The sequence below is a fragment of the Choloepus didactylus genome, assembly GCF_015220235.1.
Source record: "Choloepus didactylus isolate mChoDid1 chromosome X unlocalized genomic scaffold, mChoDid1.pri SUPER_X_unloc1, whole genome shotgun sequence".
NCBI classification, from domain to species: Eukaryota; Metazoa; Chordata; class Mammalia; order Pilosa; family Megalonychidae; genus Choloepus; species Choloepus didactylus.
The window spans coordinates 1,678,282-1,750,370 of NW_023637621.1; the positions used below are offsets into that span (position 1 = coordinate 1,678,282).

Here is a 72,089-nt window from a genome sequence, read left to right on the forward strand (position 1 = left end):
CTTTTTGTCTGAATAATATTCTGTTGTATGTATAGATCACATTTTGCTTATCCACTCATTGGTTGATGGACACCTGCATTGCTTCCATCTTTAGGAGATTATGAATAGTGCTTCTATGAACATCAGTGTGAAAATATCTGTTTGAGTTCCTCCTTCCAATTCTTTGGGATATATACCTACAAGTGGGATTTCTGGGTTATACCTGAATTTTACACTTAATTTCTGGGTAACTGACAAACTATCTTCCACAGTGATGCACCATTTTACATTCCCACCAGTAATGCCTGATTGTTCCTATTTCTCTAAACCCTCTCCAACACATGTAATTCCCACCCACCCCCTTTTTTTTTCTTTGAGAATAGTAGCCATTCTAGTGATTGTGAAATCAGATGTGATGTTAAAAAATTTCTTTTCTGATTTCATACTGTATTTCTTACTGGTATATAGAAATCCTACTGATTTCATATGTTGATCCTGTGGCCCACTTCTAGCTGAATTAGTTTTATTTGTTTGTTTGTTTGTTTTTTGCTGGGGCTTTAAGTTTTTCTTATTATTTCACTTAAAAAATTTTATTAGAGCAGTTGTAGGTTTACAGAAAAATTGAGCAGAAAGTAGAGTTCCCATATACTGCCCACCTCACACACATAATTTTCCCTATTAATATTTGCACTAGTTGGGTATCTTTGTTAAAATTGATTAACAAATATTATTATATTATTAATTATAGTCCATAGTTTCCATTAGGGTTCACTTTCTGTGTTGTACAGTTCTGTGTTTTTTGGTGTATATTTTTTATTATGATAACATATAAACAACCTAAAATTAACCATTTAAACCACTTTCAAGTATACAATTCAATAATGTTAATTACTTTCACAGTGTTGTTGCTATCATCCATTTCCCCAACACTATCCATTCCCCAAATTTCCATCACCCCCAAACAGAAGCTCTGTATCAATTAATCATTGACTCCCCATTCCTTACCACTATCCATCACCCCTTGGTAACCTGTAATCTAATTTCTGACTCTATGAATTTGCATAATATAATTACTTCACATAAGTGAGATCATACAATATTTGTCCTTTTCTGTCTAGTTTATTTAATTCAACATGATGTCTTCAAGGTTCCTCATGTTGTAGTATGTATCAGACTTTATTCCTTTATCTGGCTGAATAAGATTCCATTGTGTGTATTTTATATATTTTGTTTATCCATCCATTTGTTGATGGACACTTGGGCTGCTTTCATCTTTTAGCATTTGTGAACAATGCCACTATGAACACTAGCATGCAAATATTTGTTCAAGTCCCTGCTTTTAGTTCTTTGGGGTAAATACCTAGAGGTGGGTTTGCTGGATCATATGGTAATCCTATATTTAACTTTCTGAGGAATCAGTATACTGTTTTCCATAGCAGTTGCATCATTTTACATTTCCACCAACAATGAGTAAGTGGTACTGTTTCTCCATATCTTCATACTTGTTACTCTGTTTTTTAGGTAACAGCCATTTTAGTAGGTAGGAATTTTTGTTAGAAGTGTTGAAAGAAGAGGAAGTGAGAAAGGAATTGTTGGCATTCTGGCTGCTTGGGGAAGACCATGGGGATTTTTGGGAAGCCAGAGGACAGCATGGGGGCACTGGGTGGGAAAACAAGAAAACAGCGCTGTAAGAAAGCTGGGAGAGGGACGTAGAAAGGAAATGGAAGGACACCAATGTCAATGCACAAATATTCTTGGACGAAGGACCCTGATATTTCCTCTTTTCTCAGTGACAATAAAAAAAGGAACTTCTCTCTTTCCAAACATAGCATGTTATCAGACACTGTTCAAATTAAGCATTTAATCCTCATAAAAACCCTAAGAGGTAGACCCTGTTATCACCATTTTACAGGTGAGGAAGGCATGCTGTTAGCATGCAGGGTCTGGAGTGGCAGGGCAGAGAGGAAGGTCATATAAAGCAGGCTCTTTAACTAGAAGCTCCCCTCCACCCCAGCCATCTGACCTGGGGAGGATGGGCAATCAAGTTGGGCTGGTAGTGGCTTCTGCTACATGTAGTGGGTAATCTTCAGCTGCCAGAAGGAGAGCGAGAAGGGCATGACCTGGCACATTTAGATCCACACTCACACAGGAGGGAAGATGAATTATCAACCCCAGTTATGGTGGGGACCTAGACCCTGGATTTTTTTTTTTTTTTAATTTTTTATTGAGATTGTCCACATTCTGTATAATTATGCAAAGACCCAAAGTGTACAATCAATTGCCCACAGTACCATCATACAGCTGTGCATCCATCCTGACAATTTTTTTTTAATTTTAGAACATTTCATCACTCCAGAAAATAAATAAAGAAAAGGAAATTCAAATCCTTCCATACTCCAAACCACCCACCCTCCATTATTGATTCACAATATTGGTAAAGTACATTTGTTACTGTTTATGAACGAATGGTAAAATACTACTAACTGTAGTATATAGTTTGCAATAGGTATATTTTCCCCTATATGTGCCTCTATTATAAACTTACAGTTACAGTGTCATACATTTGTTCTAGTTCATCACTGCCCACCACTAGGATTCACTGTTTTATACATTCCCATCTTTTAACCCCCAGCTTTCTTCCTGGTGACATATGTAACCTTAAGCTTCCCCTTTCACCACATTCACATACCGTTCAGCACTGTTAGTTATTCTCACAATAATGTACTACCATCACCTCTGTCCACTTCCAAACACTTAAGTGCTGCTCATAATAAGCAACCGCTCCCCATTTTTTAGCCTCATTGTATATCCTGGTAATGTATATTTCATGTCTATGAGTTTACATATTATAGTTAGTTCATATCAGTGAGACCATGCAATATTTGTCCTTAAGTGTCTCACATATTTCACTCAATATAGTGTCCTCAGGATTTCTTCATCAATCTGTCTTTTTTAAAGACAGTTTTGTTCACACACCATACGTTCCATCTTAAGTAAACAATTGAAGCCTCCCTAAAACAGTCACATATTTATGTTTTCATCACCATCACCACTATCTATATAAGGACATCTCCATTTCTTCTACAAAGGAGGAGGAAGAGACAAAGAAGTTAGAGAGACAAAGCAAAAAGAAAAGAAAGGAAAACTATGGCACCTAAAAAGTGACAAAGGGAAAGACAGAATTAAACTAAAGTAGAATAAAAGAGTCAAACAACATCACCAATGCCAAGATTCCCATACATCTCCCTCATATCCCCCTCTTACAGGCATTTAGCTCTGGTATATTGCCTTTGTTACATTAAAAGGAAGTGTAATACAATGTTTCTGCTAACTCTAGTCTCTAGTTTGCATTGATTGTATTTTTCCCAATACCACCCCATTTTTAACACCTTGCAAGGTTGACATTCATTTGTTCTACCTCATGTAAAAACATATTTGTAGACTTTATCACAATTGCTGAGCACTCTAGTTTTCAATGAGTTATACAGTCCCAGTCTTTATCTGTCCTCTTTCCTTCCAGTGTCCCACATACTCCTAACCTTCCTCTTTCAACCACACAGTCATCTTTGTTCAGTGTACTTACATTGTTTTGCTACCATTACCCAAAACTGTGTTCCAGACATCTCACTCCTGTCTTTTCCTATCTGTCTGTAGTGCTCCCCTTTAGTATTTCCTTTAACTGGTATCTTGTTCACAAAATCTCTCATTATCTGTTTGTCAGAGAATATTTTAAGCTCTCCCTCATATTTGAAGGACAGTTTTGCTGGATATAGGATTCTCAGTTGGTGCTTTTTCTCTTTCAGTATCTTAAATATATCACACCACTTCCTTCTTGCCTCCATGGTTTCTGCTGAGAAATCCACACACAGTCTTCTCAAGCTTCCTTTGTATGTGATGGATGGCTTTCCTCTTGCTGCTTTCAGGATTCTCTTTTTGTCTTTGATGTTTGAAAATCTGATTATTAAGTGTCTTGGTGTAGATCTATTGAGATCTATTCTGTTTGGGGTACACTGGGCTTCTTGGATTTGTAGTATTATGTCTTTCATAAAACATGAGAAATTCATTGATTATTTCCTCTATTATTGCTTCTGCCCCTTTTCCCTTCTCTTCTTCTTCTGGAACACCCATGATACATACATTCATGTGGTTCACTTTGTCATTTAATTCCCTGAGACATGGCTCATATTTTTCCATTCTTTTCCCTATCTCTTCTTTTGAATGTATGATTTCAGGTGCCTTGTTCTCCAGTTCCTGAGTGTTTTCTTCTGTCTCTTGAGATATGCTTTTGTATGTCTTCACTGTTTCTTTCATCTCTTGTGTTGTGCCTTTCATTTCCATAGATTCTGCCAGTTGGTTTTTCAAACTTTCGATTTCTACCTTTTATTTGCCCAGTGTTTTCATTATACTTCCTAAACTTTTTGAATTGATTTAGCATTAGTTGTTTCAATTCCTGTGTCTCAGCTGATGTGTAATTTTGTTCCTTTGACTGGGCCAAAATTTCATTTTTCATAGTGTAGGTTGTAGTTTTTTGTTGTCTAGGCATCTGGTCTCCTTGGTTACCCCAGTCAGGTTTTCCTAGACCAGAATGGGCTCAGATCTCAGAAGGGGGAAATATTCAGCATCAGGTTCCCATAAGGGTGTGTCTTAGAAGATTGAGGCCTCTAGCTGCTGTGCTTTCCCTAAGCTGCCCAGCAGGTGCACCTGTCAGACTGTTGCTCCTGACTGGTATAAGAAGGAGTGTCCTCCAGTTTCTCTTTTGGCTATTTTCTCCCAGGCTCTGGGGTCTGGTTCTGAATATGAAGCTGGTAGTAGGGTTGGGCACCACCTCTTCCTCTCAGGGAAGATACACCCCTAGAGAGTGATCTTCAGCATTTAAGTAGGTTCTTTTTCTCTCTTTGTTATTTCCACCCTTGTCTGGGTCTGAGTGCCGTGAACTGCAAATTGTTGTGGTTTCTCCACTGAGCCACCCAGGGTGAGAAAGAGAAAAAGGGACAGAAAGCCCCTCTTTGGGACTAGTCCATGCCTCACCCCCAGCTTCACTCACTAGCCAGAGATAGTGCCTGTTCCTCTGGGCTCCTCTCCTGGTACAGAGAAATCCTCTGGCTTTTTAAGGCCAGTCATCACTAAAAGCCTCTGTCTGCTTGTTGGGGATTTATAGCTTGTATTGAGGAGTCCACATGTGTTAAATAAAATGCCAGCTGGAGCTGGACTGAGCTCTATTCACTTGCTCAGAGAGTGCTGCTATCACAGGAGGTTTTGCTGTTTGGGCTGCCATGGGGGGAGGGAGCTGCTAGCTTGGGTCTGCAGTTTTTACTTACAGGTTTTATGCTGGGGTCTCAGGCATTCCTCCCAATCCATGTTGGTGTACAGTGTGTGACCAGTCATGTTTTTTCCCCAGCACAGTTATTCCAGATTATTTACTAGTTGTTCCTGGTTGTTTATTAGCTGTTCCAGGGGGACTAACTAACTTCCACTCCTCTCTATGCCACCATCTTCTTCCATCCTCTGAATTAGTTTTTTAGCTGTAGTATCTTTTTTGTAGATTTTTTGGGATACTCTTTGCATGTATATAGGATTGTGTCATCTACAAATAAGGAGAGTATTCCTATGCCTTTTTTCCTTTAATTTGCTGTTCTAGTTTGCTAATGCTGCCAGAACGCAAAACTCCAGAAACGGATTGGCTTTTATAAAAGGGGGTTTATTTGGTTACATAGTTACAGTCTTAAGGCCATAAAGTGTCCAAGGTAATATGTCAGCAATCAGGTACCTCCACTGGAGGATGGCAAATGGTGTCTGGAAAACCTCTATTAGCTGAGAAGGCATGTGGCTGGTGTCTGCTCCAGAGTTCTGGTTTCAAAATGGCTTTCTCCCAGGACATTACTCTCTAGGCTGCAGCTCCTCAAAACTGTCACTCTTGGTTGCTCTTGGCTTCTCTGGAGCAAAAGTCTGCTTTCAACAGCCATCTTCAAACTGTCTCTCATCTGCAGCTCCTGGCTTTCTTCAAAGTGTCCCTCTTGGCTGTAGCTCCTCTTCAAAATGTCACTCTCAGCTGCACTGAGTTCCTTCTGGTTGTCAGCTCATTCCTATGGCTCCAGTGATTTAATTTAGACCCACCCTGAACAGGTGGGGTAACACCTCCATGGAAATTATCCAATCAGAGTCATCACCCACAGTTGGGTAGGGTGCATCTCCACGGAAATACTCAAAGAATTAAAATCTAATCAACACTGATACATCACACAAGATTACATCAAAGATAATGGCATTTTGGGGACATAATACATTCACATTGGCACACTTGCCTAATTGCACTGGCTAGAATTGCCAGTATCATATTGAATAGTAAGTATCCTTGTCTTCTTGTTCTTCAGGGTAAAACTTTCAGTCTATCATCATTGAGTATAGTGTGATGTTAGCTGTGGGTTTTTGAATATGCCCTTTCTGATGCTAAGGATATTTCCTTATGTTCCTAGTTTTCTGAATGTTTTTATCAACAAGTTGTGCTAGATAATGTCAAATGCCCCCATGTCAATGGAGATGACCATGTGTTCTGTTTTTGTTGTTGTTGTTGTTTTCCTCTACTAATCTGGTGTTTTACATGAATCGATTTCTATATTGAACCACCCTTGCATTCCTGGAAAGAAATCCCACTTGATCATGATGTATAATCCTTTTCATGCGCTTCTGAATTCAGAGTTGTAGTATTCTGCTGAAGATTTTTGCATCTATGTTCATGAGTGAAATTGTTTTCTATAATTTTCTTGTGATATCTTCATCTGCCCTCTGGAATTGGGGTGATGATGGCATCATGGAATGGGTTCAGATATGTTGCCTCCTCTTCAATTTTTTGGAAGAGTTTGAGCAATGATGTTATTGATTCCTTTTTAAATGCTGTGAAAGAAGGGAGCCAACTCTGTCTCTCTGCTACAAGAAGTTCTTTATTGGCTTTTAGTGCAAGATTGTATAGCATAAGCATCCTTTGGACTACGTGATTGTTTTCCCATTTCCCCAGGGATCTGCTTGTTCTAAAATCACAAGACTAGCATGTTTACAATTTTTGGGCGCAAGCTTGAGGACAATAACAAGCTTAGTGAACAATCTCTTCTGAACTAGATGGGAAAACAGAAGCATGGAAGGAGCCCAGCATCATTCTCTAACTTAATTGCCTGACACACAGCCTTGGCCTTCTCCTAACCTTTTAGGAGGTGGCCTCTCTGACTAACTCACCAAGCCAGGGAACCTTCTGTGCCTCCACAAAATGTTTTATAAAATTCACCATTGAAGTCATATAGTCCTGGGCTTTTCTTTTTTGGGGAAGTTTTTGATTGCTGATTCTCTCTCTTGTTGATCTGTTGAGATCTTTTTTCTTCTCAAGTCATTATTGGTAGTTTCTGTGTCTCTAGGATTTGTTCACTTCATCAGGGTTATATAATTTGGCCTAGAATTGTAACCAAATAAACACCCTTTCATAAAAGCCAATCCATCTCTGGTGTTTTGCATTCTGGCAGCATTAGCAAACTAGAACAGGTGTCTTCACCGGAGAATGGCCAATGGTGTCCAAAAAACCTCTGTTAGCTGGAAAGGCACATGGCTGGTGTCTGCTCCAGAGTTCTAGTTTCAAAATGGCTTTCTCCCAGGACGTTCCTCTCTAGGCTTCAGCTTCTCTCCAAATTGCCACTCTTGGTTGCTCTTGGGGCATCCTCCCTTAGCTTCTCTGGAGCAAAAATCTGCTTTCAGCGGCTGTCTTCAAACTGTCTCATCTGCAGCTACTCTCTCAGCTTCGTGCATCTTCAAAGTGTCCCTCTTGGCTGTGACAAGCTTGCTCCTTCTGTATGAGCTTGTATAGTGCTCCAGTAAACTAATCAAGGCCCATGCTGAATGGACAGGACCACACCTCCATGGAAATTATCCAATGAAAGAGTCACTTCCCACAGTTGGGTGGGGCACATCTCCATGGAAATACTCAAAGAATTACAATCTAATCAACACTAAAACATCTGCCTGCAAAAGATTACATCAAAGATAATGAAATTTTGGGGGACATAATACATTTAAACTGGCACATTTTCCTCACTCCAAAAAATAAAAGATAAAAATAAGAATAAGAATAAAGTAAAGGTAAAAAAGAACACCCGAAGCATTTCATCCCCTCATCCCACCCTACTTTTCGTTTAGTTTTTGTCCCCATTTTTCCAGTAATCTGTTCATACAGTGGAAAAGGCAGTGTGAGTCACAAGGTTTTCACAATCACACAGTCATACCATATAAACTACACAGTTAGAGAATCATCTTCAAGAATGAAGGGTACTGGGTTGCAACTTGACAGTTTCAGGTATCTCCTTCTTGCTATTCCAATACAGTAAAAACTACAAAGGTATAGCTATATAGCATATAAGAATACTGTCCAGAAGGACCTCTTGACTGCATTTGAAATCTCTCAGCCACTGAAACTTTATTTTGTTTCATTTCGCTTCCCTCTTTTTGTCCAGAAGACTTTCTCAATCCCATGATGCTGGGTCCAGGCTCATTCCCAGGAGTCATGTCTCCTGTTGCCAGTGAGATTTACACCAAAGGGAGTATGTCCCAGATAGGGGGAGGGCAGTGAGTTCACCTGCTAAGCTGTCTTAGAGAGAGAGAGAGAGAGAGAGAGAAGGCCACATCCGGGCAACAAAAGAAGTTCTCTGGGGTGACTCTTAGGCACAATTATAAGCAGGTTTAGCCTCTCTTTTGCAGTAACAAGCTTCACAGAGACAAGCTCCAAGACAGAGGGCTCAGCCCACTAAATTGGTAACCCCCAATGCTCTTGAGAATGTCAGTAATTTCCCAAGTAGGGAAGTTTATTTCTGCATTTCCCCCCAGTTCCTCAGGGTGGCCCTGAAGTACATTTTTATTCCCTGCTGAACAGGATGTATCCGGGTTTCACACTGACCGCTACAAACCCACTAGATCTCACTTCCCATTCTAAGTTCCATAAATTATGGTGTTTAAAGAAACTGGCCATGCAAGTTAAATTATTTGGTGTGCTACAGAAAATATAGATCCTGCACCATACAGATTCTTCATCCTCACTATTTTCCAATCCAGAATAACAAACGGTCTTTTTAAAATTGAGGTACAATTCACATAGCATAAAATTCACCCTTTTAAATGTACAGATTTTGGTATATTCACAAAACTGTGCAATCGTCACCACTAATTCAGCAAAAAGATTGAGTTTTAAAATTGAGATCTAATTCACAGAACCACGAAATGCACCATTTCTAAGTGTTGGGTCATCTCTGTCGAATTCACAACAACGAATGATTTGTTCTTAAAACTAAATTTTGGACATCTCTTCCAGGGCATTGTAGGCTCGGCCTCTCTTTAGCTCTTACCCTCCTCTGCCCGAGGAGGGGGGGAGTCGAAGGGGTGGGGAAGAGTTCGTTGTTTGTTTACACGATGTGAGCGGAAAAAGAGACCAAATAAAGTTTATTCTGGAAACAAAAGGGGAAAAAAAAAAACAGGGGCGACAGAGAAAGGAGACCGGGGCGGAGGCGAGTGGTGGGGGCTAGCGAGAAGACGAGCCAGAAGGGGAAAGCGGCAGTTCCGGTGCCGCCGCTGCGGCCGCTGAAGTCTTAGGCTGCTGCTGCCGCGGCCGCTGGTGCTGGGGCCCGGGCCGGTGGCTAGGCAGGGCTCGGGCCCGGCCGGGCAGCTCCGGAACGGCGGGGGAGAGGGGCCGGGAGGCGGGGGCCGTGCTGCCCGCTCTCCTCTCCCTCAGAACCGCCGCCCGCGGGGCTGGGACCCGATGCGGTTAGACTCGCGGAGCCTGGAGGAACCCGGAGCTAACTGGAGATCTAAGATGGCAGCATAGAAATGAGTGGAAGCCAAGTAGTCCCCTTGGAACAACTAAAAAAGAGACCAGAAATAACTAGTAAATAAGCTGGAATAACTGCAGGGAGACAAACATGACCTTTCACTCATCATACACCGACCTGAATTGGGAGGAATGCCCGAGATCACAGCATAAAATCTATCACTAGCAGCCAGGAAACAACTATTTAACAAGTCAACCATGTCCAGAATGATCTTAGCTTCATTATGGTTTCTGCTTTGGGACAGCCACGCATCTAATCTCTGAAAGTAATTTTGTATATAAAACTTGTAAACAATCAGAAACAATGCCTCCAAGACCATCTTCAGGTGAACTGTGGGGCATCCACTTGATGCCCCCAAGAATCTTAGTAGAATGTTTACTACCAAATGGAATGATAGTGACTTTAGAATGCCTCCGTGAGGCTACATTAATTACTATAAAACATGAACTATTTAAAGAAGCAAGAAAATACCCTCTGCATCAACTTCTTCAAGATGAGTCTTCTTACATTTTCGTAAGTGTTACCCAAGAAGCAGAAAGGGAAGAATTTTTTGATGAAACAAGACGACTTTGTGACCTTCGGCTTTTTCAACCCTTTTTAAAAGTAATTGAACCAGTAGGCAACCGTGAAGAAAAGATCCTCAATCGAGAAATTGGTTTTGCTATTGGCATGCCAGTGTGTGAATTTGATATGGTTAAAGATTCAGAAGTACAGGACTTCCGAAGAAATATTCTCAATGTTTGTAAAGAAGCTGTGGATCTTAGGGATCTTAATTCACCTCATAGTAGAGCAATGTATGTCTACCCTCCAAATGTAGAATCTTCACCGGAACTGCCAAAGCACATATATAATAAATTAGATAAAGGGCAAATAATAGTAGTGATTTGGGTGATTGTTTCTCCAAATAATGATAAGCAGAAGTATACTCTGAAAATCAACCATGACTGTGTTCCAGAACAGGTGATTGCTGAAGCAATCAGGAAAAAAACTCGAAGTATGTTGCTATCATCTGAACAACTAAAACTCTGTGTTTTAGAATATCAGGGCAAATATATTTTAAAAGTATGTGGATGTGATGAATACTTCCTAGAAAAATATCCTCTGAGTCAATATAAGTATATAAGAAGCTGTATAATGCTTGGAAGGATGCCCAATTTGATGCTGATGGCCAAAGAAAGCCTCTACTCTCAACTGCCAATGGACTGTTTTACAATGCCATCTTATTCCAGACGCATCTCCACAGCTACACCATATATGAATGGAGAAACATCTACAAAATCCCTTTGGGTTATAAATAGTCCTCTCAGAATAAAAATTCTTTGTGCCACTTATGTGAATGTAAATATTCGAGACATTGACAAGATCTATGTTCGCACAGGTATCTACCATGGAGGAGAACCCTTATGTGACAATGTGAACACTCAAAGAGTACCTTGTTCCAATCCCAGGTGGAATAAATGGCTGAATTATGATATATACATTCCTGATCTTCCTCGTGCTGCTCGACTTTGCCTTTCCATTTGTTCTGTTAAAGGCCGAAAGGGTGCTAAAGAGGAACACTGTCCACTAGCCTGGGGAAATATAAACCTATTCGATTACACAGATACTCTGGTATCTGGAAAAATGGCTTTGAATCTTTGGCCAGTACCTCATGGATTAGAAGATTTGCTGAACCCTATTGGTGTTACTGGGTCAAATCCAAATAAAGAAACTCCATGCTTAGAGTTGGAATTTGACTGGTTCAGCAGTGTGGTAAAGTTTCCAGATATGTCAGTGATTGAAGAGCATGCCAATTGGTCTGTATCCCGAGAAACAGGGTTTAATTATTCCCATGCAGGACTGAGTAACAGACTAGCTAGAGACAATGAATTAAGAGAAAATGACAAAGAACAGCTCCGAGCAATTTGTACACGAGATCCTCTATCTGAAATCACTGAACAAGAGAAGGATTTTCTGTGGAGCCACAGACACTATTGTGTAACTATTCCTGAAATTCTACCCAAATTGCTTCTGTCGGTTAAATGGAATTCTAAAGATGAAGTAGCCCAGATGTACTGCTTGGTAAAAGATTGGCCTCCAATCAAACCTGAACAAGCTATGGAGCTTCTGGACTGTAATTACCCAGATCCTATGGTTCGAGGTTTTGCTGTTCGATGCTTGGAAAAATATTTAACAGATGACAAACTTTCTCAGTACCTAATTCAGCTAGTACAGGTCCTAAAATATGAACAGTATTTGGATAACCTGCTTGTGAGGTTTTTACTCAAGAAAGCATTGACTAACCAAAGGATTGGTCACTTTTTCTTTTGGCATTTAAAATCTGAGATGCACAATAAAACAGTTAGTCAGAGGTTTGGCCTGCTTTTGGAGTCCTATTGTCGGGCATGTGGGATGTATTTGAAGCATCTGAATAGGCAAGTGGAAGCTATGGAAAAACTCATCAACTTAACTGACATTCTCAAACAAGAGAAGAAAGATGAAACACAAAAGGTACAGATGAAGTTTCTAGTTGAGCAAATGAGGCGACCAGATTTCATGGATGCTCTTCAAGGCTTTCTATCTCCGCTAAACCCTGCTCATCAGCTAGGAAATCTCAGGCTTGAAGAGTGCCGAATTATGTCCTTTGCAAAAAGGCCACTGTGGTTGAATTGGGAGAACCCAGACATCATGTCAGAGTTACTGTTTCAGAACAATGAGATCATCTTTAAAAACGGAGATGATTTACGGCAAGATATGCTAACACTTCAAATTATTCGCATTATGGAAAATATCTGGCAAAATCAAGGTCTGGATCTTCGGATGTTACCTTATGGTTGTCTGTCAATTGGTGACTGTGTGGGACTGATTGAGGTGGTTAGAAGTTCTCACACTATCATGCAAATTCAGTGCAAAGGTGGCCTAAAAGGCGCCCTGCAGTTCAACAGCCACACGCTACATCAGTGGCTCAAAGACAAGAACAAAGGAGAAATATATGATGCAGCCATTGATTTGTTTACACGTTCATGCGCTGGATATTGCGTTGCCACCTTCATTTTGGGAATTGGAGATCGTCACAATAGTAACATCATGGTCAAAGATGACGGACAACTGTTTCATATAGATTTTGGACACTTTTTGGATCACAAGAAGAAAAAATTTGGTTATAAAAGAGAACGTGTGCCATTTGTTTTGACACAAGATTTCTTAATAGTGATTAGTAAAGGAGCCCAAGAATGCACAAAGACAAGAGAATTTGAGAGGTTTCAGGAGATGTGTTACAAGGCTTATCTAGCTATTCGGCAGCATGCCAATCTCTTCATAAATCTTTTCTCAATGATGCTTGGCTCTGGAATGCCAGAACTACAATCTTTTGATGATATTGCATACATTCGAAAGACACTAGCCTTAGATAAAACTGAGCAAGAGGCTTTGGAATATTTCATGAAACAAATGAATGATGCACATCATGGTGGCTGGACAACAAAAATGGATTGGATCTTCCACACAATTAAGCAGCATGCTTTGAACTGAATTGATGATAACTGAGAAACTGACAATTTGGATTCTACACTGCACTGTTATTAACTGTCAGCAGGCAAAGACTGGTTGCATAGGAATTGCACAGTCCATGAACAGCATTAGAATTTACAGCAAGAACAGAATAAAATATTATATAATTTAAATAATGTAAACACAAACAGGGTTTGATAGCACTAAACTAGTTCATTTCAAAATTGAGCTTTAGAATAATGCGCAGTTTCATGTTATGCCTTAAGTGCAAAAAGGTAAACTTTGAAGATTGTTTGTATCCTTTTTTAAAAAACAAAACAAAACAAAAAAATCCCCAAAATATATAGAAATGATGGAAAAGGAAAAAAAAAAAAAAAAAAGAAAAAAAAAAAAATAAATTTTTATTTTGCAATCGTACCAGGGGAGCGTTACAGCGTTACAGTCGATTGTTCGAAATAAAGGTCAGAGCCTGGTTTTACATAACCTTCATTAAATATTTCGAAGACTGGGGAAACTTGCTTTTAAGTGAGTACGCTGCGTTCATTGAGCTCTGTAGATCCAGAGGGCGGAAGAAAAACACAAAAAAACGGCGGCATAATTGCCACTTGTGAATTAATCGGGGAACACCGGTAAATGTAGTAATTTTGGTTCCGTGCTTCCATCTCCAGGAAGGAAGGAAAAAGAACTTCTATTTCCCAGAGGTTCCAAGCACGGAACTAAAAGTCTCGCTCACCTGCCCTCTTCTGGAGTAGGACCCGAGAGCTCGCCACACCAGAAGGGAAGGGGTTCTTTTCCGTCCCAGAGTGTCGCCATGATTAGATGTGTATTTTCCAGCTCTTTGCCTATCTGCTTTTATCCTCGGCAGAAGCGGCGCACCTCCTTAATGCCCTTTGAGTTTTCGGGCGTCGGTGCCGGGTAGTAGAGAGTGCTTCTTGTGCAGCCCGGAGAAACCCGATCTCGAGAGCCGAGTCGGAGAAGAGTGCGGCTCGGCTCTGAGCTGGAGCTCCTTTTCCCCCCAAATTTGCGTTTGGCACCCAAACACGTAATCCTTGGGTCGCTGGTGGTGGAGACAAGCGCTTGTTCTTCACGGCACCTCCGGATGTGAGGGGCTGTGTCGGATTACTTTATTTCAAAGGGTTTAACAGGCTTTAAGTTGGCTAGTAGAAGTTACTGAGGCCGCCGAAGAGTCCCAAGAGGTTTTTCAAGGATTTGTGAGTTCTGCGGAGTCGGTGTTGTTCTGGGGCCTGGCAGTGGGTAATATTTTCTCAAAATGTGCGCGATACTTTCTCTTCGGAATCAGGCATTACCTGTTGCAGTTGCTACCTGCTGTCGTTTAGAATGCTTTCTAATGTTAGCGGAGTAAAATTCATGTGAAAGTTTGGTGTCCTTTCCAGGCTCGGGGCCCTGAGAGGCACGTTAAGCGTGCTGCAGCACCTAAGCGCTGGATGCTGGACAAACTAACCGGTGTTTTTGTGAGTATGATTCCATTTGTTCTGTGGTCTTAAATGTGGTATTAAAGATGTACACAACAATTGTATAAGGATATGTGCATCTGTTGGGGCTTACTGTTTTGTGCTAGTGGTGTTTGCTTTTTCAGTGTTTTTGGTTTTTTTTTTGTTTGTTGCGGGACACTGATTACGTGCTTCGACTTGGCGGGCCTGGGCCAGGGGATCGGCCACCCCTGGGGAGGGTAGTGGGTACGGGTGAACAGCGCCCTTCACAGCCCCCCGGGCCTGGGAAAGTGAGGCCGGAGGCAGGCCCCATTTCCTCACCCAAAATACCACCGTTAGGGGAGGCTTGCCGGAGGGAACCGCCTTTTCCCCACCCCCTTATCTTGCCCGGACACTCCCCGTTGCCAGTGCAACTCCCATCACCAACATTGTTGCCAGACACCGTTGCCAGAGCAACTCCCGCCCCTTTTCAAACAACCTCTGTGCTCTCTTAGAACCAATCCTAACCTCCGCACCCTCTCAGAACCAATCCTAGCTTTTATCCCCTCAGCATTGGCTTGTAACAACCCCCGCCCTCTCTGCCAGCCTATATAACCTGTGCTCACCCCTAATAAACGCTCTTGGTTTTACCCCCCTGAATAAAGTCCCTTTTGTCTTTTTGTTCTACCCCTACTGGAGGAAGAGTGTCTTGTCTTTCCCTTCTCGCCGCCCTCCACACCTTGCACGCCACCGCCGGGGACCTGGCCAAGTCCCCCGCCTCGCCCTCGCCTCCGGGAAAGAGCCCCCGCCGCCGGTACCCTCCGAGCAACGCCGAGAGCCAAGGGTTCAGCAACCGGCCGCCCCCCCCCCCAGATAAATCAACTGCGACCGCAACTGGCGCCCAACGTGGGGCAACTGCAATTGGACGTCCTCTCCACGCAGCGGTCCAGTGATGCCACCCGCTCGCCCGGACGCCTCTCCAGCTCCCCTTCTCCTCGCCTGCAAGGTAAGGGCCGCCTCTCCCTCGCCGCTCCCGGAGCCGCCTCTCCCTTGCCGCTCCGCGTCAGGGGCCGCCTCTCCCTCGCCGCTCCGGAGCCGCTCCTCCCTTCCCCACTACCCATTCTTCCGTCTGCCTCTCGTCCTTTTCTTCTATAACCCCCATTCCTCCTAACGCTCTCCCTCTTTCCCTCCATTACTTTGCTGTAGTCCTTTGTGTGTTTCTTTCTTTGTTTGGCGCCGTGTACCTCTTTGCAACCGCCCCCCCAGACTGCTCCAAAATGGCGAACTTCCTCCTTCTTCTTCTACTGAGGGGAGTAAGTGCTCTAGTGATGACGTCAGCCCTAAGCCCGGCCGGAAACCACATGCGCTTTACCCCGCCCTTTCACAGGGCGGAGCTAGTCCGCCATCTTATGCCTTAGACCCCGCCCTTTCACAGGGCGGAGCTAGTCCGCCATCTTGTGCCTTAGGCCCCGCCCTTTCATAGGGCGGGGTTAGTCCGCCATCTTATGCCTTAGACCCCGCCCTTTCACAGGGCGGAGCTAGTCCGCCATCTTGTGTCTTAGCCACGCCTACCGCACCGCCATCTTGCGACGCTTGGGGCCTCCCACTTCCGCCTCCCCCTTCGACAAGCTCCCCCTCGGAGCCGCTACCGGCAGTTGCCGCTACTCCTCCCACCCTGCCGACTAACAACCCCTGGCTGCCTTCTACACCTCAAGGCAACCCTTGGGGCAGCGCTGCCCCTACCCCCACTCCCGTGCCAGGCCCTCTACTTTGGGCGCACCCCGCTAAAAGCCGGCTTAGGAAAATCTGCCCCGCAGTGCGGCTCTGGATCAGCCTAGCTTCAAATCTAGTCACTCTAGCTGTTCATGTATTTGGAGAGCCGCCGGAAAAAATTATCTGGCCCCTGGACGCAGGCCAAACCCGCCTACTTATCCGTGATAACCCGGACATGCAAATCCTCTTAGAAGGATTTCAGGGGGAATTCAGCTGCCACTATCCTAGCCATCGATTGTTACAGGGGCTCACCAAGCTTCCCTTCCGCAGCCCCTTCCATCCTTTCCCCTCCTCTGTACCCATCCCGGGTGCCACTACCGTCTTCACTGACGCCTCCAGAACCCGTTTCGCCTTCCTCTCTTATTCTCAGGACCACCCAAAACCCCGCCTATTCAGCTATGTCAACCTTTATTCAGTTCAAGTGGGGGAAATTCTGGCGGTATCATATGCAATAAAAGCCCACTGCAACCACCCAGTAAACCTTTTCACAGATAGCCTCTACACGTATCAGGTCTGCCGAGTCCTCGCGTTTTCCACCTTTTTCCCGGGAGACTCGGCCATTGATAAAGCGCTTTCTAACCTCAGGAGCATCCTGGAGCATCGACAGGATCCTTGGTTCATTAGCCACATTCGTAGTCATTCAGGCCTTCCGGGGCCCCTGGCTAATGGCAATAGTATAGTAGATCAAGCGGTCTCAGCTCAGAATACCCAAGCTATGCTAACCCACACGGCAGCCCCTCCGGGGGATGCTGTTAACCAGGCCAAGTTATTGCATTCCAGGTTTCACTTTTCGGCTACGTCATTGCATCATTTATGTGGCCTCCCCCTAGATACCTGTAAACATCTTGTCCGCAATTGTGCAACTTGTGCGCCCTTTGCGCCGCTTGGCCCCCTGCAACCTCAGGGAGTCAACCCACGAGGCCTAAAACCCAATTCTAGATGGCAAATGGACGTAACTCATGTTCCGTCCTTTGGACGCCTCAAATACACCTTCTCGGCCATGTGTTATGCAGTCCCCCTTGCCGGGGAAGCGGCCAAACACTGTATCAAGGCCCTAAGACAAGGAATTCTCTTCATGGGAGTTTCCTGGGACCTAAAAACGGACAATGGGCCTGCCTATCGCAGTGCCTCCTTTGCGGCCTTTCTTCAGTTATATAACATCACCCATCATTTTGGCATCCCCTATAATCCTCAGGGGCAAGCCATTGTGGAAGCGGTTCATCACCGCTTAAAAACACAAATTGAAAAGGAAAGGGCAATGCTCCCCCAGGCAACTCCAGGGGACCTTATCATAACAGCCCTTATTCACCTTAATCTACTCACATTCAATAAAGAAGGGCTTTCGCCCCTACATAAACATTGGGGGCCCTCGTATAGGCCCACCCAGGCCCCGATGGTTTACTGGAAGGACCCAGAAACTAATGCCTGGAAGGGTCCCTCCCCACTCCTCGCCCAGGGGCGCGGGTTTGCTTGTGTTTTCCCAGATGATGCAGCACAACCAATCTGGATCCCAGGAAGGGCAATCCGGCCCGCCACCAGCAACCACGCGTCTAACGAGACGAGAACGCCGTCGTCTCCGCAACCTGGTGCACCAGATAACAACAGTACACCTGGGCCTGAACCCCAGTCCGAGTGAACCCCCTTTTTCCACAGCCCTCCAGCCGCACCTCAGCTCCAACCAGCCGCACCACAGCTGCAAACAATGCATCGCCAACCCCACCAACCCGACCTCCTCTACCCCCCTCTCGCTACTCCTCTCGCTACTCCTCTCCCCTCCTCGGCCTTATCCAAGCGGCCTTCACCTCAGTAAATTCCTCCCACCCCAATCTTACCTCCTCTTGTTGGCTTTGCCTCTCCACTTCTTCCCCCCTGTATGAACCAATTGCCTCCAACCTCTCCTTTTCAGAAAACACAGAGAACAGCCCTTCGGAATGCAATTGGAATACCTCTGCCGTCCCCCTAACCTTTCATTCAGTCTCCTTTACAGGAAAGTGCATCCGTCCTTGCTCAAGCAACTCTCCCAGCCTCACAGCTTGTGCCAACTACTCCTCTCCCAGCAGCTCTGCCAAGTTTCTTATTCCCCACAACTCCTCACAGTGGCTGTGCTCCTCTACAGGACTTACCCCCTGCCTTAACGTGCAGACCCTCAATACAACTCACGAAACTTGCCTCCTAATTGTCCTTATCCCTAGGGTCTTATACCACAGCGAGGAAGACTTCTTCCTCCGCCTGGAAAGAACTGCAAATCCCGCCCTTCTGCAAAAGCAAGAGCCCATCACCGCCCTCACAATTACCTCCCTCCTAGGTCTTGCAGGCGCTGGCACCGGAATCGCTGCATTAGCCAGTCAAGGCTCCGCCCTAACTCACCTCCGAGCGGCGGTTGACGAGGACATTCGTCACCTACAGAACGCTATTTCCCATCTTAAAAATTCTGTCAATTCCCTCTCTGAGGTAGTGCTCCAAAACCGCCGAGGTCTCGACCTTCTCCTCCTCAAAGAAGGAGACCTCTGCGCCGCCCTAGGAGAAGAGTGCTGTGTATATGCCAATTCCACAGGTCTCGCCGAGGACAGCCTAAAAAAGGTCTGAGAGGGACTAGAACAACGTAGAAGAGACCGTGAAGCCACCAGCTATTGGTCCCACATCTTTACCCCCCTCCTCCCTTACCTCCTCCCTCTCCTCGGCCCCCTACTAATGATCATTCTAGCTCTCACTTTAGGACCCTGCATTATCCGCAGAATCGTCCAACTTGTAAGAAAACAAACAGATGCTATTTTTTCCTCGTTCGTGCAAATCCAGTACCAGCGACTCGCCACCTCTGACGCTCCCTACTCCAAGATGACAACCAACCCTCCGCAACCTCACCGCCACCGGTCAACCCGCCGACCGCGAGGCCCTTCTCAATCGCCTGAACCTCGTACCAACCTCGAGCTCCAGTTAAACCTTCCACCTTCGCCCATCCCGCTAGCAGCAAGGCCCTTGTCGAGCGCCCGGGCGCCACACCAACGCTGAGCTCCAGCCTTGCTGAGCCACCATCAACCCTTTTTCCCCTCCCCAACCTTCCCCTTCCCTCACCCTTTAGCGGACCTCTCCGGTAAGCTTCTTCCTTTAATTAGAAAAAAAGGGGGAAATGCGGGACACTGATTACGTGCTTCGACTTGGCGGGCCTGGGCCAGGGGATCGGCCACCCCTGGGGAGGGTAGTGGGTACGGGTGAACAGCACCCTTCACAGCCCCCCGGGCCTGGGAAAGTGAGGCCGGAGGCAGGCCCCATTTCCTCACCCAAAATACCACCGTTAGGGGAGGCTTGCCGGAGGGAACCGCCTTTTCCCCACCCCTTTATCTTGCCCGGACACTCCCCGTTGCCAGTGCAACTCCCATCACCAACATTGTTGCCAGACACCGTTGCCAGAGCAACTCCCGCCCCTTTTCAAACAACCTCCGTGCTCTCTTAGAACCAATCCTAACCTCCGCACCCTCTCAGAACCAATCCTAGCTTTTATCCCCTCAGCATTGGCTTGTAACAACCCCCGCCCTCTCTGCCAGCCTATATAACCTGTGCTCACCCCTAATAAACGCTCTTGGTTTTACCCCCCTGAATAAAGTCCCTTTTGTCTTTTTGTTCTACCCCTACTGGAGGAAGAGTGTCTTGTCTTTCCCTTCTCGCCGCCCTCCACACCTTGCACGCCTCCGCCGGGGACCGGGCCCAGTCCCCCGCCTCGCCCTCGCCTCCGGGAAAGAGCCCCCGCCGCCGGTACCCTCCGAGCAACGCCGAGAGCCAAGGGTTCAGCAACCGGCCGCCCCCCCCCCCCCAGATAAATCAACTGCGACCGCAGTTTGTTTTCCATTTGGATTATAACAGGTGAGGATTTACACAGAGCTGGTACTCTCCTTCAAAAAGTACCTTTAAAAAAACGGTTCTGACATCCTGTTCTGAAACTGAGTCAGAGGATGCTCTGGGCCCCCAGCCACTCCACTTTGAACGTGATTGCCTGGTGGGTAATTTCACTGAGAAATCACTGCCCTGCATCATAAGTAACTACTTATGGAGAGCCTAGTGGGTGCCAGGCATTATTCTAGACCCTTGGGGATATGTCCAGACAGAAGGGCTCCCAGAAACACCATCCCAAAATATCCCTCTCTTGTTGAAGATTACATGCTATGGGCAGGAGACAAGAGAAGCTGACAGTTCATCCACAGGTGGTAAATAAGAACTGCGGCAGAAAAAGAGAGCAGTGGGAATGGAATCAGGAGGCATGAGGGGGTTGGAGGGATGGATTGAAGTTTTAGTGAAGATAAACCTAGCAGGCCTCTTTTGAGAAGTTAATGTGTGACCAAAGATGAGGTAAAGGGTGAGGGAATATGAACCATTGCATATGTTTGCAGGGTGGGGAGGGTGTGAGTGTGGGTCAGTGTTTCCAAAGGATCTGTCCAGATGTTAGGATGGGGGAGATTTTAGCAAATTGTATCATACAACCTTCTGAATGACTCAGGAAATCTGTGTTCCTTGCATCCGCAGTCTTATATAGATGCAGGACTAAAATCACTGAAAAAAGCCCAGCATGCTGCATCCTGGGTTTTGGGTGATAAAAGCAGGTGGTAAAGGGATGCTGGGAAAGCCTTCTGGGGGTCTCCTTTGCTCATTGTGGTCCCCATTTTGGGGGGGGTTTATGTGTGTCTTTTGGTAGGTTTATGGGGGTTAACCAATGTGAGTAGTTTCACATAAAAGTTAAGAACAGTACAGATTGTTATAAATAAAATTCAAACCATTTGTTTTACTTATTTTTTCATTTCAGTAACGTGGCATGTTTGCCATTTTAACTGCTTTTTCGTGCACAGTTCAGCGGCATAAATTATTTTTTACAGTGTTGTGCTGCCATCATCCCTTACATTACTAAAAATTCTCATCACTTCAAACAGAACTCTTTACCATTAAGTGGTGCCCTTCCCCTAACCCCTGGTTACCTCTAATTTATTGTCTGTCTCTATATATGTGTATATGGTAGGTACTTCATAAAGTGGGATCATACAATACCTGTCCTTTTGTGCCTGGCTCGTTTCACCCAGCGGAAGGTTTTCAACATCCATCTGTGCTGTAAGGTGTCAGAGATTCAATGCTTAATCAGAGTTACTTAAAATTAATTATAATTAAAGATGTACACAACTTTCTGATCCCAAATTACTGATTTAGCAGTAAAGGCTACAGGAGCCAAAAAAAAGAAAGATTTTGGGGTACGAATCTCAGGGGTAGCAGTCAAGGCATTGAAACTGAACCTGGAAGCTGAGGAAGGATTTGAAGATGAGGACAGTGCCCAGGAACATGATACTGTGGGAATCCCACTCACAGTGTTGTACTTGAAGCTCCTGGGCGTCGGGATTCTGACAGTGTGAAGAGATTGGCCATGCAAGAATGATGATGGGCTGAGGGCAGGACAAAGGCCAGGTTTTCTGAGACAGAGGGAGCTGGTGTGGAGAGGAAGAAGCTTTGTGAGAACCCAGGTGATTAAAATGCCAAATACTGTAAAGAGGACTAAGTGTGAGGTATTGTAACAGTTTATTCAGCCTTGATGGTCTATCAAGGAAGAATTTAGTAATTAACTTGATGGGTTATTTGGTTTCTTCGTAGCTCTTGGATAATTTGGACTCCTTTCCTCAGTTGTTAAAAAGCTGATTCAGGGAGGCTCTTCTTTAAGAGAAATCACTATGCCTTGTGCTAGTACATTCATCAGCCTTGGGGGTCTTCACTGCCCTTCTGCTTGAGGATTTCAGAACGGTGTGGTTGATGACATCAGCCTTTAAAAAGAAAAACCTAATGGAGGAATCTGTAAAAGAAGCTTAAGAACAGTTTTTCACTGAAAAGGATTTCTGGGTGATTGGTGCTTAAGAAATAATTGGAGAGTAGTTGTCAGGAGTGAAACATCTCCTCCCATGACCATGCCTTAGTTTTTTCAAAGTTCAAGACAGTACAGTCCCATTACTTGCATAGTTGAGACTTTTATGCATGTTGGAAGCAAGTAGCCAAAAGGGCTGTATTTCTTGGAGACCATGATAGCATGGGCCTGGTTGCATTGTGAACTGACCGTACCATGTAGCAAGCGGTCAGGAGACAAGGAAAGAAGTGTGAAGTATGGTTGGTTGGGATGCTCCAGCAAAGTTTCATTGAAGTCGTTGCAGCCTGTAAGACTGGAATGATGTGAGACTGTGGATGTAGCATAAGCCACAACCGTGATGTGTATTCAAGGAAGAGGCTGGAGAGATCCTGGCAGGGGCAGGGTAAAGTGGAGAGGTGAGTTGTGTGACTGAATTGCTGGGCATGTGGGTTGGGGGGTGGGGTGTGTAGAGCCTAGATTACCAAAGCTAATGCTTCTGGACCTTCCAAACAAAACAGGCCCCTGTAAATTTGTTAATTACCCACTTGTATTCCTCTCCCCACAACAATTTAGGTTCAACTTCTGCTAAACTAACTTACCTGCTTTGTTTGACTGGTGATGACTTAACCATTTTTGGATCTCCAAAGAGGCATTTGGAGCTTTGGGAGGAGGGAGGAGAGAAGGTTCACTTTCTCTGGAAAGAATGTAAGCTGAGAGGGGTGTTTAGGGAAATGCACTGAGGAATTCTGTCGTCGTGTTTTGTCCACCCTTTTTCCCATGGTGACAGATTGAGTGCGTTTCCCTAGGTTTTTAGCCTAACATTTGGAAAACTGGATGTTTGGCAGGATTGTGGTGGCTAACGAGGTTATGGGGTCCCAGATGCTCTAGGCAAAAGCACCTTTACACTAACAATATCCATGATACCTGTTTGTGGTCAGACATCATCAGCATTGAGAAGACAGGCAAGCATTTCCTCCTGGTTTATGACACCAAGGGCTGTTTTGTTGTTCACTGTATCACAGATGAAGAGGCGACGGTAAGTCCTTTGAAGGAAGTTAACTGGTCTTGGTCATTTCCCATAGTGATAGATCTATTGCTAAGGCTGTAGAAGGGAATTTATGCCAGATTCCAAGAATATTTACTACCTCCAGACTCCCAGGGTCTGCTTGTTTGTTAGTTTGGCTGATCTAGGGATATAACCTGTCACAGTCATGCATAAGAGAATGCATTTTCACATGGTGGAGGCTGTTTAGGGTTAGGGTGCCAATATGGTAACTGTCTTTCCGAGGGAACAGGCTGTCTCTATTAGGAAAAGTCTAGAGTCTTGCAATCATAAAGGGCTGGGTTAAAATCCTGGCTCCACCATTCATTAATTGAGTGAGCAGTTTCTTTTTCCTCTGTAGAAGTGATAATAAAGTTTTTATGGGTTCATTGTAAGGATTCACTGAATATGTCAGTTAACAGCACTGCCTGACATGTTAGATATGTTAGAGAATCACAGGCCTCTGGCACTTTTTCACACACATAATTAGTCCACCAGCAATCCTGTTTGCCCTTTTCTTTCCTTTTTTAAAATTCATTTTTGATGTATTTTTTAAATACATTTATAGGTATCAGAACCAAGATCACCCATGTCATCCATGCCTTTTTCGACTGTATTGAAAGTCTTGGGATAACTTACCTCGTTTTGCTCATATTCCTGGTCACCTTTATTGTGACCAAATGCCGTCTAAATGTCATCAACATTCTGCAGGTAAATTTCAAAACATGCAGAAAGGAATTGTTTCCAGTTTATTTACTTTACTTGATTGCCTTATTTCTGAAAGCTGTGTTTTTTTTTTTTTAAGAAAAACAAAATTGATGTCCTTATATAGGAATTCAGCAAGTGTCTTCACATCCACATAATAAATTGAGTGATGGAAAATTTCTGTGGGGGTTGGGGTTAGTGGAAGGGCAGCATCACTCAAAGCAGGGTACATTCAGATTTTATGGGTGGCTCCACTAAGAAACAACTTTCATGTAGTAGGAACCAGGGCTGGAATCCTGCAAGGTTCCTTTTTTCATCCAGAATGATGGGTCCTGTTTCCTCTTATGTGCACAAGTGGAAATGCACCTTTAATGGTGTTGGTCCTTTGCTCCTATAACAAATTCAGATCTTAAAAGGCATTACAGCCACCACAGAAAAGCTTGTGTTCAGATGATAAATTTGTATTTGCAAAGAAAAGTATTAGATAGCATGATAGTCTAACCTTGTGCTGAACCTGAAAGATTTGAAGAGGTGGTGGTTGAGCTTGTTTGTTTGCTAGCTCTTTCCTTGAAAAGAGCGCTGGGGGGCATTTTTTTATCACTGCACTTTTCTGCTTGCCTTGAACCAAGGGTTAACAGTCCAGGGACTGTATGTAGGTCAGAGAATCACAAGCTTCTGGTAGTTTTTCACACAGATAATTAGTGCACCAGCCACCATGTTTGCCCTTTTTTTGCCTGTTTATAAATTCATTTATAAAATTTTTTAACCTTTTACCGTGATACAACTTCAAATTTACAGAGGATTGCAAAGGTAATACAGCCATAGAGACCTCCAACATATCCCCCTACCTGGAAACCCATGTCCATCAACTTTTAAGTTTTTGCTGCATTGGCTGAATCATTCTTTCTCTCCAGTTATTTATCTAGTTATCAGTTTTCTAAATATTTGAGAGCAGGTTGTATCCATCATGTTCCTTGAACACACAGTACTTCCATATTCATTTACTAAGAACAAGGATATTTACTTACATAACCACCTGAAGTACAATACTCAGGGTCATTAACTTCATCATTGATATGAATGTTTCTGTCTGTATTCCAGTTGTTCTGGTATGTCCCAACAAGATTCTTTTTGACATTTCTCCTCCAATAGTAGATCCTGTCCAGGATCATCCTGTATTGTCTCCCCTTCCCCCTCCCCCTCTCCCTCTGTTCCTTAATTGTAGAAAAACATATACACATGAACTTTCCCATCTCACTTACTCCCAAGCATACTACTAAGGGGAATAGTCACATAATCACATGCACAATGCTGTATTACCCTCATCACTTTCTGTTACCAGAACTTTCCAGAAGCCCCAAAGAGAAACCCTGCATGTTTTATGTAGTAACTCCCTTTCTCTCTTGCCCCACCCCAATAGCCTATCTATGAATTTGCATATTCCAGCTATTTCCTGTAAATGGAATCATACACTATCAAATCCCTTTGTGTCTGACTTATTTCATCCATCATGATGTCTTTAAGGTTCATCCAATGGCACTTTTCAGAACTCATTCTTTTAGGAAGGAAGGGAGTATGGGAGAGATGTGCTGTGAGAGAGCTTTCCTTCCTAACAGTACATTTGGAGAATGCCCTGAAGCAAAGCAAAAGTATAAGGTCCTTCCTGGTCTTTACTCTGTGTGCGTCTTGTGCTGGGCATGTGCATGGGGGCCTAGGAATTCCCTGCCTTATACACATCTGAATACCCTCATCCCCTGATAAATACCATTTCCTCGTGGTCCTAGGTGCTGTACTGTATGTCCCTTAGCCAGCAAACCTTTGCTTCAGGCAGCTGTGCTTTGACTCTTCTCCTACAGCATTGTTTTAGGTCAGCCTTCTGCAGGGCTTTCTACACACAGGGCCACTTAAGGCATGACAGACCATGAAGAGTGTCCCTGGAACATAGTGCTGCCTAGATAAATAGGCTGGTGTATACTCTCCGTGGGCCATTTGGAACAGTTGCTGGTAGATGCTTTTGAGCTTCACCAGAATTTGTAACACATTAACAAGGAGAAATGGAGAACAGAAGTGGAGTTTGCCACTTAAAAGCTCGCTGGGGGAGAAGAGATTGTACGCAGAAATATTCTAGCCGGGGGCACACAACTGATCATAAAACATGTTTTACTTTAACTGATCATAAAACATGTTTTCAGCAGTGGTAGAGATAAGTTTGTTGCTGGGGCTCTTTGCAGCCAGCCATCTTCCCAGAGTTGCAAGGTAAGAGCTATCAGTTGGAAGTACTGTGTATCTGAGAAGCAAATGGTAGGCAGGTTGATCTGAGGCGGGCACTCAGATGTGCCAAGCAGCTTTTTTTTTTTGACCCCTGACAAAGGTCCAGAGGTTATGTATTCAGCTGAGTACCTCTGCCTCTGTACTCCCTACTTCACCCCTTCTCCCAGCAGCTATCAGAAGATTCTGAAGCAAATCAGCTGAGTTTCCCCAGTGTCTGACTTACTAACACAGTAGGGCAGTTTATCAGCTGTGAAAGTGGTTAACCACAATTTTTCCCTAGACCTGTCTCTCCCTTCCTGAAGAAATGTTGAAGAAAATGGGACAGGAAGTAGTGGTTGTGTGACCATTTCTGCTGGCTTTATTTTTCATTCTAAATTGTTTATCCTTGCTGTGTGTCCTAGTATAAGTTGTGCAAAGTCAGGAAGATATATGTGGGTTCAAAGGGAATCCCACACCTAGTGACTCACAATGCTCTTGGACTATCTGCTACCCAGATTGTCTCATCAGGGTGAATGACACAGTAGAGATTGAGTTAGGCACTGGCAAGATAACTAACTTTATCCAGTTTGACACAGGTACGTTTTCTGGTTTGCTTTACCCTGTTTGACTCTTTCTCAGTTATGTTTTATCGGCACCTTCCTCTTCATTAGAGAGAACTGAATCATGAAAAATTAAGAATGAGATGTTGTTTCAAGCTGAGATGTTTTTACTGAGCTGCTGTCTCATCCCAGCCCACACATATGGCTTTCTGTGATCAGATAGGAAGTCGCTAGTGTCGGAAATAAAGCTGTACCTGTAAAGGAATAAATGCTCTCTCGGTTCTGGAGGAGAAAAGAATTTATTTACGATCTTGCAAGATAGGGCGTCCAGCCAAACACATGGAAGGAAGGCTGGAGCGCCAGAGGAAGAGAATGGCAATCTTTAAATCTCCTACTCCTAATTCGCAAGTCCCTCCCCTGTTTCCCCATTGACTGGGTACTACAGAGGTTACAGCCTATCCGAGAACACTAACTAATTCATCCTTTGAGATTTTAATTTGTACAGCCTATCCCAGAGAGCCAACTAGCTCATTATTGAGATTTTGAACTGATCAGCCTATCCTCCCCAAATTTTTATTTTTTTGCTATGAGTTCCCGCCTTTGATATTACCTCATATCTCTTTACATTCCAGTAACTATGGTTACTTTTCCATATAAGGAGCAGGCAGATTCTCTCTTCTCTTTGTCTGGGGCTTGTTTAAACTGGTTTTGCCTCCATTTCCCTTATTCCATGCTGTCTCTGTGTGAAAACGAAACTTATTCCTTTCTTACAGATTCCCTCCTCTCTTTTTTTAAACACTTTTAGTTTTCACATTTTAGATTCCCAAATTTGCTAAGGGTTTTTTACATTCCTCATCATAGGGATCTTTCTTATTTTTGATTCTAGTGGTTTTGATGGGTTTTTGAACTAGCCTTTGAGCACATGGGATTATGTAGCACCCAGCTGTTATAAACATTTTGGCTGGAATGATAAGGAAAATTAAAATAGATGTTGCAACTCCTTTTCATTTCTCGAACCAATTTTCCAACCATTCTGTGAGTGGGTTGTTAATGCTAGAATTCTTTTCTAGTTTCTGAAATAAGGCTGTTAAGTCTTGTAGGGCTTTGGTGATAGTTCCATTAGGTGCGGTATTATTGGGGATGAATGTGCGACAATTTCCCCCAACTATAGCACAGACGCCTCCTTTTTCAGCTAGCATCATGTCTAGGGCCATTCTGTTTTCCCATGCCATTCGGCTAGTGGCATCTAACTGTTCTGCTATTTCTTTAATGACATCCCTGGTATAGTTGATAAATTTTAGCTGATGATTGACATTTTTATTGATGGTGACCCACCAGAATAAGGACGATTTAAATTCTGCAGCTACTTGATTTTTAGCTTTAAACTCATTAGGAACTTTCTGGGGAACCCCTATACTATCTACAAACATTTTTTTATTGAAGGGACTAGGTACACTTTGTACATTTTTCTTTTCTCCTTTGCCTTGGGTTGGTACTTTCAAATGCCAGGGTAAATGAGATAGCCAATTGAACCAGAGCACAGGTTCCTCCCCACCTTTCAGGTAGTGTTGGCCAGAGGATGCCCTTCCCACAGTACCACCAGAGGTCTGCTCGGGGTATAGTTAGGCTGGAGAAGTTGCCAGTACTATCCTTGCTCACATTCCACACCTGTGTACACAAAGCCATGGTACCAAGATCCTGGAGCCCTTCTTCCCATCTGGAGAGACAGGCAGAGTGGTTTCCGGGACCACGGTGAGACGCTGGTATGGCTTTGACACTTCCCTCCTGGACTGGAGGGAAAAGGGAGGACAACGTACTACAACTTTCACCAGTAGTAGCATTTTGAAAGAGGAGTGTTATACGTTTAAACTCCCTTTCATGCTTTTTCATCCCCAAGGGGAAGGGCATAATCTGAACAGTGGGTTGTTTGGTTGTACAAGCATAACAGTCACTTCTGTTTAGACTCTGGATGGTATGTTTGCCCCATTCTACCCAGGCATTTGTATTTCCATAACCTGTCTCTATTTCTGTGATTTGCTTTAAGTCTTTGGCCTTAAGTATTCTAATGACCTTGGGGTCAATTTGAACTGGAGAGTTAAATTCCAGCCAAGTTTCCCTTAATGGTTTTTCCTCCAACCTGGGTAAGACCCATCCCTCATGCTGTGTGGTCCACCAAGCAGTATTCCAAGAATAACAGGGGTTAGGTGTCTCATAAGTTATACTCTCAAATGTTCTCCCCCAACAATCTTGCTTTCTATTTGAACAGTCTGCTTACATAAATGCTTATATTCCTCCCTCAGTTGTTGCTGATGTTTTAGATTTTTACAGCTCATTACTTGACAAACATTAAATTGTACAGTTTGAGACTTTAAGCCTTTGACTACACTTATAACCAGCTTAGCAGAACCTGTTACTCCTTGAATATAGAACATTATGATCAGCATAAGCAATTTCATCATTAAGCTATACACAGAGCACAATGCAAACATAGGGTTTAATCCAGCCCTTCCTCCCTTCTAGTATGTTCCTTCAACTGTTGCCTATTTAAAGTGATCCTTAGGGGATCTGAGGTAGGAGTCACTTTCCAGGATTCAGGTTGAGTTGCTGGATACTTATCGTCTGGTTCAGGCACCAGTCCCTTCACTCGTGTGTAATGAGTCCAGCCTCTTTCTGCCGTTTGGACTGCCGTCTCAGTTGTCAGCAAGACCTGATAGGGTCCTTCCCAGATCGGTTGAAGTTTGGATTCTTTCCACGACTGGATCAGAACCCAGCTGCCAGGCTGATGTTGATGGGCAGCAAATTCAAGAGGCGGGGTCTGAGCCAGCAGTCCACGGTGCCTGAGAGATGATAAAGTAGAAGACAAGGCCAGTATATAATTCTTAAGAAAAAGATCCTTTGTGTCTAGGGAGGGGAGCTCTCCAGTCCTCCTGGGGAAAGGCAAACCAAAAACCAAAGGCCTACACCTTGTAATTGCCTAAGTATTAAATTATACATGGCTTGCACCCCTCTAATGACTCCCCTAGTGTAAAACTGCTAATACCTGCTTTAGGTACAGACACTCCTGAAGTCATGTGCATGAAGAGCAGCAAGAACTTACCAACATTTCAGGCTAGAACAATTAGACTAAAGGACAACAATAATTTACAATAACCTAAGATTAATGAACATAAAAAGGTTTACCACTCTTAAATGCCAACTTAAAATTCAGTTTTTAGTACACCTAGTTTAGTGATGCTTGAATATACGTGATTTACATATATGCATACCCTGAACATACACATAAGTTTTGCTGCTAGATGAGTAAAAACCCACTCTCCAGGGAGAGGAGGACAAGCCTTGGTGTGTAGTATTTGATAATATATGTGGTGTCTTTATTCTTATTAGACTCAGTTTTAAGATAGCAACCTGGCATTACCAAATGGAGACCTGGGAAGAGATATGAACCATTCACTGTTCTAAGTTTGTTTAATCCAGCTTTAGTGAACCTTAAACCCTTTTATAGGAACATTTACTTGCACTTTGAGTATGGACCTTTTGCTTTTGCCCAAAATATATCAGAAAAAATATTCTGCTTTTTACAAGAATACACAGTCTCATATATCTGGAACACAGACACATATAACTTATATACACACTCATAACCATACGAAACAGACATACATTCCCATTTACAAGCATGTATAGCCAATACACTACTGTTACACATACATAGAAAACTTCTACACAGTTTTTCTCACTTTTTTTTTTTCACTTTTCACACTATTGTGAAACTGCACACAATTGCCCAGTTTTAGAGTACACACAAACTAGTATACGCTATAAAGACACAAAGAAATAGCTTCAGTTTACTATAGATGAGTACACAGGAAATTTTTGCCAAGTTTTAAATTACACACTGACAAACTTCCACAGTTTGAAAGACTCCTACGTAATTATATTACATACAGATACAACTATCCTGCATTCCTGTGTAAACATACAACTTAAACTCCCATTAGATTCATGAAGTTTTAACTCTCAGAATGCATCCAAACACAGTCCTAAAAAATGTGTATATAACTTCCTGTATACCCTGATACACACATTAAGGGACTTTAAATGTAGCTTCCACATGCCTTAGACTTAATTACACAGCACACTAAAATATGTAAATGTATTTATTAATACCTGTTTAGCCCCACATAAGTATATGAATAGAGAATCACACAAACCCCATGCTACAAATTCCCTTCCTCCTTTTCTTTTTTTTTTTTTTTAAACTGCTCCAATTACTTCTCTATCTCACTTTTGTCTGTTTCCACCCTGGCTTGTTGACTCTGAATATTTCCTCCAGTGGCTTATTTAGCCATTCATCGATTTTTGGATCTTCTCTGAATATTAGGCTAAAATTCCTTTATATAGCTGACCTTTTAAAGTCTGAGTTATTAACAGAATGACATTGTATTCTTGGGGCTTGAGGGAGTGGGAGTCCAACCCTTTTTAGAGGCTTTTGTGGCAGCCTTTTCTTGGGGTGATGTTGGGGAGATTACCTTTTTGGCCCCACCCTTCTTAAACATCGGGGTGCCACCCAGACTCTGCCTCTTCGGGGTAAAGGCTCTGCCTTCTCTGAACAGTGGGGTGGCGGCCAGGCTTTTCCCATTCCCCTGGGAATGTGCTCCACCCTCTGGGTCCTGAGGTGGCAAAACTTTTCTAGAGCATTGAGGCGGAAGGCCCACCCTCAACCCCCAGGGCAAACTCACCCTTTTCATGCATGTGGGCCACTCCACTCTCCCAGCCTGAGACAACTTGACTTCAGACCTCAACTTTCATCGTTCTTTGGGGATATGGGTACAGCCAATTTTATTTTAGGTGGATGCAGTCTCTCTCTTTCTCTCATAGCCGCCCTCTTTCCCATTTCTCTTTCTTCTCCCAAGAAAGGGATATTTACATAAACCAGAGTTTAAGAATCAAGTTAATTGTTATTCAGCTAGCCTTGCTAGGCTTTTTATTAATGATTCTTACCTTCCTTTCTTTAGGAGCCTTTAGAAACGGAAACTTTTGGAAATATCTTTTTTTTTTTTTTTTTTTTTTTTTTTCTTTTCTTAACTTTTGGTGGGTTGTAATTACTGGAGCAGTCAGCATTAACTGGCTCTCCAATTGCCTGGGGGCATAGACTGCTTCCACCAAAACCCCAGGCTTTAATGGTTCCCGCCCCAGTGGGGGAGGGAAAACCATAAGGTGGGGGAATGCTTATCCCAGGTTTTAGTTTCTTTTTTTCCCTGCAGCCAGCACATGGCACAGTTCAGTTCTGCCTTGGAAAAAGGTTTATATTTATTAACATGACACACGAGGTCAGCACAGAGCCAACTCTTATCTGCCTTATATTTTGGCCAGAATATATTTGGCAGCAAAATGCCTTTTTTTTTTTTTTTGTCTAAACATAAGAATAATATTTGATCATTTTCTTTTACCCTTTCCCTTGGTCTAACTACTTTTAGCCCAATGTTTTAACATGTTTCCCAATGGATTATTTAGAGGAATGTTCCCCGGGGACCCTAAAGGTACCCCTTCCCTTTATTCCCGGCCGGCTGACTGCCTCTATTCCCCATTCTGAGTCTTGCCTGAGCATCTTTCCCTTAGGATCAGCTCTAGGCTCATCAGAATGTCCCCATTCTGAGTCTTGTTTGGGCATCTTTCCCTCAGGATCAGCCCCAGACTCTCAGAATGCTTTAACCACCAAGGTAATATAATATTTCTTTTCTTACCTTGGTCCATGCACGGAGTTGCCTGATTGACCAGAGGCAGGCCTTTTCTTTTCCCCCTTTTCTCATCCACAACTGGCAGATCCAAGCGTCTGGTCTCAGGCCCTTTAGCTGCCGGAGATGGGCCCCCAATGGCGGAGTCCGAGACCGCTCAATCAGCGGGGCGCGCCTTCCCTTTGTCCACCTCGGGGGTCCCCCTCCGAAGCTTCGGATCCCGGACGAGCCCCCAAGTTGTCGGAAATAAAGTGGTACCTGTAAAGGAATAAATGCTCTCTCGGTTCTGGAGGAGAAAAGAATTTATTTACGATCTTGCAAGATAGGGCGTCCAGCCAAACACATGGAAGGAAGGCTGGAGCGCCAGAGGAAGAGAATGGCAATCTTTAAATCTCCTACTCCTAATTCGCAAGTCCCTCCCCTGTTTCCCCATTGACTGGGTACTACAGAGGTTACAGCCTATCCGAGAACACTAACTAATTCATCCTTTGAGATTTTAATTTGTACAGCCTATCCCAGAGAGCCAACTAGCTCATTATTGAGATTTTGAACTGATCAGCCTATCCCCCCCAAATTTTTATTTTTTTGCTGTGAGTTCCCGCCTTTGATATTACCTCATATCTCTTTACATTCCAGTAACTATGGTCACTTTTCCATATAAGGAGCAGGCAGATTCTCTCTTCTCTTTGTCTGGGGCTTGTTTAAACTGGTTTTGCCTCCATTTCCCTTATTCCATGCTGTCTCTGTGTGAAAACGAAACTTATTCCTTTCTTACACTAGGTGGTCCTGGGTCCTGCAGTGGGTTCTTGATGCAAAGCACTGGTGTGACCACCTTGTGGGCTGCATCAGTTAGCCCAGTGTCTTTAGTGAATCTTCAGCTAGATAAATGCCTGTGGCTACAAGTTCATCATGGAGAGAAGAACTTTGTCTTTTGGGTGTGGTAAATTTTAGATCTTACTCCTTGTACCAAAGGACAAGAGGTGAAAGATGAAGGAAAGGTTTGGCCAAGAAAAGATACCTATGGATTTGTTTTGCCTTTTACCTTCCTCCAGACTCTCCTGACCAGGGTTCATACACAGAGCTTGCCACTATCTTATGTGCTAAGGAAGTAAAATATTTTCCCTAGAAAAGCTGAAAGAATAGAACAAGGGCAAAAGGCATTGGCAATTTATTTTCTGCCAACATGCCATGCTTGTTAGCGCTTTGTTTCATTGCTCTCTGTTTCTGTTTCTCTCTGTCCACATTGCCTCCTTGTACATGCACCCTCACCCATCCAGGTCCAAGAACCAGCCAGAGTTCTTCACGTTATAGTGTGTTGTGATATCTTTGGACCTCTTTTAATGTGAAAGTGTCCCTCTGCTGTTGGGTTTGTTTGGGGATCTTCCATGGTAGTGAAGATTGTTTTTAAAGGGTCTGGGTTGGCTGTCTTGTTGGATGCCACACAGCCTGGAATTGTCACATCATTTCACCAATGGATCTTGTCTCTGAGCTCCTGGTATTTTAGACAGTACTTCATAAGTGTTAGAGTTTAAGTCTTCCCATTTTGCAACTGGATAAGTCATGCTTATGGCACCTAAACCTACTGATTGATTTCAACATGACAGCAAAAGAGATAACTAAACATGTGCTCCTGCTGGCAATACACAATACTGCCCATGATGTATTCTTGCCAATAATAGAGTCAAACTTTGGTGGATCAGCAGAGAGGCAGAGAGGAAAACACAGATTAGTAGAGACTTAAAGAGATCTAGCAACCATTACAGAGTTACTTTTCAGAGGAGCTTGTTGAAATAGGTCAGGTTCAAATGATTTGGTGTCAGGCATTTGTTTCACAATGACCCAGTGTGGGGCAGTGGAGGTAAAGATGAATTCAGGTTGATACTTTAGGTGATTACGCAAATGGACATCCTTGTTCTTAGGAAACGTACATGAAGTACTTAGCAATTTCAAGGAGGAGACGTGTGTGACAAAATCTTCATGGTAGCAAAATGTTATAAGTAAGCGGGCATGGGTATCTGGGTGGGAGATTTTGAATACTTGTCTAATTGTTTCAGAAGTTTTTAAAAAGAACTGCAAAAGGGTATAATCAGAGGTGTGTCATACAAGGTAACCTGTTGTTTCTGATTTGCCATACTTGCATTCTAAAAGGATGTTTCTGTTTCAGTTCTCAGTAATTAGGGTTTTTTTTGTTTTGTTTTGTTTTTTTTGTAGTAGAAATTGTTGTGACCTCTTGGTTGTATGCCTCCTACCTGTGTCCCACCTATGAAATTGTTGTTTTTAAACTTCTTATTTTGAAATAATTTTAAACTCCCAATATATTCCACTCACCCAGATACCATGTCTGCTAACTTAACTTTTTTTTTTTTAATATATAATTGAGATATATCCACATACCATACAATCATCCATGGTATACAATACCATTATATTCTTGTGCATTCACCACCCCAATTAATTTTTGAACATTTTCCTTACTCCAAAAACAATAAAAATAAGAATAAAAGTTAAAATAAAAAAGAACACTTAAAGCATTCCACCCCCACCATCCCACCCTAGTTTTCATTTAGTTTTCTGTTCCTGTTTTTCTACTCATCTGTCCATACACCTGATAAAGGGAGTGTGAGCCACAAGGTTGTCACAATCACACAGTCACACCATGTAAGCTACATAGTTATGCAATCGTCTTCAAGAATCAAGGGTACTGGGTTGCAGTTTGACAGTTTCAGGTGTTTCCTTCTAGCTATTCTAATACTCTAAAAACTAAAAAGGGATATATATGTGGGACATAAGAATGCCCTCCAGAGTGACCTCTTGACTCCATTTGAAATCTCTCCACCACTGAAACTTGACTTTGTTTCTCTTCTCTTCCCCCTTTTGGTCAAGAAGATTGAATCCCAAGGTGTTGGGTCCAGGTTCATTCCCAGCAGTCATGTCCCACATTGTCAGGGAGATGTACATCCCTGGGAGTCATGTCACACATAGTGGAGAGGGTAGTGGGTTCACCTGCCAAGTGGGCTTAGACAGAGAGAGGCCACATCGGAGCAACAAAGAAGTTCTCTGGAGGAGACTCTTAGACACAATTTTAAGTTAGCTCAACCTCTCCTTTGCAGTAAGAAGCTTCTTAAGGGCAAGTCCCAAGATTAAGGGTGCGTCTTACTAAACTGTTAGTCCTCAGTGATGGTGAGAATATCAGTAATAGCCCAGGCAGGGAAGCCCCACATTTCCACATTATTCTCCAGTTCCTTAGGGGAGCCCTGCCTAACTTTACATTTTGATACAGTCACCACACAGATACGGTAATATATGTAGTGCCCTTTGAACTTGCTCAATACTTCTACATACATTTCATAAGAACAAGGATATTCACTTGTCTAACCACTAAAGTACCGTTAGCAAGTTGAACTTCAACATTGATGTAAAGCTTTTTGTCTGTATTCCATGTGTTTTTCTTCATCCCAATAATGTCCTTTAAGGCATGTTCTCCCATTATTAGAATCCATTACAGGATCATGCATTGCCTTTAGTTGTCATTGGCTTTTTGGTTGCTCTTTTTTTGTGTATGTGGCCTAAATGTGTCCCTTAATATCTTTTTTTTAAACATTCGGTTTTGTTGAGATATATTCATGTATCATACAGTCATCCATGGTGTACAATCAGCTGTTCCACAGTATCATCATATAGTTGTGCATTCAGCACCCCAATCTATTTTTTTTTATTTTTTTATCGAGATTGTTCAGATACCATACAACTAGCCAAAGATCCAAAGTGTACCATCAGTTGCCCACAGCACCACCATACAACTGTGCATCCATCACCACAATTAATTTTTTTTCGATTGTTAAGAACATTTTACTACTCCAGAAAAGAAGTAAAGACAAAAAAAAAAACAAACGGAAACTCAGATCCTCCATACCCCTAACCACACCCTCTCCATTATTGATTCATAGTATTGGTATAGTACATTTGTTACTGTTGATGAAAGAATGTTAAAATACTACAACTGTAATATATAGTTTGCAGTAGGTATATATTTTTTCCCTATATGCCTTTCTATTATTAACTTCTAGTTATCATGACATACATTTGTTCTAGTTCATGAGAGAGATTTCTAATATTTGTATAGTTAATCATGGACATTGTCCACCACAAGATTCACTATTTTATACATTCTCATCTTTTAACCTCTAACTTTCCTTCTGGTGACATGCATGACTCTGAGCTTATCCTTTCCACTAACTTCACACACCTTTCATCACTGTTATTCTCATAACATGTTACTAGCACCCCTGTCCATTTACAAACATTTAAGTTCACCCTAGTTGAACATTCTGCTCATAATAAGCAACTGCTCCCCATTCTTTAGCCTCATTTCTATAACCTGGTAACTTATATTTCATGTCTATGAGTTTACATATTATAATTAGTTCATATCAGTGAGACTCTGCAATATTTGCCTTTATACGTCTGTCTTATTTCACTCAGTATAGTGCCCTCAGGGTTTCTTCATCAACCCGTTTCTTTTAAGATGGTTTTGTTCACACACTATACATTCCGCCCTAAGTAAATAATCATTAGTTCCCTGTATAGTCATGTATTTATGTATTGAGTACCATCCCCACTCCCTATATAAGGACATCTCCATTTCTTCCACAAAGCTGGAGGACGAGTCAAAGAAGACAGGCAAAAGAAAAGAGAGACAAAAACAAACAAACAAAACAAAACAAAACAAAACAAAACTTGATAGCTAGAAAGCAACAAAAGGAAAGATAGTGCTAACCTGAAGCAAAATAAAGAGTCAGACAACATCACCAGTGCCAGGAGTCCCATACCCTTCCCCTGTTCCCCACCACCCCATAAGCATTTAGCTTTGGTGTATTGCCGTTGTTACATTAAAGAAAGCATAATACAATGCTTCTGTTAATTCTGTCCTCTAGTTTGCATTGATTGTATTTTGCCCCCAATCCCACCCTATTTTTAACACCTTGCAATGTTGACATTCATTTTTCTAACTCATGTAATAATATATTTATATCTTTTATTATAATTGTTGAGCACCCTAGGTTTCTGAGTTACACAGTCCCAGTCTTTATTGTTTGTCTTTTGTTCTGGTGTCCCACATGGTCTCATCTTTCCTCTTTCAGCCATATTCGCAGTCACAATAAGTTCCGTGTACTTATTGCTGTGCTACTGTCTCCCAAAATTGTTTTCCAAACCTCTCACTGCTGTCTTTTCCTTTCTGTCTGCAGTGCTTCCTTTAGCGTTTCCTGTAGAGCAGGTATCTTGTTCACAAACTCTGTCATCATCTGTGTGTCAGAGAATATTTTAAGCTCTCCCTCATATCTGAAGGATAGTTTTGCCAGATATAGGATTCTTGGTTGGTGGTTTTTCTCTTTCAATATCTTAAAATATATCACCCCACTTTCTTCTTGCCTCCATGGTTTCTATTGAGAAATCCACACATAGTCTTATCAAGCTTCCTTTGTATGTGACAGATTGCTTTTCTCTTGCTGCTTTTAAGATTCTCTATCTTTGATGTTTGATAATCTGATTATTAAGTTTCTTGGTGTAGGCCTTTTCAGATCTATTCTGTTTTGGGTATTCTGTACTTCTTGGATCTGTAGTTTTCTGTCTTTCATACAGATGGGAAATTTTCATTGATTATTTCCTCTTTTATTGCTTCTGCCCCTTTTCCCTTCTCTTCTACTTCTGGGACATCAATGACATGTAAATTCTTGCTTTTTTGCTTTGTTTTTAAGTTCCCAGAGATGTTGCTCTGTTTTTCCATTCTTTTCTCTATCTGTTCTTTTGTGTGTAGGTTTTCAGGTGCCTTCTTCTCTGGTTCCTGAGTGTTTTCTTCTGCCTCTTGAGATCTGCTATTGTTTGTTTCCATTGTGTCTTTCATCTGTTGGGCCTTTCATTTCTGTAGATTCTGCCAGTTGGTTTTCTGAACTTTCAATTTCTACTTTATGTACGTCCTGTGTTTTCATTATATGGTTCAGCTCTTTCGCTGTATCTTCCCTAAACTTTTTGAATTGACTTATTATTAGTTGTTTCAATTCCTGTATTTCAGTTTAAGTGTAAGTTTGTTCCTTTGACTGGGCCATAACTTCTGTTTTCTTAGAGTAGGTTGTAGTTTTCTGTTTCCTAGGCATGGTTTCCTTGGTTACCCCAGTCAGGTCTTCCCAGGCCAGAATGGGCTCAGGTCCCAGAAGGAAGAAATATTCAGTATCTGGTTTCCCTGAGGTTGGGTCTTAGAAAATTGCTCCATCCTGTGATGCCTCAGGTCACTGTGCTTTTCTGCCCAGGAGGTGGCACCTGTTAGCCTGTAATTCTTGACTGGTGTGAGGAGATGCGGCTGTTTTTCCCCAGGCTCTGGGGTGTGGTTCTGAATGGAAGGAAGGTGGTAGAGCTGGGCCCCACCCCTTTCCTCTTAGAGAAGATAGAACCCCTAGGGGGAGGTCATTAGCGTTTCAGTGGTCTCTCTCTGTCTTGTCTGGGTCTTCTCCACTGAGCCAGAAAGGGAAAAGAAAGTCCCTTTCAGAGCTAGTCTGAGGCAACCCTCTGGCTCTCCAAGGTCAGTTGTCACCCAAAGCCTCTGTCTGCTTGTTGGGGATTCATACCTTATAGTGAGCAGTTCAGCCTCGCTAATTAAAACCCCAGTTGGAGCTCAGCTGAGCTATATTTGCTTGCTGGGAGAGAGCGTCTCTCTGGCATGATGAGGCTTTGTAGCTCGGGCTGTGGGGGCAGGGGTCTGCAGTTTTTACTTCCAGGTATTATGCTGTGATCTCAGGCATTCCTCCCAATTCAAGTTGGTGTATGATGAGTGGATGGTCTTGTTTGTCCCCCTGCAGTTATTCTGGATTATTTACTAGTTGTTTCTGTTTTTTTTTTCAGTTGTTCCAGGGGGACTACTTAGCTTCTACTTTTCTCTATGTCACCATCTTAGCTCTCCTATGGTTGCTCTTTTTAAATATATTGTTGAAACTCATGTTGTAAACTTTCTCATCTCAGCCACTCCCAAGCATACTGTTAAGTGGTCTCATACTTTTTACCAGTTTAAGTGGTCACACTTATTTCACTGATCATGTCTTCAAGGTTCATCCATGTAATGGCTTGTCAGCTGCATTCCATTTTAAAGGTGACTAATATTCCATGGTATGTTGGTACCACATTGTGTTGCCCCATTTATTTGCTGGTAGACATTTGGGTCACTGCACCTTTCACCTATTGTGGATAATGCTGCTATGAACATTGATGTACAGATATCTGTCTGAGTCCCTGCTTTCATTTCTTTGGGGTACATACCTAGAAGTGGGTTTGCCAGACTATACGGATATTTTCTCCCTTTCTGTTTCACTTTCCTGATAATGTCCTTTAGGATTCACAAAAGTTTTTCATTTTGATGAAGTCCGGTTCACCTCCTTGTTTCTTTTGTTTCTTGTGCTTTCAGTGTAGAGTCTGAGTCCATTACCTGATGCAAGGACCTGCAGATAATTCCTTGTATTTTCTTCTAAAAGTTCCTAGTTTGAAAATTTATATTTAGGTTCTTGGTACATTTTAATTAAATTTTGCTTGTGGTGTAGGAGTCCAGCCTCATTGCTTTGCATGTGGATATTCCATTTTCCCAGGACCCTTCAATGAAGAGACTTAATGAGCTGCTTTCTCCATTGAGTGGAGTACGCTTCCTCATCAAAAACCAGGTGGCCATAGGCACAGAGGTTTACTTCTGCACTCTCAGTTCTATTCTTTCGTATCTGTTTGTCTGTCCTTGTGCCAGTACCCACACTGTTTGGATACGTATAGCTTTCTAATAGGTAAGTTTTAAAGCCAAGACATGTGAGTTCGCTAACTTTGTTCTTCGTTTTTTGAGATGGTGTTGGCTATTCGAGGGTCCCTTGCCCTTCCATTTGAATTTGAGGATTTGCTTTTCCATTTCTGCAGAGGAGGCTCTTGGGGTTTTTTTTTTGGGGGGGGGGGTGGCTGGTGTTAAATCTGAAAATCACTTTGGGTAGAATCGACATTTTAATGATATTAAGTCTTCCTATCTGTTAAGTGATGGAGTATGTCTCCTTGTGTTTAGGATTTAGGTCTTTAATTTCTTACAGTGGTGATTTTAGTTTTCTGAATATAAGTCCTTCACATCTTGTTTAAAATTTACTCCTAGGTGTTCTTTTAGTTGCTGTGGTAAATGGAATTGTTTTCCTGATTTCCTTTTCGTATCATTCATTGCTGGTGTGTAGAAACACCATTGGGTTTTGTGTGTTGCTCTTGTACCCTGCCTCTATGCTGAATTCTCTTGATAGCTCTGGTAGCTTTCCTGTGGTTTCTTCTGGATTTTCTGTGTGTAGGATCATGTCATCTGTGGGAAGCAATAGTTTCGCCTCTTCCTTCCCAATTTGTGTGCCTTTATTTCTTTTTCTTGCCTTATTGTGCTGGCTACTGTTTCCAGTACAGTATTAAACAGTGGTGGTGATAGTGGGCATCCTTTCCTGATTCCTGATCTTAGGGGGAAAGCTTTCAGTCCTTCACCAAGATGATGTAAGCTGTGGGTTTTTCATATGTGCACTTTGTCACGTTGAGGATGTTCCCTTCTCTTCCTATTTTTCTCCATGTGTTTATGAAGAAAGGGTGCTTGATTTTCCAGGTAAGTTTTTGGCTTGTCATGGGTTCATCTCTTTATACCCCAAGCCTGTGATCCCCATTAGAAAAGGCCTGAGACTTATCAGGTCATGATTCAGTTGGTTTGTGCTTCATCAAATGATGTGCATCATATAAGAGTATAGGATCAGATAATAGTTTAAAAAAAAAGAGCACTCAAGACAAGAATTCAGATTCAACATGTATTTACTAAAGGAACACTGAACGGTAAAAGGAACAAGTTTACAATGTAAAAGTAAGTTGATACCTTACCAAGCCTGGGGACTTCTGCCCCTTTCAGTTGCAGCTGAGTATGAGATCAGAAGACCCCTCCAGTCTAAGTTACAGAGAATGTGTAGAGCCTCTGATTTAGGATACTTTTAATTAAATTATATTCTGTTTTTGTATTTGAACTACAGGTGGTGAACCACAGGTGGTGAACCACAAATGAATGAATGATTCACCACACAATCAGAGATTTCAGACTTAATCTTGAATATTTTGCACAATGAACTGCAGGTGAATCAAGAACAAAGGAGGGTATATTAGAGATTCAAACTTAGCCTTGGCTTTCTGCAAAACTTTACTGAAAACATTTCTGGTGATTAAGCTATGACTTCTGTAAGAACAATGTAACATCTTCTTTACTTATGTGAAAACTAAAAATTAGAAGAGAGATCACTTATACTATTCTAACTTATTGGTGTAGTTTTCTTATTTCATTCTATAATTAGTTTAACCATTAGATCATTGATAAGCATACTTTGATCAAAACTGAATTCAGCCTTGTTACATTACTTATGATTTATTTTTGATTGAAGGAACAGCTACAGCCCTATTCTGTTTTCTTTTTACATGGAGGACAAGTTGGTTACATGTTATCTATAACTAAGAAGGTTGAGAGGGGTTTTTTGCTTTCCCTAAAATATACAGTTTTTAACTGTTTAGCTTCTCCATCAGTTACAACTTTCTACTAAAGAACTTGAGGGATATGAACTATCTGACCCAGTTATTACAGTAAGGCTTTTCCACCTTCTGTCATTTGGAAATTGTACGTGAGTATTTTGGGGTAAAAGTTCTGTTAAACAGGCTTCTATCATAGAAGGAATAACTGCTTCTTCATGACTGGAGCAGAAGGCATCAGGTGATAGATGAGAGCAGCAAGGCTCCTCAGCTGTCTGATCCCTGTAGAGTGAAAAGTCAGGGTTTTCATTATTAGATTCCTCAGTAGAGACACTGTCCTGCAACAGGTGTGAACTGAGATGATCATGTGAGCTTCATTTGTTTTTTAAAGTATAGCCACCAAAACAGGTGAGACAGATTTAACCAGATTATGTGCCCAACACCACTGGGTACACTCAAAGACCCAACCACTAATCAGTAAATGCATCTGGAAGAAAGGACAGAAATGTACATAGGATTGGATTAACTGCAGCTCAGTTAAGAGCATCTCAATATTTAATCTCTCCAATGATGAGAATTTTTCTGTCTCTCTCTTTTCAGTTCTTCCCACTCTGCTCTGCTTTCTTTTTCCTACCTCTGCTCCCTGTGCACCACCACCCTGCCACTCTCCCCTCAAATGATTATTTACTCAACCTAAAGAATTTTCATTGGTCACAGAACGCAGGAGTTGCTAATAGTTTAAAAAATCTTACAATCCTCAAAAACCCTTCAACTGTTTGCTGCAGTCAGATTCACTAGTTAACATTGGTTTACCCAGTAACACAAGAGTTCTTCAAAGCTGCAGTGGCTGTAACAATGAAATTAAGCTTTTTGCAATGATGCCCATACACTGTCTGTATTCTTTCCTGACTAACTCCTCTTTGTTGTAAAATTGGTTGTAAGGGCAGCATCCCTCTTATTTTAGATGACCCATGTCCTTTTTGTTTTCCTTTCCCTCTAGGCAATGCATGCATGGTGATCGGTGGGGCCAGCCTCAGCCACATTGGTGTCATCACCAACAGAGACAAACATTCTGATTCTATTGGTGTAGTACATGTGAAGGATGCCAGTAGGAACTGCTTTGCCATGAGGCTGTCCAACATTTTCGCCATTGGCAAAGTAAGATTTCCAGTCTCTTCTTTCACTCCTTTCTAATAAAAATTCTACCTTAAGAAGTAAAAATATGCATCCCCTTCTGGGATTCTTTTTTTTTTTTTCCTTACCCTGTTTTACTGCCCAGAATGCAGCAAGCTCTTTCTTTGGAGTTGCAGACCAGGAAGAAAGTGAGCCCCAGACCCCTGCCTCCGTCAGGCATGAGGAACAAGCAGTATGCTGTAACTAGTAAGGTTAATTCAACCTCACAACTTTTCCAGTGCTACAGCACTTGTGTGTGCTGGGCTGAGCTGATCTGTAGGTTAGGGGTTGAAATCCTTGCAGCACCAGGCCCTTTACTTTGGTGTTCTTGTTAACTCTATTAAACTCTCAGAGGCCTCACCTGTATAGCACATCAGTGCAAATGGAGTCAGTGGGGACTTTGATGCCACCATACCTAACAGACTTGATGCAGGGTCTGTGAGTGAGATGTTTACGTGAGGTGGAGAGCATTTAGAGAACACATGCTGCTTGTTAATGTTCTTCTTCCCTCAAAGTGGACTTGCTTTGATGCCTTTTGAGAACTTTTCAGTGGGAGAGCACCTCTGTGGAACCATGTGGTATATCCTTAGATGAGAGTGAGCTACTTTCAGTGTCACTTGGAACTGAAACTGGTCTAGCAGTGGGAGCGCTCTCAGATTCCTCTCCCTCCTCTGAACTGTTAAACAGCCCTGATATGTGATCCTGGTACAGCCCAGTTTTACTCACAAGGTGAAGGATAAAAAGAAAAGTAAAACCTTTTTATCAGGCTATTAACTTTGGGAGTGGCACCTTACTCTCAGGCAGCCTGACAGCCCTTAGGAATACCTGAGAGACCTTATGGTACTGAGGTGAGTGGGAGGTAGTATACTGGCTACATCTTGGCGGTGCCACTTGCCAACACTGTGAGCTGGCCATTTTTACTCTCTTAAGTTTTATTTTGCATCTTCAACTGAAGGGTGAGGATTGGATGGGAGTGATGGGATGTACGGGATGTCCTTATAACTGATGATAGGGAGCCCAGATTTCTCTTCTGAACTGTAAGGCCTTGTCTTTTGAACACCTTCAGCACATCCCATAAGAAGGTGCTCACCAGATACTAATGGTTGGTTGTTTCATGCAGAATAGCAGCAGAAAGACCTGTGCAGTCAGCAGCCTAACAGAGTGGGGAGTTGCTTGCCTGTTGGGACCTGGATGCATTTGTTAGGGGTGTGGCTGTGAGGGACAGGCAACCTCTCAAGAACCATGTGTGAAGAAATACTGTTTAGTGCATTCCAGTACATGCTCACTAGCAAGGACAGCTGCTTGTTTTGTTGTGGTTGTTTTTCTTTCTCTCTTTCCCTTTCCTCCCTTCCTCTGTTTGCTCATTTGTTTATTTTATCCCCGGTATTGCAGGGTAATAAACCTTGGATTTCCCTGCCCCTGAGGAAAGGGCATTTGCCTTACCATTGCTGAAGAGAGAGATAAGTGGCTGACAGCCAAACACAGCACTGGCTAAACTAGTGTTTCTTTGTTCAAATAAACAAAGGAGTTCTGATGTCCTAATGTAGTTTGTTTCCTGTGGATAATAGTGAGGTTTGGGGGCTTTAATTTTTGAAAATGGTCTTAGCACCATCTTCAGAACTTCTGGGAATACCACACATACTTCCTTTGATCTTCCAGGAAATAAACCTTTTCATTTTCCTTCTTCCCTTCCCCACACATGTACCCTCACCCTTTCCATGGACAGAACAAAGCTGAGTGCAGAAAGCACATGGCATTTTTGGCAGGCTGAGAGAATTTAACATTCACAGAACTCTGGGTCCCACATAGTGTGTTCTTGTGGGTTAAGGATTTAATCAGATTCATAAATTTTACTGCTCCATCAGGGCATTCTTCAGTGACACTAGTTTATTGTCTGCTTATTAGTTTTGACTGAGAGTACATGGTGGTGAAGATTACAAATGATGAATTTAGTTAGGTGCTAATGTCCTGATCCTTGCTTGGTCGTGACCCAGCAGCCTCCCAACTACCATTGTTTTTGTACTATCACTGAATTTCAGTGTGGGACAAAGGACAATATTTTAGTAATATGAAAAAAATTTTTTCATTCCCAAAGATTTTAATTAGAAAAAAGTGTCTTGAAAAATAGAGTTAGGGACTTACACTTTGTGGGCCAACTATGTATCAGTTCAGATTAATTTAAGCAGGCTTTCTAGTTCTGCTTTTACTTGGCACTTCCATTTAAAGGGCATGAATATTAGAAGATTACAAAACACACTTCATTTTAAATATGTTTTATATATGAAACATAGTTCAAGCACGAAACAGTGTGTTCTAGCCTCTAATATATTTATAAAATGAGTGAAAAATTAACAGCTTCAAATAAATATGACAGCAGAGGCTTACCTGCAAAATGACCTTCTAAATGGGCAGGAAAGAACATAAGCTATATCAATTAGTGTCTTTTCGTAATTCTGAATGAGGCTAGAAAAGCAAGTTTAAAATTCTAGTATTATTTAAAATCAACTTACTTTCTAATCTGGATTAGGAAATCTTCAAGTTATGTAAATTGTTAGAAATTTTTGATTTTAAAAGCAATCTGGCCCCAAAGTAGACAAAGTTTAAATCAGAAGTAGCATGCAGATGCCCTGAGATGATAAGAATTTCTTATAAATGTGGTCATACGCATTGTTGTATGTGTGGTATATATTGCTTGGTACATGTATCTCAAACTGGTTCAATGAAAAGTGCACAGAAATGTGATTCTTACATAAAGTCCAAGAACAAACATACTAAACAGAAAAGCTAAATTGTCCCCCCCTTTTAAGTAAATCAGATTTTTATGAATAATTATGAAAATTTTGGCTTCCAGAAAAGGTCTCAATAAAGGTAGCCTCATAAGTAATTATAAAGGACAGTATTTTTGCATGGTATTTTTGGTATGTAATTCACCCGTCATTTGTTACAAGATCTGCAATGTTCAAGAACCTCTTAAAAGGGATAAACAGAAGGAGGGTGCCTGTCAACACAAAGCCAATTTGCAAAGACTGTGAAGAGTATCCTGCATTCATTTGTTTTTTTCTTAACTTGTGGCTTTAAAGGAAATCCACCATATCACTGGCCAAATACGTACCTAAGGAACAAAGACTCGGATGAATTTCAGACTTAACACATTAAAATATTCAAATTTACAGTGTGTAACAGGATTACAAAGGAACAGGAGATAATGGCCCATTTAAAGGAAAACTATCAGTGAGAAAGACTAGACTTTGCATATACAAGCCGAAGACTTTAAAAATTCATCTTAAAATATGTCCAAGGAGTTTAGCACAGAGAAAGATTAAAGGTTATCAGTAAAATTATAATAAGGAAAATGAATTTCAGTAGAGAGATAGAAATTATAAAAAAGAGTGAAACAAATTCTGAAGATGAAAACCACAGTGGCAGAAAAAAAATTCCTGAGAGAGACTCAACAGCAGATTAGAGCTGGTAGAAGTGGGCTTGACAATATGACAACTGAAATTCAAGTTAAGGATGCGAAAGAAGACTGAGAAATGAACACAGCCTAAGAGACCCAAGGGACATCATAAAGCATGCTAATATATGCATTATGGAAGTCCCAAAAGGATAAGAAAGATCAAAAGTCAGATTGGATATTCAAAACTGATGGCGGAACACTTTCAAAATATAGCAAAGACAAGAGCTTATACTTTAAGAAGCACAAATCTGCCAAACAGGTTTAATTTGCAGAGCTCCTTGCTCAGACATATCGTAAACAAACTGTCAAATGTCAAAAAAAGAATCCTGAAATCTGCAGGAGGAAACATACACAAGGGAGCCTCAAAAACATGAAGAGCAATAAGACAGTGCAATGAAATTTTATTTAAACTACTGCAAAAAAAAACCTGCCAACCAAGAATTTAATATCTGACAAAATTCTTCCTCAAAATTGAGGTAGAGATTAAAACATTACAAAAAAATAAGAGCGGAGGGAGTTCATCACATCTAGGTGTGCCCTACAAACAATGCTGAAGAAAATTATTCAGGTTGAAAGGAAAGGACACTAGGATTTAGATCAAAGTGGCATGAAGAAATAGTGATCTCCAGTAAAGGTAACCACATGAGTAATTATACAGGACAGTAATATTGTGTGTTATTTGTGGCATGTAACTCACCTTTTATTTGTTACAAGATCTATAATGTAGACAAATATAAAATGGTAAATCAGTGTTTGGGGCACAAAATGTATAATGATACAATTCATGACAAGAACAAAAGGTGGGGGGCAATAGGTACATTGTTTATGCTATTGAACTTGAGTATCAAAGATAATTGGAATGCAGTTAGGATGTTAAATTTAAGCCCATGATAGCCACAAAGAAAATACTGGGAAATATACATAAAGGAAATGAGAAGGGACTCAAATTGGTTCACCAGAAATGATTTAAGTAAATAGGAACATAGGCAGTAATGGAAGAACTCATGGACAAGAATTTTAAGACTTAATGTCCCAACCTAGCTTACTCCTAAGACTGCAGAACACACCAGGCATGGAAGTGGACATGACAGACATGGTCTTACAGTTGTGACTGGCTGTGGAAACTGAATCATGCAGGAAGAGAGAAAGAAGTGCCAGAGGGGATGGCTTATGTCCACAGGATGTGTGAAACTTAGGTTCATGAGGGGGTGGCTTATGTCTACAGGATGTGTGAAACTTGTGCCAGAGGGGGTGGCTTATGTCCACAGGATGTGTGAAACTTAGGTCCACAGGATGTGTGAAAACAGAGTTTCAGCGGGGTCTCGTGAGGTTTGGGTATTAACAGTGCTGAGGGGAGGGGGGTTTAATGATTTGACAATACATTCGCCTCCCCACCCTGAGGGGTTTTTTTTTACCTTGGTATCTGTCCCAGTCATGTAGGCAGCTGTGTGCAGTAAAAATGGAGAAAGAGTGGGGCCCTGCATCCTCACACTTAATAAAAGTCAAATAGTAAAATGACAAGACATCCTGCTTCATCGATAATTGCATTAAATATATATATATATGCCTCCTAGATCTAGTTGGTTGATAGTATCAATCAAGTCATCTCTTTGCTTATTGATCTGTCTACATGTTCTGTCCATTATTGAAAGTTGCTTATTGAAATCTCCTATTTACAACTATTTCTCCCGTCAAATCTGACAATACTTGCTTCATGTCTTTTGGGATTCTACTGTTAGGTGCAAATATGCTTATAATTGTTATATTTTCTTGTTAAAATATTTATCACTATATAGTGTCCTTCTTTGTCCTGTGTAACAGTTTTTACTTAGAGCTAATTTATCGCTAGATTAGGGATGCTTAATCCCTAATCCTCCAAATGCTTGCATTAAAAAACAAGATCTCAAATAAGTGACCTAATTCTCTACCTGGAGGAAAAATAAAAAGCAAACTAAACTCCAAAGAAAGAAGTACATAACAAAGATTAGAGTGGAGTTACATGATATAGAAAACAGGAAAACGAGAGAGGAAATAAACCAAAAGTTGGCTCTTTGAAAAGAGCAATAAAATCATAACAGTTTTAGCTAGAGCAACATAGAAAACAAAAGTGAGAAGTTTCTAATACCTAAAATCAGAATTGAAAGATGGGGAACATTACTATTTACCAAACAAATTAAAAGAATAGTAAGAGGATGCTATGAAAAATTGTATGCTAAAATATTAGATAAAATGGATACATGCCTAGAAACACCAAATTACCTACACATACTCAAGAAGGAATGGAATTCCTCAGCAGACAGTATAGAGATTGACTGTAATTCTATCAAGTAAAAGCCCAGGACCAGGTATCTTCAAAAATGAATTTTGCTGAACATTCCAAGAGGAATTGATACCAAATCTCAGACTCTCCCCCAAAACTCAAGAGAATGGAATAACTTCCTAACTCATCCTATGAGGCCAGCATTACAATAAGTCCAAATCCTGATAAAGGTATCACAAGGAAAGAATATTACATTAAAAATCTTTTATGAAGGTAGGTGGAAAAGTTCTCAACTGAATACTAACAAAATCCAACACTACAATAAATTAATTATGCATTATAATAAATGATAGAATAGGTGTATCCAAAGAATTCAACATAGGAAAGTAAATTATCAATTAATGTAATATAACTACATAATAGAATGAAGGAAAACAACATGATTAACTCAGTTGATGCAGATAAGACCTTTGACTATTCCAACACCCTTTCTTGGTAAAAATACTTGAAAACTAGGAATAGAAGAAATCTTCATTATAAAAATAGGGCATATATGAAAAATCCGCAGCTAAAAAAATGATGTAACACTGAGAGATTTCCTTCTAAGACCAGGAACAAGACAAGGATCCCCACTGTCAGCACTGTTACTCAAATTGTACTGGAAGTTCTAGCTAGAGAGATAAGCCAGAAAAAGAAAAGTTGCCAAAATTCAAGAGAAGTAAAATTTACCCTATTTGCAGGTGACATATACTCATGTACAGAAAATCCTGAAAAATCCCTTTGAAGCATCTAGAGCTGATAAATTCAGCACCCACAGTTTGGAGGTGGTTCTGTACAACAGTTATTAACAATCAGGGAAACAAATGAAGTAAAATGTTCCCTTTAAATGAGCAACTAAAAAATAATGAATAAATTGAATTAATATTGAATAACTTGAACCAAGATGTAAAGGACTTACAGAGTAAATTACAAAACGTTGGAAGAAGTTAAAGACAACTAAATGGAAGGAAATTCTGTGTTCATGAATTGGAAGAATACATGTTAAGACGTCAAATCTACCCAAAATAATTGACCAATTCAGCATATTCCCACTCTAAATTACTTGGCAGAAATGGAAAAGCCATTATCAAATTCATATGTTAGGAAGAGGGTGGGGAAGAAGACAGAGTGGTGAGGTGTGGAATAAAGTTACTCCCCTAGGGCTGTTAGTAAATAGCCAGGAACTGTTTGGAACAATATTTGGAGGACTTCTGTGATGTGACACACATTGTACACCGGTCTGGAATGGGTGGAATCGCTGAGATTGCAGCAAAGAACTGTAAGTTTCTCCAGCCAGGGTGCTGGTGCCTTCCCCCAAAGGCATGGCAAACTGTCTTGGAGCTGGTTCCCCAAGGGAAAAAGAAACAGTCTCTGCTGGGAGCAAGGAGGGTGGCTCAACCAGACTCCCAATTGCAGAATTAATTTACAATTTCTGACTGCCAAATAAAATCTCCAAGCACAGATAAATCAAGAGCAGACACAAAAAGATCTTGGAGGTTTTGCCCCAGCAGAAAGGAGGCAGGGCTAACAACAGCAACAAATAACAGAGACATTTGGAGCTGGAGCACAGAACTGGGCACTAAAAAAGAAGGGCACATAGAAATGGGTGACAACACCAGCTCTTGATTGGCAAACCCAGGGAGCTGGGGGCTGGCTCTGAAAAGAGTGTTTTTTCTTTTCTTTCTCTCCATTTTATTATTATTATCATTATTATTATTATTATTTAAGTTTCGATAGCCTGTTAAAGCTGCTGGAATTCTCAGTCTTTGGCACTGCCAGACATAGGACAGAATTAAAGTTGTCTGAGAGTAACCAGTCAGGTGAAAGAGATAATTCCCTGAAGAGTGAATTTTTAAGTAGTCTTTCCTGGAAGCAAGGCAGAGTACCTCAGCAAAGCTATAATTATTGCTGTAATCCTAGCAGAGGAGAGACAGGGCTGACAGAAAATAAAATCAAGTAAAATAATAGAATAGAATAATAAAATAAAATATAAAAAATAAAATGTATAAATAAATAAATAAATAAAAATAAAATGAGGCTCTTAGAGTATTCTGAGCTAAAGTGCCCAGGAAAGGGGTGCACAGAGCTGGGAACCAACTCTCTCACTCTTGACTGGTGAAATGTGGAGGCTGGAGAAAGTCACTGAAAAGGGATTTTTTTTCTTTTGTTTTTTCCCCTACTTTTCTCTCTTTTAGCTTTTCTTTTTTTAAAACTTCTAAATAGCTCACTAGAGAAAACCTCAGATAATCTCATTTGGCAGCTGGACCCAGGCAAGGGCAGAGCTAGGATAGATCTAAGAGTCAAAGAAATGAGTCATGTGGGGGAAATAATTCCCTAAAGGAGATAACCTTCCCAAGAAAAGGGGGGACACACCAATCTCAAATGGTGGCCCTCCCTCAAGAGATCTCAGGTCCCAGGGGCTAGAAAACTGAAGCAGCTTGATCTGACTCACTCTTGCCAGGGACAGGTGCTGAAAATTAGAGACCCTGCATCTCTTTACACCATTGGAGAGCGGCAGGCTGACAAGCACCTCCTGCTGGATAAGATAGGAAATGCATAGAGTAGAGTCTCCATAGGTACAGAGTCTTGAGAGACAATCTGCTGGGTCTTATTCTTAGGGAAACTTGATACAGATTAGAGCCTGCTCCTGAGACCTGGGCCTGTCTGATCTAGAAAATCTGATTGGGGTCAATCATATCAGGGGAGGACCCCCTCAGGAAAAGGCTACGTGGAAGCAGGGTAATAATCAGGAAAAAAAAAAGCTGAAAAGTAATAAGTTGAATTGAATGCCAAAGAACAGATAGAGAACAAAGACAATGGACAAGAAAACCCTAGGTAAAAGAGTGAAAACAATCTCCAGAATAAACTAATTAAGAAAATCAGATGCCTAGACAGTAAAAGATCATGAGTCATACTAGGTAACATGAAAAGATGGGCCAGCGAAAGGAAAGAACTAACACTTCAACTGAGACATAGGAATTGAAACAACTAATTAAGCATGTTCAAACCACTCTAAGAAATCAACAATGGAAAGAAAATGTGTCAAAAAAGATAAAGGATATAAATAAGACACTGGGTGACCATAGAGAATTTTAAAATGTGAAAAAGCAAATGGCAGAAATTATGGGAGTGGAAGGCAAAATTTCTAGAAGAGATGAGAAACATAATGGAGATATACAACAACTGATTGAAAAAGGCAGAAAGATCACTGAATTAGAAAACTTTCTGAAATCATACACACAAAAGATCATATAGAGAAAAGGAAGGGAAAATATGAGCAGGGTCTAAGGGAATTGAATGACAACATGAAGCACATGACATGAATATATGTGTTATGGGTGTCCCAGAGGAGAAAAAAGAAAAGGGACCAAAAAAAAAAAGAAAGAAAGAAATAATCACTGAAAATTTCCCATCTCTTCTGAAAGACATAAAATTATAACATTGAGAAACACAGAGTACCCCAGACAGAATAGATCTCAATAGACCTACTCCAAGAAACTTATTGATCATATTGTCCAATGTCAAAGACAAAGAGAATTCTGCAAGCAGCAAGACAAAAGGAATTCTTCAAATACCAGGAAACTTGATAACACTATGTACAGATTTCTCTGTAGAAACTATGGAGGTGAGAAGACAGTTGTATGATATATTTAAGAATTCTGTTGAACAATTCTATATCCAGAAAAGCTGTCCTTCAAAAATGAGGGAGAGATTAAAATATTTTCAGACAGACACAGAATTTGTGTAAAAGGGACTTTCTCTACAAGAAATATTAAAGGGAGTGCTACAGGTTGTGTGCTGTTTTGAATTTACTGTGTCCCCCATAAAAGCCATGTTCTCTATGCAGTCTTGTAGGGGCAGGCTTGTTATCTTTTGATTAGGGAGGGACCTTTTGATTAGGGGGTTTCTGTAGAGATGACACACCAACAGCAGATGAGACCTTTTGATTGTATCATTTCCATAGAGTTGTGTCTCTATCCATTTCACATGGCTCTTAATTAGATCACTGGAGTCCTTTAGGAGAGCACATGGAGTGAAAGAGCTCACAGAAGTTGAGAGAGACATTTTTGAGATAATGTATGCAATCCAGAGCTTGCCATTGGGAGAAGCTAACAGCTGATGCTTGCAGACACATGGAGATGAAGAAAGAAAGATGGTTTGAGATGCTAAGATAAGAAATGAAGCCCAGCATTTGCCACAGAGAAGCTAACTGAGGACCCCCAGATGCCTAGAGAGAAATACCCTTGGAGAATAAGCAAGGATGTACAGGAGATGAGAGACAGAAGCTAAGAGGGACAGAAGCCCAAAGACATTTTGGAGAAATCCATTTTGAAACCGGAACCTGGGAGCAAAGGATCAGCAGACATCAGTCTCATGCCTTCCTAGCTAACAGAGGTGTTCCTGATGCCATCAGCTTTTCTTCAGTGAAGGTATCTTCTCATTGATGCCTTAGTTTGGGCAATTTTATGGCCTTAATACTGTAGATTTCTAGCCTAATAGATCCCCTTTATAAAAGCCCATCCATTTCTGTTATTTTGCATAATGGCAGCTGTAACAAAAAGAAACATTGGTAGGAAAAGACAGAAGAAAGAGGTTTGGAGAAGAATGTAGAAAAGACTATCAGGAAGGGTAAAGGAGACAGTTATAAAATGAGATATGACCTATAAAATCCGAAAGACAAACGGGTAGAAGAAAACACTGCACTTACAGTGAGTAACATTAAATGTTAATGGATTAAATTTCTCCAATAAAAAGATAGACTGGCAGAATATATAAGGCAAAACAGGACCCATATATATGCAGTCTACAAGAGATTCACTTTAGACACAGAAAAAATACATTGAAAGTGAAAGGTTGAAAAAATATATTTCACACAAACAACAACTAGAAAATTGTGGGCTTAGCTATGTTACTATCAGAAAAATTAGACCAAGTGTAAAACAATTAAAGAGACAAAGAAGGACACTATATATCAATAAAAATAGCAATTCATAAAGAAGACAAAAATAAATATTTATGCACTGAGCCATTGTGTCCCAAAATACATGAGGCAAACACCGACAAAACTGAAGAGAGAAGTAGATATTTCTACAGCAGTAGTTGAAGACTTCAATACACCACTCTCATCAATGGCAGAATATCTAGACAAAGGATCAGTAAGGAAACATATTTTGAATAGTTAGTAAATGAATTAGATTTGACAGATACTGATAGAACACTACACCACACAACAGCAGGATATACATTTATGTCAGTTGCTCATGGATCACTCTGTAGTATAGACCACATGTATCACAAAGCAAGTTTCTATAAATGTAAAAATACTAGCATTATAAAAAACACTTACTTGAATCATAATGGAATGAAGTTGGAAATCAATAACAGGCAAGGTAGGAAAATTCTCAAATATACAGAGGCTAGATAGCACACTTTTAAACAACCAGTGGGGTAAGGGAAGAAATTACAAGAGAACTTAGTAAGTACCTAGGGAATGAAAATTAAAAACACAGCATATCAAAACTTATGGGATGAAGCAAAGGCAGTACTGAGAGGGAAATTGCCCTAACACCTACATTAAAAAAGAAGAAAGAGCAAGAGCAAAAATCACGGAATTAATTATTCACCTGGAGGAACTACAGAACAAACAGCAAATTAATCTCAAAGCAAATAGAAGAAAATAAATAATAAACAGAAAAGTAGAAAAAAATGAAATTGAGCACATGAAAACAATGGAGAGAATAAACAAAACCAGAAGCTGGTTCTTTGAGAATATCAATAAAATAGATGGACATTTAGGCTAACAAAAAAGAGAGAGAGATGTAAATAAAATCAGCAATGAGAAAGGGACATAACTACTGACCTCATAGAAGTTAAGGAGATAATGGGGGCGTGCTGTGAGCAACTATATGCCAGGGAAAGGCAGCCCGAGTCATGGTTGAGTGGTGGGGAGTAACTGTGAGACTGTGGTCAGAGGCAGGTTGGTGTCCGGCATGGGGATCCAGCAGTGGGAGCCACAGCTGAGCAAGGAGAAGAATGACTTCCAAACCCCAGTACTTGCCTCAGTATCTGGAGTAGGTGATAGCCCTTGGCACACCTGCAGCTAACGGTCCCCAAGCCAGGTACTGGCTGTAGCAGCAGGAGGACGATCACTATTGGGAAGATGCAAATTAAGACTGCAATGAGATAACATCTTAGGCCAATTAGAATGGCTGCCATGAACCTGACAGGAAAGGACAAATGCTGGAGAGGATGTGGAGAAATTGGAACTCTTATTCATTGTTGGTGGGACTGTATAATGGTACAGCTATTCTGCAGGACAATATGGAAGTTCCTCAAAGTAGATATTGAGTTACCCTTTGATCCAGCAATTTCACTTATCGATGTATACCCAGAAGATCTGAAAGCAGTGGCATGAATAGATATTTGCATACCAATGTTCATAGTGGTATTATTCAAAGATTGCCAAGAGATGGAAACAAGCCAAATGACCTTCAACAGATGAGCGGAGAAACAAAATGTGGTATATACACACAATGGAATACTACATGGCAATAATAAGGAACAAGATCATGAAACATATGACAACATGGATGAAACTTGAAGACATAATGCTGAGTGAAATAAACCAGGCACAAGAAGAAAGATATTGTATGTTATCACTAATGTGAACTCAGTGAAAAACATAAAATAAAAGTTTTGTATTTTACAAAACAGGATGTCAAGATAGAGGGCAAATAGTGAAGGGGGAATGATAATCTAATAAGAATAGATAAGCTGTTGAGGGTAATCTTAATCTCATGGGAATGCTCAGGAATGATTACAGTTTTTAAGTGTTCTTGGGTACGGTAGGAACATATTGGAAGCAAAGTAGTTATGTTATTTGTTTTTCTTATCCCTTTGTTTTGTTATGGTTTGTTAATTTTATTGGGATATGGTAGGAACATGGAGGCAATGAACTAATTTTATATTATTTGTTTCATTCCTTTGTTTTGTTTTGTTTGAAGTTTTTTTTAATTTTTTGATAAAGTTAAAAAATGTATATTGTGGCAACAAATTTTATACCAACTATAAATATTATATCTATAACACAGAATTTCCCAGTTTAACACTTTCAAATGCACAGTTCAATGGTATTAATTACATCCCCAATATTTTGCTATCATCACCATCATCTATTACCAAAATTTTCCATGACTCCAAGGAGAAATTCTGCATCCATTATCCTCCCCATTTTTTCCTTCCCACTGGGCTCTCCCTAGTATATTCTAATCTACTTTCTGTTTCTATATATTTAATTATTCTATTTAATTATCTATATATATTTAATATTAAGTCATTTACAATATTTGTACTTTTGTATCTGGCATTTTTCACTCCACATAACATTTTCTAGATTTATACCTATTGTAGCATGTATCATAATTCATTTCTTTTTATGCTGAACCATAAATGTATGGTTTATTATTAATAATCCTTTAAATGTATACACCACATTTTATTTACCCATTTTTTTATGGAAATTAGGGTTGTTTCCATCTTGGATTACTGTGAATAATGTTCCTGTGATTTACATGTAAATGTTTGAGTCCTTTCTAAAATTCTTTTGGGTTATATCTATGAGTGAAATGCTGGGTCATATTACAATTTTATGTTTCATTTTCTAGGGAACCACAAGAATGTTTTCACAGTGGATGCTCCATTTTGATTCTCACAAACATTGAAAAAGTTTCCAATTTTTCCATATCCTTGCCACACCTTTTATTTTACATGTCTATAAAAAACAATAACCATTCTAGTGTGTATTTGAAGTAATACCTCATGTGGTCTTGATTTTAGTTTTCCTAATGACCAATGATTTTGAGCATCATTTCATAGGTTAATTGTTCATTTTTATATTTTCATTGCAGAACTGCCTATAAAGCATTTTCTTATTGGGTTGTTTGTTGATTAGTTGCAAAGTTATAACAGTTGTTTATCAATTCTGAATATCAAGCCCTTATCAGAAATATGATTTGCCAATATATTCTCCAATTCTGTACATGGTCTCTTCACTTTGTTGATAATGTCCTTTGATGCACAAAAGTTTTAAATTTTGATAATGTCTAATTTATTCCTCTCTCTCTGTTCATCATATTTGTTCCATTCTCTGAGGAGCATTGACTAATACACTGAGAAATAGCGATGAAATACTGGCATTAGTGTAGAAGATGAGAAAAGGAACTGGTTCTAAAGGGAAAAACTGTTCTGTGATGATAATTATCTTAGAATTATTTTGTAAAATAAGTAGAGATGACATGAAAAATGTTCAACAAGAAGGCAAGTATTAATGGATGTGTATATATCTGCCTTTAGAATATTATTAATATAACCATTAAAATGATTGCATGGAAATATAGAAAATAGGAAAGATTTAGGGAGAACAGTGAAATATAGAAATATTTCCTGATTGTGCCACATAAAATAATACACTAGACCTTCAGCAGTAAGATTTTTGGTACCAGTAAAACAAAACAAAAATTATAACTAATTAAGAGATCAGATAAAATGGAGTGATAAAAATTACTCAGTTAATTAAACCATTGAACCAATTGAACATTCAATTGGATTAAATTGGGTTCAGATGAGTTAAAACTACATAGAGGATTGTGAGAAGACAGTGCAGTAGAGAACTCCAGGACTCAGTCTTTGTACCAGAACAACTATTAAGGAGGCAGGAACTGTCTGAAATTGTCTGAAACAAAAATACTGTCTGAGATCAGAAAATACTGGCAGCCTCTAGGGAGGAGAGGGAGGAAAGGCTGATAAATTATGGTAAAGAAAGTTAATTGCTCTCTCTGTGCTATTGGCACCCATTCTTCACTCTTGCAGCAAAAAGCACCTTGGGATCCAGCCACTGGGTAATACACTGACAAAAAGGGAAGAAAAAATCTTCCCTGAGCCTAAGGGTGTAAACAACTAATGACTAATCACAGCTTTTGATTAGGGATTTAGGATCCTTGGGGGACTGGCTCAGAGGACAGTCAGAGTGCCAGGAGGTATTTGAAGGCATGCATTTACTGGATAGGCCAAGAGAACCCAGTTTCAGGGTCTGCATTCCAGATGTTGGTCATTGGACCTGTTTCAGCAGGGAAAGACTAATTTGGGAAACTCTACTCTGGCATGCCTTTCATCCCAGAATTAGCCCTCCAGGCAAAAGAAGTTTCAAACAATGAAAGAAGCGTAAGAAACTATAGTAGCAGATAATCTAGGGCAAAGGTTTATCAGCTTCAAACACCCAGAAGAGGAAGGTCTGTCCTGGGAAAGAGAAGGGCAATCAAATTCCTGTAAACAGAGGAACTCGAAAACAATGAAAAGGCAAAATCCCAGTGTTGCTGGATTTCAGCTTCCAGGTTCTTGGATATGCAGTGAGAAAGAATTCAAGGGCACAACACAGATGGAGTAAATAGGGAATTTACTGAGTACACATGGCAGGGAGAGTGAGGGCATTCTCAAAAGATGACAGGCAAATTGCCCCCATCACTGGGGCCATCTGCCTCCATCATTGGGGTCATCTGCTTTTATTGCTTTGCTCTACTTACTTCTCCTCCCCCTCATTGTTCCAGGACCTTCCTCCTACCCTCCCTTTTCTCCAGGATGATGGTTGGTGGTAGATAGTGCATTTGGGTGGGTCAGCTGTTGCTGGATGTTTTTCATAGGTGGGTATCCCCAGGCAGGACAGGCCCTCCTGGCCTGTATTAGCTATCATTGCTGAAGTGCTTCTTCACAGTATCCTCTCTCCCCTCTTACGTACCTATCCTAGCCTGCCTCGACTTCCCCCTCAGAGTTCTCACCCCTTAATCTTAAGGGTTGCTGAGGGATAAGGGCCTGTCTTCTGTAGCTGCTTCCTGCTTGTCAGGAGCATAGGGCCTTCTGGCTATCTCATTTAGGTTGAGAGGGGAGGAATCTGGAGGGGTGATTGGACCATCTGAAAATCTTCACATCAGCCTTGGTTTAGTGTGAAAGGCTTCTAATTTGGGAGAAGTAAACTTGGAGAGAAGCTTAAAAATGCAGGGGACAATCAATAACAGGAGTTGGATAGAAGTGAGTGGGCCTAGGAGAGGCATTAGCCATGTGAGACTGAGGAAGATTTAAGGGGATGACCACCCTGTTCCTACTTCACCAGCAGTGTGTATTCTTTTTACTGGATCATGCAGTTTTCTAATATTGTCTGCAACCTTCCCTGACTGGCTAACATAGAAACAATATTCTTCTTTTAAAAATAGCCACATGCTTCCCTGGAATGTGGTGAGCCTGTTGAGAAGACAGTGATTTCAGAAATCTGCAACTGCCAGAGAATCAACTTGCTGTCTGACAGTTTCAACAGCTTGACTCACCTCATCAAGGCTAGCTGCTGGTTCTTGTGATAGGCTACAATAAATTGCTGAGTTTGTACTAGGCGTGCTATTCCACTAGTGGCAGCTATGGCTATAAATAAGGGGACTAATACAGGAAGGGCTCATCTTTGTAATTTGTGGTTGTAGACTGCAGGAAGGGGCATTCTTAGGCTTTCATCAATGTACAGTATGGCAGCTAGGCCTATCCATTTTGAAGGAAGGGTGAGATAGGCTTGCTGACCTCAGAGAAAGAGAATGCAATCTTCTAGATTGAGGGCTGCAGAAAAAATAAAAGTAGCCACTGTTTTATCTCTTACCTATTCCTGTGCCTCCACAGTGGAGGATTTGTTGAGCTAATACTGTTAAGCTGTCTGAGGTTAGTTGGGAAGTTGTGAGGGCTAAGAGGCAGGGACCTTGATTAGGCTTTTGATGCCTATGAAATAAGTCACCTCATTGTCTATCTCATGTCACATTGGGGTCAGAAATGCCAAAGGAGAAAATAGTACAACATGGTGGATTTCATGGCCAAGCAGTGTTGAGAAGGATAGAACTGCAGGTGCTGCTGGGATGACTTTGACAAATTGTGTTTCTGATGAGCAGTTTGCTCCAGTGGGCCTTTTGGCCTTTGTGGGGTCAGTTATATTACTTAGCCTAAGGGATTGGCTTGGGTGATGTTGAACTGAGATAAAGGTGAGGAATTCTCTTATGACAAAGATTTTAAGCCCTGTGCTAGATGATTTGTCTTTAATCAGGTTGTGTGTTGCTCGGGACTGGGGAGATACATAGAAAGTGAGGTTGCAAGAATATTTAGGCTCTTGGGGGGCTTGGATGAGGTTAAAGTACTGTTAGAATAGACAAAAAAGTGGGGGGTGAGTGACATTCCCAGTTATTTTGACTTTATAATAAAGAACCTCTAAGGCAGAGACATGTGAGTGGGAGGTTTTGATGTTGCTTTTTGCAAGATTCTGGAGGACAGCAGGAAGGAGGTGTGGATACTCACTAGACCATTCTTCTTTGGAGATGATGTGGTGATAGAGAGGCTCAAGCCTGATGGTGGGCTGCTGCTGGCCATGCTAGTGATTTCTCAGCCTGATTGACACATATCCAACACTTGCTGTCATTAAGAAGGTGGGCTGCAGACCGTGCTAGGTTACTAAGTGTGTGTGTGTGTAGGGTGGCGGTATTTGCTATTACTATAAAGGCAAGAGGATATAGAAGGCAGAGGGAAAGCAAGGGGTTCATTCTTTGGAATGGTGCTTAGCTTTTTAGGGTGATTTCCTAAAGATGGACTTGAGGTCACTTATAGGCTGATAGGTATATGATATTTGTGCCAGTGGAAGCTCTGGGATATCTGCAGGGGCCAAGTTTGACATGTGACACATGCACTCTGCTGGCAATTCCCACCACTTTAATCACTGGGGTGGTGGTGAGCAACATGAAATCAGGTCCCTTCCACTTTGATTTCAGTTGGGACATGGGTCTGTTGTATTGCCAGCTTTTAGAATAAATCCCCCAGTCTGATGGCAGGGGAAGGTCCTTGGTAGGCATGGAAGAACTTTGATCCCATACTCTTCAATGAGCTGTTGAGTTTTTCCTGTTTCCATGTTTGTCTTATAACTTTTTGTTGGACACTGTATGCTTTACTATTTAAAATGTTAAGTCTCAGATTTAATTCCAGCATTTTTCTTATGTAATTTTGTATCCAGTTGGTGAAATCACAAAGATTTCCTTGAGTGCCTTGAACTAACACAAACAAATAAACTATTGCTAAAAACATCTTTCACCATCTTTGCATATTGGTTATGAACTGGCTGGTGGTTTCCTTCAAAGTCTATACTTCCTATCAAGAAGATCAACCCAAAGCAAATGCAAAATGCAGGTTCATCTCCATTATTATATGATCTTTTGTGGAAGCTGCTTCTTGTTCTTGACTTATGCTTGCTCATATTCTTAGGAATTCCCCCATTGAATGCTACCTCTACATATGAAATTTTCTCTCCCTTTTAGTTACGGTAATACATGATTTTATACAGGCAAACCTTCGCTCCTGGTGGCCTTTTCTTTTTTTTTCTTTCTTTTTTTTTTTTTTTTTTTTTTTTTTTTTTTTTTTGTCATGCTGCTTAAGATCTCTGAAAGCTGCTTCTACCTACAGGACAATTTCTGGGAGGGTAAGCCCAAGAAATTTTTCTGGTTGTCTTTCGTGTTTTCCACATGAGGCATTGGCACTAACATTTAGGCACCGCAGTATACATAAAAGGCCAGGGATCCACTATGGAAGGGCAGGCTGCACCAGGGAGGGGGGTTGTGAAAGCTTAGCAAGGGTGCCAAGAGCTTTGCCAATACTTTCAAAATCTACATTTTTTGATTTGGTATTTGCTCAGTTATTTCAATCCTTTCATGTTTTCTGGAGACACAAGGAAGATGGCTCTGCAAGTTTTTGCTAGTTGTTCAATGAATCTGTAGGAGAATGACACCCTGGAATGTCTTAATCTGTCATCTCTGAGTCAGCATTTTTCTGGTTTTTCTTTAATTTTATCATCTTTCAGAATTGTGGGAAAGAGTATTTTGCCACATTGTGCCCATTTTCTTTTTTGCTTCTTCTAAGGGGGGCATTTCACAAGAGGCATTTAACTCTGTCATCTTGCTAATGTCACTGCCTAGTAACTGACATGATATTTTATGTAGAAAACCTAAGAATTACACAAAAACTCTGAGCTAATTAACAAATTTATCAAAGTTGCAGGATACAAAGATAAATGCAAAAATTGTTATTGTACTCTAGTAATGAGTAAACACAATCCCCTCAAATTAAGAAAAAATTCATTAATAATAGCAACAGTAAGAAATAAAATATCTAGGTATAATTTTAACTAAGGTGATGAATGACAAACACTGAAAAACATAAAATTTCTGTAAGAATTTAAAGACTGAAATAAGGGTAAAAACATCCCATGTACATGAATTGAAATACCTAATATTGTTAAAATGACAATGCTACCCAATCAACTTATAGCTTTAATGCAGTCAGCCACTACTAAAGTCACAGTGGCCTTTCTATAGAAATTGAGAACCAAATTATACACCTCAAATGGAACTGCAAGGGAACTCAAATAACTAAAACAATCTTGAAAAAGAAGAACAAAGTTGTATTTCTTCCATTTCCCAATTTGCAAACATGCTAAAAATGTAAAGTAATCAAAAGAATTGGGATGGGCGTAACAATAGACATATGGTCCAATAGAATAACACTCAGTGCCCATAAATAGCTTACATATCTATGGCTCTTAATTTTCAAAAATTGTTTTAAGATTCTTCTATAGTGTATGAATAGTTTTTCATCAAATGGACATGTAGAAACTGGGCCCTGTCAAACTATGTGCAAAAGAATTAAGTGGTCCCTGGACATTATATACCAGAAGAAACTCAAAATGGATCAAAGCTTAAGAAGTGCTTAAAGTATAAAACTTCTGGAAAACAATCTAATTGTATATCTTTGTAATCTTGGATATGACAGCATTATAAACTAAGGAAAATATAAATTCGACTCCATCCATATTAAAACTTTGAACACTAACAGACACCGTCAAGTAAATGAGAAAGACAATGCACAGAATAGGAGCAAATATTTGCAAATCCTGTATCTGATATATGGGTCTATAGCCAGAAAATTGAAAGTATTCTTACAATTCAAAAATAAAAAAGTGAATGGTCAAATTTAAAAGTGAAGAAAGGACTTTAATATATATTTCTCCAAAGAAGTTTTACAAAAGTCCAAATAGAACAATTAAAAGTGCTTGATATCAATTACTATGATGGAAATACAAATCAAAATTACAAGTTACCACTTAATAACCACTAGGATTGCTATAAAAAATTTTAAGAGTATTATTTACAGTAATAAAGACATTATTAAATTATTAGTATATGTTATAATTATATGAAAATTAAATTATGTTGTTGGCAGGATAGGGAGAATTTCAAACTCTGAGACATTGCTGGTAGGAATGTAAATTGGCCTAACTGCAGTAAAAAACTGTTTAATAGTACCTCAAAAGTTAAGCAGTGGTGGGTGGGGCAAGATGGCAGAGGGGTGAGGTGTGGGTTTTAGTTATTTCTCTGAGGCAGTTGGTAGATAGCCAGGAACAGCATGGACTGGACTTTGAGGAACTTGATTCTGGACATACTTCATTCAACACTCATGAATGCATGGAGCAGATAAGATCAGCAAAATCTGTAGGTTTTCATGGCCAGAGGGCCCACACCTGTGCCTGTGAGGCACAATCATGAGGGAGGAGGGGCCATCAGTGCTGGGAGCCAGGAGGGAGAACTGCAGTTGCAACTCTGATTGAAAACTCAGACTGCTGATCAAAAAGTCCAACCATAGATAAACTGAGACCAAACCCTGGAGAATCTGGGAGCAGTGAGCCCAGTGGATAGGAGATAGGGCTAGCGAAAACAGCAATAAATAAAGATAAAAACAAAGACTTTTGGAGTTGGGGGTGAACATAATAGAGTAGCCAGGCTCAAACAGAATCATGCACATATGCAAACTGAGGGGCCAGGGCCCTTCACTGAAAAGCCCATTTTTCTGGTTTCTTGACTGATCCTTAATCACCTCCAACTCTTTGTCTTTTTGCATTTCAAAAGCCATCAGAACCATAAGGTCTGAATTAAAGGGCTTTCTTTAAATATTCTATATGGGGCCCTTTTTCTTTTTTCTTTGCTTAATATGTTTCTCTCTTTTTAAAAATAACTATTCTAGGAAGCCCATTACAGAAAGCCTCAAAGACTTCAGTTTGGGCCCAGGAAAGAGCAGAGCTAAGATAGCTCTGAGAGACAAAGCAATAGCCTAGTGGCAAAGAAAATTTGCTAAAGACCATGTCTTCCCAAGAAAAGAGATGGCATGGCCCAGCTCCAGTGGCAGCCCTCCTTTGGGGAACTCAGACACCAGGGTCTGTAATTCAGAAACCAGCTACAGTCAGCCATGCCCTTAACAGGGTCAGGGTCACTGGGAGAACTAAAGTATCCATATTTCCTCACACTGATGGGGAAGCTGCATGTTGGCAAGGACCGCCTGCTGGACAACATAGGAAAAAGCACAGAGTCTAAAGGCCTCACAGAGGGGTCTCAATCTCAAGAAAACTCCATACCTTCCTCTGGGACCCGGGCCTCTCTGTACTGGGAAAACCTGACTGGGGTTGGCCATACCTGAGGAGACCCTCACACAAAAAGGCTACAAAGAGGCAGGGAATGAAACAGAAAAATAAGAGGTGAAAAACTCTGATCAACTAAAGAGAACCTAAGTTTGAGGCCTAGAATAAGATGAACTAAACACCAAAGGTTGCAGAACAAAGACAACCAACAAGGAAACCCTAGGTAAAAGAGTGAAAAAGAATGGTAAAATAAACTAATCAAAATAGACAGATGCCTAGAGATCTCAAGATAACAAGCCATACTAGGAAACACAAACATATGGACCAGACAAAGGAATAAATTAATAGTTTAACTGAGATACAGGAGTCAAGGCAACTAATGCTAAATCAGTTCCATAAACTGAAGGAAGAACTAATTAAAGATGTTCAGACAAATCTCCTAAATCATTCAAAAATCAAGTCAGTGAACTGGGGGAAGATACAGAGAAAGGGATGAAAGATATAAGGAAGACACTGGATGATCATGAAGAAGAGTTCATAAACTTGAGAAAATAAATGGCAGAACTTATGTTGATGAAGGGCGTAATGGAGAAGATAAAAAAGACAATGGAGGGGGGCAGGGCAAGTTGGAGGCTTGGTGAGGTGTATGTTTTAGTTACTCCTCCAGGAAAGTAAGTAGAAAGCCAGGAACTGTGTGGACTGGACACCGCAGAGCAATCTGACTTTGGGCATACTTCATACAACACTCATGAAAACGTGGAACTGCTGAGATAAGCAAAATCTGTAAGTTTTTGCGGCCAGGGGACCCGTGCCCCTCCTGCCAGGCTCAGTCCCGTGGGAGGAGGGGCTGTCAGCACTGGGAAGGAGAAGGGAGAACTGCAGTGGCAGCTCTTATCGGAAACTCATTCTACTGATCCAAACTCCAACCATAGATAGACTGAGACCAGATGCCAGAGAATCTGAGAGCAGCCAGCCAAGCAGAGAGGAGACAGGCATAGAAAAAAAACAGCAAGACAAACTCCAAAATAAAAGCGGCTGCTTTTTGTAGTTCTGGTGAACATGGAAAGGGGAAGGGCAGAATTCAAGCCCTGCAGGCTCATTTGCAAAACCCAAAGAAAAACTGGTCTCTCTACCCCCTGGATCTTTCCTTAATAGCCCTAATTGGTTTGTCTCTTAGCATTTCAATAACGCATTAGATCTGCTGGGAGGGCTCTTTTTTTTTCTTTTTTTTTTTTTAACTTATTTTCATTTTCTAAAACAATTACTCTAAGAAGCCCAATACAGAAAGCCTCAAAGACTTGCAATTTGGGCAGGTCAAGACTAGCAAAACAGAGCTCTGAGACAAAAGGCAATAATCCAGTGGCAGAGAACATGCACTAAACACCACAACTTCCCAAGAAAAGGGGGGCAACCTCTTACAGCCATCATCCTGGTGGACAGGAAACACTCCTGCCCATCACCGGCCCCATAGCCCAGAGCTGCCCCAGACAACCCAGTGTGACATAAGTGCTTCAAATAACGTACATACACCACAAAATTGGGCGTGGACATTAGCCTTCCCTACGCCCTCAGCTGGTTGTCCCAGACTTGGGAAGGTGGAGCAGTGGGAATTAACAAGCCCCATTCAGACCTCATTTCAGCAGACTGGGAGACTCCCTACACAGACCAGCACCCCAGAACCACCCTGGGGGGATGGCTCTCACCTGTGACATAGCACAGTCATCCCTCATCAGACGACCAGGGAGTGCAAGGCCTAGAAGAGGGACCCATTCACAAGTCTCAGGGGCCACATGCCAATACCAAGGACTTGTGGGTCAGTGGCAGAGACAAACTGTGGCAGGACTGAACTGAAGGATTAGACTATTGCAGCAGCTTTAAAACTCTAGGAACACCAGGGAGATTTGGTTGTTAGAGCCATCTCCCCGTCCCTGACCACCCAGAAACACGCCCCATATACCAACTACACACGCAAGCTTGGTACACCAACTGGACCCCACAAGACTTACTCCCCCACTCACCACAGAGGCAAAGCAGGGGAGAACTGCCTTGAGGGGAACTGGTGGCTCGCGGATGCCACTTGCTGGTTAGTCACAGAAAGTGTGTTCCATGAAGCTGTAGACCTGACAAATTAGAGATAAGGATTTCAATTGGTCTGCAAATCCTAAAATAACCCTACCAAGTTAAGCAAATGCCAAGAGGTGAAAAACAACAGAAAATTTTAAAGCATATGAAAAAACCAGAAAATAGGGATAACACAAGCCCAAGCACCGAAATCAAAAGATCAGAAGAAATACAGTACCTAGAGCAACTAATTTAAGAACTAAAGATGAATGATGAGACCATGACATGGGATATAAAGGCATCAAGGAGAGCATGGAACAGGATATAAAGGACATCAAGAAGACCCTAGAAGAGCATAAAGAAGACATTGAAAGACAAATAAAAAAATAGATGATCTTATGGAAATTAAAGAAACTGTTGACCAAATTAAAAAGATTCTGGATACTCATAGTACAAGACTAGAGGAAGCTGAATAATGAATCAGTGACCTGCAAGATGACAGAATGGAAAATGAAAGCACAAAAGAAAGAATGGGGAAAAAAATCAAAAAAACTCGAAATGGACCTCAGGGATTTAATAGATAATATAAAACGTCCAAATATAAGACTTATTGGTATTCCAGAAGGAGAAGAAAGGGTAAAGGTCTAGGAAGAGTAGTCAAAGAAATTGTTGGGGAAAACTTCCCAAATCTTCTAAACACCATAAATAACAAATCATAAATGCCCAGGGAATAAATAGAATAAATCCAAATAAACCCACTCTGAGACATATTCTGATCACACTGTCAAATACGGAAGAGAAGGAGCAAGTTCTGAAAGCAGCAAGAGAAAAGCAATTCACCACATACAAAGGAAACAGCATAAGAATAAGTAGTGACTACTCAGCAGCCACCATGGAGGTGAGAAGGCAGTGGCATGACATATTGAAAATTGTGAGTGAGAAAAATTTCCAACCAAGAATACTTTATCCATCAAAGCTCTCCTTCAAATTTGAGGGAGAGCTTAAATTTTTCACAGACAAACAAATGCTGAGAGAGTTTGCTAACAAGAGGCCTGCCCTACTGGAGATACTATAGGGAGCCCTACAGACAGAGAAACAAAGAAAGGAGAGAGAGACTTGGAGAAAGGTTCAGTACTAAAGAGATTCGGTATGGGTACAATAAAGGATATTAATAGAGGGGAAAAATATATATGACAAAAATAAACCAAAGGATAAGATGGCTAATTCAAGAAATGCCTTCATGGTTATAACATTGAATGTAAATGGATTAAACTCACCAATTAAAAGGTATAGATTTGCAGAATGGATCAAAAAAAAATGAACCATTAATATGCTGCATACAAGAGACTCATCTCAAACACAGGGACACAAAGAAATTGAAAGCAAAAGGTTGGAAAAAAATATTTCATGCCAGCTACAGCCAAAAGAAAGCAGGTGTAGCAATATTAATCTCAGAAAAAATAGACTTTAAATGCAGGGATATTTTGAGAGACAAAGAAAGTCACTACATACTAATAAAAGGGGCAATTCAACAAGAAGAAATAGCAGTCATAAATGTTTACACACCCAACCAAGGTGCCACAAAATACATGAGAGAAACACTGGCAAAACTAAAGGAAGCAATTGATGTTTCCACAATAATTGTAGGAGACTTCAACACAGCACTCTCTCCTGTAGGTAGATCAACCAGACAGAAGACCAAAAAGGAAATTGAAAACCTAAACAATCTGATAAATGAATTGGATTTAACAGACATATATAGACCATCACATCCCAAATCACCAGGATACACAGACTTCTCTAGTGCTCATGGGACTTTCTCCAGAATAGATCATATGCTGGGACATAAAACAAGGCTCAATAAATTTAAAAAGATTGAAATTATTCAAAGCACATTTTCTGACCACAGTGGAATACAAGTAGAAGTCAATAACCCTAAGAGACTTAGAAAATTCACAAATACCTGGAGGTTAAAAACGACACTCCTAAACAATCAGTGGGTTAAAGAAGATATAGCAAGAGAAACTGCTAAATATATAGAGACAGTTGAAAATGGGAACACAATATGCTAAAACCTATGGGATGCAGCAAAAGCAGTACTGAGGGGGAAATTTATATCACTAAATGCATATATTAAAAAGGAAGAAAGAGCCAAAATCAAAGAACTAATGGATCAACTGAAGAAGCTAGAAAATGAACAACAAACCAATCCTAAACCAAGCAGAAGAAAAGAAATAACAAGGATTAAAGCAGACTTAAATGACATAAAGAACAAAAAAAAAAAAAACAAACAATGGGATAAATAACACCAAAAGTTGGTTCTTTGAGATAATCAACAAGATTGACAAGCCCTTAGCTAGACTGACAAAATCAAAAAGAGAGAAGACCCATATAAACAAAATAATGACTGAGAAAGGTGACAATACTGCAGATCCCGAGGAAATTAAAAAAATTGTAAGAGGGTACTATGAATAACTGTATGGCAACAAACTGGATAATGTAAAGGAAATGCAGAATTTCCTGGAAACATATCAACAACCGAGACTGACCAGAGAAGAAACAGGAGACCTCAATGAACCAATCACAATCAAAGAGATCTGATCAGTCATCAAAAAGCCCAGGGCCAGATGGCTTCACAGGAGAATTCTACCAAACTTTCCAGAAAGAACTGACACCAATCTTACTTAAACTCTTTTGAAACATTGAAGAAAATGGAACACTACCTAACTCATTTTATGAAGCTAACATCAATCTAAAACCAAAACCAGGCAACGATGCTAAAAAAAAAGGAAAACTACTGGCCAATCTCCCTAATGAATATAGATGCAAAAATCCTCAAAAAAAAATACTTGCAAATTGAATCCAAAGATGCATTAAAAAAAATCATACACCATGACCAAGTGGGGTTTATTCCAGGCATGCAAGGATGGTTCAACATAAGAAAATCAATGTATTACAACACATTAACAAATCAAAAGGGAAAAATCAAATGATCATCTCAATAGATGCTGAAAAAGCATTCAACAAAGTCCAACATCCCTTTTTGATAAAAACACTTCAAAAGGTAGGAATTGAAGGCAACTTCCACAATATGATAAAGAGCATGTATGAAAAACCCACAGCCAGCATAGTACTCAATGGTGAGAGACTGAAAGCCTTCCCTCTAAGATCAGGAACAAGACAAGGATGCCCGCTATCACCACTGTTATTCAACATTGTGCTAGAAGTGCTACCCAGGGCAATCCAGCAAGACAAAGAAATAAAAGGCATCCAAATTGGAAAGGAAGAAGTAAAACTGTCATTGTTTGCAGATTATATGATCTTATATCTAGAAAACCCCGAGAAATCGATGATACAGCTACTAGAGCTAATAAACAAATTCAGCAAAGTAGCGGGATACAAGATTAATGCACAAAAGTCAGTAATGTTTCTATATGCTAGAAATGAACAAACTGAAGAGACACTCAACAAAAAGATACCATTTTCAATAGCAACTAAAAAAATCAAGTACCTAGGAATAAACTTAACCAAAGATGTAAAAGACCTATACAAAGAAAATTACATAACTCTATTAAAAGAAATAGAAGGGGACCTTAAAAGATGGAAAAATATTCCATGTTCATGGATAGGAAGGCTAAATGTCATTAAGATGTCAATTCTACCCAAACTCATCTATAGATTCAATGCAATCCCAATCAAAATTCCAACAACCTACTTTGCAGACTTGGAAAAGCTAGTTATCAAATTTATTTGGAAAGGGAAGATGCCTCGAATTGCTAAAGACACTCTAAAAAAGAAAAACAAAGTGGGAGGACTTACACTCCCTGACTTTGAAGCTTATTATAAAGCCACAGTTACCAAAACAGCATGGTACTGGCACAAAGATAGACATATAGATCAATGGAATCGAATTGAGAATTCGGAGATAGACCCTCAGATCTATGGCCGACTGATCTTTGATAAGGCCCCCAAAGTCACTGAACTGAGTCATAATGGTCTTTTCAACAAATGGGGCTGGGAGAGTTGGATATCCATATCCAAAAGAATGAAAGAGGACCCCTACCTCACCCCCTACACAAAAATTAACTCAAAATGGACCAAAGATCTCAATATAAAAGAAAGTACCATAAAACTCCTAGAAGATAATGTAGGAAAACATCTTCAAGACCTTGTATTAGGCGGCCACTTCCTAGACTTTACACCCAAGGCACAAGCAACAAAAGAAAAAATAGATAAATGGGAACTCCTCAAGCTTAGAAGTTTCTGCACCTCAAAGGAATTTCTCAAAAAGGTAAAGAGGCAGCCAACTCAATGGGAAAAAATTTTTGGAAACCATGTATCTGACAAAAGACTGGTATCTTGCATATATAAAGAAATCCTACAACTCAATGACAAAAGTACAGTCGGCCCAATTATAAAATGGGCAAAAGATATGAAAAGACAGTTCTCTGAAGAAGAAATACAAATGGCCAAGAAACACATGAAAAAATGTTCAGCTTCACTAGCTATTAGAGAGATGCAAATTAAGACCACAATGAGATACCATCTAACACCGGTTAGAATGGCTGCCATTAAACAAACAAGAAACTACAAATGCTGGAGGGGATGTGGAGAAATTGGAACTCTTATTCACTGTTGGTGGGACTGTATAATGGTTCAGCCACTCTGGAAGTCAGTCTGGCAGTTCCTTAGAAAACTAGATATAGAGTTACCATTCGACCCAGCGATTGCACTTCTCGGTATATACCCGGAAGATGGGAAAGGAGTGACACGAACAGATATCTGCATGCCAATGTTCATAGCAGCATTATTCACAATTGCCAAAAGATGGAAACAACCCAAATGTCCTTCAACAGATGAGTGGATAAATAAAATGTGGTATATACACACGATGGAATACTACGTGGCAGTAAGAAGGAACGATCTCGTCAAACATATGACAACATGGATGAACCTTGAAGACATAATGCTAAGCGAAATAAGCCAGGCACAAAAAGAGAAATATTATATGCTACCACTAATGTGAACTTTGAAAAATATAAAACAAATGGCTTATAATGTAGAATGTAGGGGAACTAGCAATAGAGAGCAATTAAGGAAGGGGGAACAATAATCCAAGAAGAACAGATAAGCTATTTAACGTTCTGGGGATGCCCAGGAATGACTATGGTCTGTTAATTTCTGATGGATATAGTAGGAGCAAGTTCACAGAAATGTTGCTATATTAGGTAACTTTCTTGGGGTAAAGTAGGAACATGTTGGAAGTTAAGCAGTTATCTTAGGTTAGTTGTCTTTTTCTTACTCCCTTGTTATGGTCTCTTTAAAATGTTCTTTTATTGTATGTTTGTTT

General features: G+C 40.9%; 2 protein-coding genes across 2 annotated transcripts; both read left to right on the forward strand.

The window, feature by feature from the left end:
- The first annotated feature begins 9,949 nt into the window (after positions 1–9,949).
- On the forward strand, positions 9,950–13,651 carry LOC119525838 (phosphatidylinositol 4,5-bisphosphate 3-kinase catalytic subunit alpha isoform-like). Its single transcript, XM_037824641.1, has one exon. It carries the CDS (start codon positions 10,137–10,139, stop codon positions 13,341–13,343), a length of 3,207 nt encoding a protein of 1,068 aa, XP_037680569.1. The 5' UTR covers positions 9,950–10,136; the 3' UTR covers positions 13,344–13,651.
- A 9,098-nt stretch (positions 13,652–22,749) lies between these two features.
- Positions 22,750–44,891, forward strand: RPS4Y1 (ribosomal protein S4 Y-linked 1). Its single transcript, XM_037824593.1, is given in 7 exon segments — positions 22,750–22,807; positions 23,330–23,427; positions 26,811–26,882; positions 26,885–26,984; positions 43,224–43,381; positions 44,789–44,818; positions 44,820–44,891. Coding segments are annotated over 7 exon segments (588 nt in total).
- Positions 44,892–72,089: the final 27,198 nt, after the last annotated feature.

What these genes read in the sequence shown, in the direction of transcription:
- LOC119525838 (XM_037824641.1), top strand. Translation starts at nt 10,137, where the DNA reads ATGCCTCCAAGACCATCTTCAGGTGAACTGTGGGGCATCCACTTGATG.